This window comes from Pelobates fuscus, chromosome 3 (assembly GCF_036172605.1).
Source record: "Pelobates fuscus isolate aPelFus1 chromosome 3, aPelFus1.pri, whole genome shotgun sequence".
Classification (NCBI taxonomy): Eukaryota; Metazoa; Chordata; class Amphibia; order Anura; family Pelobatidae; genus Pelobates; species Pelobates fuscus.
Window position 1 is genome coordinate 38,782,978 of NC_086319.1, and position 56,109 is coordinate 38,839,086.

The following is a 56,109-nucleotide window of genomic DNA, read 5'->3' on the forward strand; positions in this document are numbered from 1 at the left end:
AGTGGAGCAGCTGCATTTTGGGAAGAGTTGCTTGAGGATATAGTTGGACCCACTGAGAGTGCTAGCAGCAGACAGGAGAGCACTGCCTCAGAAATGGTCAGAGCGTACCTCTCTGAACCTCCTTTGCCCCATAATGTCGACCCTCTTAGCTATTGGGATGAGAAGAAGAGTGTGTGGCCTGCACTCTCATTGGTTGCGCAGGAGCTGCTTTCATGTCCGCCAACCACTGTCCCAAGTGAGCGTGTGTTTTCGGTAACCGGTAATATACTGAATCCACAGCGCTCACAAATGTCACCTCATCTCATGGAGCAGATTGCCTTTCTTAAATTTAATCTGCCTAAATTGGGGTACCCTGCTCTACACTTTGACTGTAATTGAGCTTAGGGTTTCTCAAATTTCTTTCTAGTTATATGGTTGTGTAGTGGATGATGTGTATGGTTGTGTAGTGGATGATGTGTATGGTTGTGTAGTGGATGATGTGTGTGTGGTTGTGTAGTGGATGATGTGTGTGGTTGTGTAGTGGATGATGTGTGTGGTTGTGTAGTGGATGATGTGTATGGTTGTGTAGTGGATGATGTGTGTGGTTGTGTAGTGGATGATGTGTATGGTTGTGTAGTGGATGATGTGTGTGGTTGTGTAGTGGATGATGTGTATGGTTGTGTAGTGGATGATGTGTATGGTTGTTTAGTGGATGATGTGTATGGTTGTGTAGTGGATGATGTGTGTGGTTGTGTAGTGGATGATGTGTGTTGTTGTGTAGTGGATGCTGTTTGTCTGTTTGATGTGTGTGTGTGTGTGTGTGTGTGTGTGTTGGATGTGTGACAAATGCTGCTGGGATTATTTTTTTTAATGTAGAATTTGTATAATTAAAAAAAAAAAAGTATTTCCCCCTCCTTGCCTCTTAACTGTAGCCTGTAGTTGGGGCAGCAAAGAGGAGCCCAGCAGACTCCCTCCACGTTCTCCCTCCTGCCAGCCACTGCTCTATGCGAGCCCAGCATGCTCTGCGTACTCCCTTAGCTACTGAGCTCTTGTTCCTGATCCTGCTTCCCTCTACAGAAGGAAGAGGTTCACCCACTAGAACCTGGTCATAAGTCCAGGGTGGATAGCAGACAGAGTGATTCCAGCCCAGCAGCGGCGGTTCATGAAGTCAGCGGTACTCATGGTGTCTACGGTGTTGATGGTCCTTTGGTGAGCGCTAGGAGCAACGTTTTTGGGGAGGGGGGCAGTAATGTATTGTGGAGGGGACAGTAATGTATTGGGGAGGGGGGCAGTAATGTATTTGGGGAAGGGGGCAGTAATGTATTGGGGAGGGGAGTAATGTATTTGGGGAGGGGGGCAGTAATGTATTGGGGAGGGTGCAGTTATGTATTGGGGAGGGGGGGCAGTAATGTATTTGGGGAAGGGGGCAGTAATGTATTGGGGAGGGGAGTAATGTATTTGGGGAGGGGGGCAGTAATGTATTGGGGAGGGGGCAGTAATGTATTGGGGAGGGGGCAGTAATGTATTGGGGAGGGGGGGCAGTAATGTATTTGGGGAAGGGGGCAGTAATGTATTGGGGAGGGGAGTAATGTATTTGGGGAGGGGGGCAGTAATGTATTGGGGAGGGGAGTAATGTATTTGGGGAGGGGGGCAGTAATGTATTGGGGAGGGGGCAGTAATGTATTGGGGAGGGGGGGCAGTAATGTATTTGGGGAAGGGGGCAGTAATGTATTGGGGAGGGGAGTAATGTATTTGGGGAGGGGGGCAGTAATGTATTGGGGAGGGGGCAGTAATGTATTGGGGAGGGGGCAGTAATGTATTGGGGAGGGGGGGCAGTAATGTATTTGGGGAAGGGGGCAGTAATGTATTGGGGAGGGGAGTAATGTATTTGGGGAGGGGGGCAGTAATGTATTGGGGAGGGGAGTAATGTATTTGGGGAGGGGGGCAGTAATGTATTGGGGAGGGGGCAGTAATGTATTGGGGAGGGGGGGCAGTAATGTATTTGGGGAAGGGGGCAGTAATGTATTGGGGAGGGGAGTAATGTATTTGGGGAGGGGGGCAGTAATGTATTGGGGAGGGGGCAGTAATGTATTGGGGAGGGGGCAGTAATGTATTGGGGAGGGGGGGCAGTAATGTATTTGGGGAAGGGGGCAGTAATGTATTGGGGAGGGGAGTAATGTATTTGGGGAGGGGGGCAGTAATGTATTGGGGAGGGGAGTAATGTATTTGGGGAGGGGGGCAGTAATGTATTGGGGAGGGGGCAGTAATGTATTGGGGAGGGGGGGCAGTAATGTATTTGGGGAAGGGGGCAGTAATGTATTGGGGAGGGGAGTAATGTATTTGGGGAGGGGGGCAGTAATGTATTGGGGAGGGGGCAGTAATGTATTGGGGAGGGGGCAGTAATGTATTGGGGAGGGGGGGCAGTAATGTATTTGGGGAAGGGGGCAGTAATGTATTGGGGAGGGGAGTAATGTATTTGGGGAGGGGGGCAGTAATGTATTGGGGAGGGGAGTAATGTATTTGGGGAGGGGGGCAGTAATGTATTGGGGAGGGGGCAGTAATGTATTGGGGAGGGGGGGCAGTAATGTATTTGGGGAAGGGGGCAGTAATGTATTGGGGAGGGGAGTAATGTATTTGGGGAGGGGGGCAGTAATGTATTGGGGAGGGGGCAGTAATGTATTGGGGAGGGGGCAGTAATGTATTGGGGAGGGGGGGCAGTAATGTATTTGGGGAAGGGGGCAGTAATGTATTGGGGAGGGGAGTAATGTATTTGGGGAGGGGGGCAGTAATGTATTGGGGAGGGGAGTAATGTATTTGGGGAGGGGGGCAGTAATGTATTGGGGAGGGGGCAGTAATGTATTGGGGAGGGGGGGCAGTAATGTATTTGGGGAAGGGGGCAGTAATGTATTGGGGAGGGGAGTAATGTATTTGGGGAGGGGGGCAGTAATGTATTGGGGAGGGGGCAGTAATGTATTGGGGAGGGGGCAGTAATGTATTGGGGAGGGGGGGCAGTAATGTATTTGGGGAAGGGGGCAGTAATGTATTGGGGAGGGGAGTAATGTATTTGGGGAGGGGGGCAGTAATGTATTGGGGAGGGGAGTAATGTATTTGGGGAGGGGGGCAGTAATGTATTGGGGAGGGGGCAGTAATGTATTGGGGAGGGGGGGCAGTAATGTATTTGGGGAAGGGGGCAGTAATGTATTGGGGAGGGGAGTAATGTATTTGGGGAGGGGGGCAGTAATGTATTGGGGAGGGGGCAGTAATGTATTGGGGAGGGGGCAGTAATGTATTGGGGAGGGGGGGCAGTAATGTATTTGGGGAAGGGGGCAGTAATGTATTGGGGAGGGGAGTAATGTATTTGGGGAGGGGGGCAGTAATGTATTGGGGAGGGGAGTAATGTATTTGGGGAGGGGGGCAGTAATGTATTGGGGAGGGGGCAGTAATGTATTGGGGAGGGGGGGCAGTAATGTATTTGGGGAAGGGGGCAGTAATGTATTGGGGAGGGTGCAGTTATGTATTTGGGGAGGGGCAGTAATGTATTGGGGAGGGTGCAGTAATGTATTGGGGAGGGGAGTAATGTATTTGGGGAGGGGGGCAGTAATGTATTGGGGAGGGTGCAGTTATGTATTTGGGGAGGGGCAGTAATGTATTGGGGAGGGGAGTAATGTATTGGGGAGGGGGCAGTAATGTATTGGGGAGGGGGGGCAGTAATGTATTTGGGGAAGGGGGCAGTAATGTATTGGGGAGGGGGCAGTAATGTATTGGGGAGGGAGGGCAGTAATGTATTTGGGGAAGGGGGCAGTAATGTATTGGGGAGGGGAGTAATGTATTTTGGGAGGGGGGGCAGTAATGTATTGGGGAGGGCAGTAATGTATTTGGTGAGGGGCAGTAATGTATTTGGGGAGGGGGGCAGTAATGTATTGGGGAGGGGGCAGTAATGTATTGGGGAGGGTGCAGTTATGTATTTGGGGAGGGGCAGTAATGTATTGGGGAGGGTGCAGTAATGTATTGGGGAGGGGGCAGTAATGTATTGGGGAGGGAGGGCAGTAATATATTGGGGGGCAGTAATGTATTGGGGAGGGGAACAAGGGGGTCAGCAATGTATTAGGGGAGGGGGGTCAGCAGTATATTAGAGCAGGGGGGTGACAGCAGTATATTAGGGGGAGGGGGGCCAGCAGTGTATTGGATAGGGGGAGGGGGGATGAGAAAGATCTGACTTGGGAATTTGAGATGAGGCAATGATTACATTTTTTACATTGATATTTGTGGCCCAATTAATATTTTATATCTATGGGTTAATCTCATAAGAGCAGACATTAGACTGTGAGAGTAGGACCTGCCAAAGATTGGGTACATTGACGTTGTGGCAGGCTTATGCAATGTATGATCATATAATGTAACTAAATCCCCATTATTTTTATTTGCCTAGATTAGGTGTTTTTAAAAAAACTTTTAAAAACTAATAAAATCTGTCAACATTGAAGTTGCTGTTTAGTAGATAGGAGAGTGCGCTGGATCTTGTGTATTGTTTATTGTATAATATGGCCCCCAGCAGCACTCCATTTAAGCATGTTCAGGTGAGTGCAACCGTCCCCCATGTTTCATATATATATATATATATATTTGGGAGTCTAGCCAACTCCTTGGTTTTGCACCCCTCCCTGTTACAGGTGCCTCATCTCATGTCCCTATTTAGCCTTGTACTGCAGGGAGTCTCAGATGGAATTTTTTCCCAAGTTAGTTTGTTAATCTCATTAGAGCAGACATTAGACTGTTAGAGTAGGACCTGCCAAAGATGGGGTACATTGACGTTGTGGCAGGCTTATGCAATGTATGATCATATAATGTAACTAAACCACCATTATTTTTATTTGCCTAGATTAGGTGTTTTTAAAAAAAACTTTTACAAACTAATAAAATCTGTCAACATTGAAGTTCCTGTTTAGTGGATAGGAGAGTGCGCTGGATCTTGTGTATTGTTTATTGTATGTATTGTAATGTGCACACTTCCTTTAAGTCCCGCCGGAAACTGGAACCTGAAATTGAAGTTCCAGTACCGCGTTGCGCGCTGAACACCGGCCCGCGCTTCAAGACAGGTAAGTAAATATGGTATATCGGCGTATAACACGCACACATCATTTCCCACCTATATTCAGGGAGAAAAAGTGCGTGTTATATGCCGATAAATACGGTATATTTTTCGTTCAAGTTTGTTTGTGTGTGTGTATATGTAATGTATATGTATATGTATATGTATATATATATATATATATATATATATATATATACACCCACACACACACACCATTAAAGAAAAGAGGAGTCAGAAGTTGTAATCTAATATTTTTTTTTATTAGAAAAGCAAGTGGGAGAAGCAACGAAGCAGAGAAAGCCCAGGTTGTTAGGAGCAGTCCTGGGAGGATATAGTGCAGAGGAGAATAACCAATGTATATTCAGGGGAAGGATAGGGAAAACCAGGAGAAAATTGAGAATATAACAACCTATAATGAACAGCGTCAGTTGTGTTCACATTGTGGATGATAATGAGAAATAAACATCTGAGTGCATTATTCCCGCAGATATCTATTCATCATCATCATCCCTTCTGGGAAGACCCTGCGCACGTTGTTCACGAACTAGGCTATCTACATCAGCAAGGGTTATGCCCAAATTATGGGCAGCTTGCGCGCGCATTAAAATGCACTCTTCCTCCCTCATTTCCATGAAGCGCTGACCATTTTGCTGCAAGCAAACCATTGCTGATGTAAATTGCCTAACGCCCTCATTCAAAATGCTTGACATGGAGCGTACCTCGGTTACCACATTCTGCAAAAGTTCTCGCAGATATTCCCTATCCTGCTGTATGGACGTGTCCGGTTCAGCTTGACGAGCCGGGCTCGTCGCATACAGCGCAGCCATCGTTGGAGGAAGTTGCGGCAACTGTTCTTCGGCCACTGATGTCTCTGAATCAGGATCCACTGCTGTTAGGGTAATGGTACCCTCCTCTTGCAGGGGGAGAGTACCATCAGAACCTATAAGGGAAAACAGAGAAAGAACATTGTTAGCATGTGTCATATGTTGCAATGCTTACTATTATCTGTACAACAATATTATTTAAACTTGGAAATAAGATATATGCAGTCATGCTATTAATTTAATATTATGTCTATGTATAGTTATGCATCTTTGTCCCCCCTAGCCCTTTTTCAGTCTATTTGTGGCCTCTCAACGCATTTCTTTGTGCCCACCTCCCTTTCCTTCGAATCTCACTACATGTATCGTGTCCGAGCGTCCCCAGGTAGAGAATCTCCTGTTTCTTCTGCATGACAGGAAGTTGAGTGCAACAATCAGCTTCCTGTCATGCAAAAGAAACAGGAGATTCTCTACCTGGGGACACTCGGACACGATACATGTAGTGAGATTAGAAGGAAAGGGAGGTGGGCACAAAGAAATGCGTTGAGAGGCCAAGTAGATGGTACAGAAGATCATCCACGTGGTACACTCAGCCACAGTACATAAAGTTAACAGAAGGAGAGGAGCGATGTGCGCCCCCCCACCCCTGCTGGTCACCCAGACATTGAGCCCCCTGGCCAGTGCGCCCTAGGTAGACGGCTAGTTTGCCTAGCGGTCGACCCGGCCCTGATTGTTACATAAACTAGTATGCATGTAAAGAAAATGTGTACAGTTAAAGCATTTTTTACTTACGCTCAGCAGTGGATCCCTGTTCCTGGACACCAGTGGCCGGCTGTTGGAGGGAAACCACACTCATACGTGGTGAAGGAACATCGACAAGTTGCGGATGGTCTGAAATACATGTATGTGATAAATTAACTTCATATACAGTAAAATCATACGTGTGTGTGTATGTTTAAATGCACGCACACACACACACATATATAACATTCATCTTACAATGCTATGCAAATACTTACCAGAGGAAAGTGAAGCCAGGCGCATTTCCAGGGAGACAGGAGGTGAACCTGCTGCCCTGCTCTCCATGGAGACCACATCTCCTGCAGTTCCTGGTGCCTCTTCAGGGGATTGAGGGGCTTGCACTGATGGCATAGAAAACACAAATTGGAGGGTTAACACAAGAAAACTGATATATGTACATTTTGACTGACAAATATGAATTTAAAGGAGCACTATAGGCACCCAGACCACTTCAGCTCAATGAAGTGGTCTGGATGCCAGGTCCCTCTAGTTTAAAGCCTGCAGCTGAAAACATAGCAGTTCTAGAGAAACTGCTGTTTCACTGAGGGTTAATCCAGCCTCTAGTGCCTGTCTCACTGACAGCCACTAGAGGCGTTTCTGCGATTCTCACTGTGAAAATTACAGTGAGAAGATGCTGGAAGTCCATAGGATAGCATTGAGTAATGCTTTCCTGTGGGCGGTTTGAATGCGTGCACGGCTCTTGCTGCGCATTCGGAGCTGACGTCGGCAGAGAGAGGAGTGTTCCCCAGCGCCGAGGGAGCCCGGTGCTGGAGAAAGGTAAGTGGCTGAAGTGGGAAGGGCACCACGAGAGTGGGGGGGACCTAATTACCCTATAGTGCCAGGAAAACGAGTTTCTTTTATTGGCACTATAGTGGTCCTTTAACAACATACCTTCAGATGTTTCAGTGCCAGTTGTCCCCTCAATCCCAAGGATGTTGTCTCTTCCCAGGAACTGCAGGAGCTCCTCTTCATAGGGCAGCAGGTTCGGTTCTTTGTCTTGTGAACCACCTCCTGTCTTCCTGGAGGCGGCTGCTGCCTTCACCTTCCTCTTCACCATCCGCCTGATGTCGTAGTAACTGCAATGACATGTGTGATTGATTAATTACTTTAATATGTTTCTATATATATGTATACCGACATGTTTAAAGGGATACTATAGGCACCCAGAACAATTCTGCACATTGAAGTGGTCTGGGTTCAGTGTCCCAATTATTGCAACTGCAATAATTATCTTTAGGGGTTAACTCCACCTCTTGTGGATGTCTGATGGATGTGTCGCGCGCATGCACAGTACACCCATCCGATTGCTATATCTGAATGGTAGTACTTTGTGTGCTGTCATTCTCATTATCCCTGCACTGACTGAGTACTACCATTTTCATTATCCATGCACTGACTGTCAGTGCAGGGATAATGAGAATGGTAGTACTTGGTCAGTGCAGGGATAATGATAATGGTAGTACTTAGTCAGTGCAGGGATAATGAGAATGTTAGTACTTTGTGTGCTGCAATTCTCATTATCCCTGCACTGACTAAGTACTACCATTCCCATTATCCCTGCACTGACTAAGTACTACCATTCCCATTATCCCTGCACTGACTAAGTACTACCATTCCCATTATCCCTGCACTGACTGAGTGAGTACTACCATTTTCATTATCCCTGCACTGACTGTCAGTACTACCATCCTCATTATCCCTGCACTGACTAAGTACTACCATCCTCATTATCCCTGCACTGACAGTCAGTGCAGGAATAAATGAGAATGACAGAACGCAGTCAGTGCAGGGATAATGGGAATGGTAGTACTTAGTCAGTGCAGGGATAATGAGAATGGCAGCACACAAAGTACTACCATTCTCATTATCCCTACACTGACTGAGTACTACCATTCTCATTATCCCTACACTGACTGAGTACTACCATTCTCATTATCCCTGCACTGACTGAGTACTACCATCCTCATTATCCCTGCACTGACTGAGTACTACCATCCTCATTATCCCTGCACTGACAGTCAGTGCAGGAATAAATGAGAATGACAGAACGCAGTCAGTGCAGGGATAATGAGAATGGTAGTACTTTGTGTGCTGTAATTCTCATTATCCCTGCACTGACTAAGTACTACCATTCCCATTATCCCTGCACTGACTGAGTGAGTACTACCATTTTCATTATCCCTGCACTGACTGTCAGTGCAGGGATAATGAGAATGTTAGTACTTTGTGTGCTGTCATTCTCATTATCCCTGCACTAAGTCATACTGTTACAAATTGCTATTTGTAACTGGCCCTTTAAATGATAAATTGCCCTGCTTCCCTGGATTGTGTAGAAGCCTATTTGCCAGCCTCCTTCCTCATGACTATGGCCCCTGGAAGATTGTGCCCCTGAAAACTTATGGACTTTTATTGGGTGTGTATGGCCCTTTAAGAACCGTCTGGGGGACATATTGTGACTTTGCTGAACAATGTCCCTTTAAGACTATGTCCCCAGACCTGTAAAATAACTTGCCCCTGGCTTTCCCCCACTTGGTTCAGTAAATATGGCTTACTGAACCAAGTATTACACAGGCAGACCACCCAGAAGCTAAAGTGTGCAGGCAATTTACCTCCCAGGCTGTGAGGTTACTGCAGGTTAATTGCACGTGGCGGCGGCCATCTTGGTTTCCTCGAATGCGGTCAGCGGTGTATGCTAAAGATTCTGTGGAACTGAAATCGGCTACACATTTTGCCGAACACCGCTGACCCTTACCTTCTCCCATACTGAACTTGCAGCTCCAGAGACTAAGTCCCGTTCGAAATGGGACTTAGTCGTTTTTTCGCATGAAATTGACCGACCGCACAGCCCAAATCTATGGAACTGTTTTGGGCAGGAAATTGTGCTTGCGGTCGGTCATAAAGGACTTCCAGCTAACTTTTGATCCACTGGGGGGATTTGGCTGATTTTTGGAAGTGTTTATGTTTGATGTATGCTGAGTCTGACTGTCAGTGCAGGGATAATGAGAATGGTAGTACTTTGTGTGCTGTCATTCTCATTATCCCTGCACTGACTTAAGTACTACCATTCCCATTATCCCTGCACTGACTAAGTACTACCATTCCCATTATCCCTGCACTGACTGAGTGAGTACTACCATTTTCATTATCCCTGCACTGACTGTCAGTACTACCATTCTCATTATCCCTGCACTGACTAAGTACTACCATCCTCATTATCCCTGCACTGACTAAGTACTACCATCCTCATTATCCCTGCACTGACAGTCAGTGCAGGAATAAATGAGAATGACAGAACGCAGTCAGTGCAGGGATAATGAGAATGGTAGTACTTAAGTCAGTGCAGGGATAATGAGAATGACAGCACACAAAGTACTACCATTCTCATTATCCCTGCACTGACAGTCAGTGCATGGATAATGAGAATGAAGGAACACAAAGTACTATCATTCTCATTATCCCTGCACTGACAGTCAGTGCATGGATAATGAAAATGGTAGTACTCAGTCAGTGCAGGGATAATGGGAATGGTAGTACTTAGTCAGTGCAGGGATAATGAGAATGGCAGCACACAAAGTACTACCATTCTCATTATCCCTACACTGACTGAGTACTACCATTCTCATTATCCCTACACTGACTGAGTACTACCATTCTCATTATCCCTGCACTGACTGAGTACTACCATCCTCATTATCCCTGCACTGACTGAGTACTACCATCCTCATTATCCCTGCACTGACAGTCAGTGCAGGAATAAATGAGAATGACAGAACGCAGTCAGTGCAGGGATAATGAGAATGGTAGTACTTTGTGTGCTGTAATTCTCATTATCCCTGCACTGACTAAGTACTACCATTCCCATTATCCCTGCACTGACTGAGTGAGTACTACCATTTTCATTATCCCTGCACTGACAGTCAGATAATGAGAATGGTAGTACTTTGTGTGCTGTCATTCTCATTATCCCTGCACTGACTGCGTTCTGTCATTCTCATTTATTCCTGCACTGACTGTCAGTGCAGGGATAATGAGGATGGTAGTACTCAGTCAGTGCAGGGATATTGACGATGGTAGTACTCAGTCAGTGCAGGGATAATGAGAATGTTAGTACTTTGTGTGCTGTCATTCTCATTATCCCTGCACTAAGTCATACTGTTACAAATTGCTATTTGTAACTGGCCCTTTAAATGATAAATTGCCCTGCTTCCCTGGATTGTGTAGAAGCCTATTTGCCAGCCTCCTTCCTCATGACTATGGCCCCTGGAAGATTGTGCCCCTGAAAACTTATGGACTTTTATTGGGTGTGTATGGCCCTTTAAGAACCGTCTGGGGGACATATTGTGACTTTGCTGAACAATGTCCCTTTAAGACTATGTCCCCAGACCTGTAAAATAACTTGCCCCTGGCTTTCTCCCACTTGGTTCAGTAAATAGGGCTTACTGAACCAAGTACCACACAGGCAGACCACCCAGAAGTTAAAGTGTGCAGGCAATTTACCTCCCAGGCTGTGAGGTTACTGCAGGTTAATTGCACGTGGCGGCGGCCATCTTGGTTTCCTCAAATGCGGTCAGCGGTGTATGCTAAAGATTCTGTGGAACTAAAATCGGCTACACATTCTGCCGAACACCGCTGACCCTTACCTTCTCCCATACGGAACTTGCAGCTCCAGAGACTAAGTCCCGTTCGAAATGGGACTTAGTCGTTTTTTCGCATGAAATTGACCGACCGCACAGCCCAAATCTATGGAACTGTTTTGGGCAGGAAATTGTGCTTGCGGTCGGTCATAAAGGACTTCCAGCTAACTTTTGATCCACTGGGGGGATTTGGCTGATTTTTGGAAGGGTTTATGTTTGATGTATGCTGAGTCTGACTGTCAGTGCAGGGATAATGAGAATGGTAGTACTTTGTGTGCTGTCATTCTCATTATCCCTGCACTGACTTAAGTACTACCATTCCCATTATCCCTGCACTGACTAAGTACTACCATTCCCATTATCCCTGCACTGACTGAGTACTAACATTTTCATGTTTTTTTCCCTCTATGTGCTTAAGTGACCCAACCCTCACTTTTAAAAGACTTAAAAGCATAGCTGCCACTGGTGGGGGTGGGGGTGTAGCAAAAGCACATGGAGGAAAAAAAAAGTTTTAAAAAACATGGCATAAAGAAAATTATTTTTAGGAATATAAGTGCACTTACCGTTTCTTCACCACCTCCTGGGTGCGGTTGTTCCCTCCAACAGTGTTCACCGATGCCGCAATCTTCCTCCACATTTTGTTTTTTCTTGCTCTAGAAGTATTTTTGGCTGCTCCCCCAAATATACATTGGTAGTACTGGCAAAGCTTGTTTACCAGTACTTTATTCTCCTCTGCACCAAAGCTGTGAGCATATTTACTCTTCCTCCCAGGACATGCTACTTTTAAAATCCTTGGCTCTCTCTGCTTCTTCTTGCTTCTCCCACTTGCTTCTCCTTGATCTTGGCCAGAAGGGCCAATGCCCCCCTCCACTATATCCATAGCTGAATCACTAGAGGAGCTGGAGGAGGACATGACCACTTCTGGCAAGGTCCCAATAAAAATGACTAAAATGGCTGACACAGGGTAGTGGGCTGGCTGAGCTCCAAAATGGCTGAATGGCTGGCCTATAGAAAATCTGGATAGATTTTGCATTGAAGTTGATACTTTTATTTTTTACAGTTTTGTCTGGCAGTATGTAAAAGCCCATTTAATTGGCTCCTACTTTCCCACTCTCTGCTAAAATGATACTGTGTTGCCAGTACCACCTGTCAGGGAAGCATGACTCATGTCTGAAGCCAAAAAAAACCTAGACACTAGACAGTACACCCCTATAGTTGAACTAGATGACCTATTGACACAGTAAGATGTAGGTATCCCTATGCTAAGCAATGAAGCATTACTGATGCAGGTTATTAACAATCATTAACAATCAATATTGAAAGAATATAATATAACCAACGACACAGAGTTAGTAGAGCTTAATTCAGTAACTTAACTCAGTATATGCCGTAGTGTTGATGACGGCAAACACCAGAATATCATCCCCGGCCGTTACCGGTCTCTATTTCCTGAACGCATAACGCTTCCAAAAATTTTACTAATCTTCGTCCACCCATCTCACCACCTAACCACATAATCCTCTGATCATCTAAATGTCTATGGTGTCCTCCATGGTATATATATGTAGTCAGTCACTCATGTTGTGTAACTAATCTATAATCTGTAACCATTACAAAGTTGACAGGGTAGGATCTTGTGAACCTAAAGCCGTAAACTTATGTTTTTGTGAATATGTTTCCTTGCGCAATCACACTGGATGTATATGCTGTACTGGATTATATATTTGATGTATGTTCCCCTTTTTTCCTCCTTCTTCCCTTCTGTACCCCCCTACTGAAAATCTAGATAAAATACAAGTTGAAAAAAAAAACTAAGCAAAAGCAAAGCAATGCATTGCATTTGCAATGTCATTCGCCATGCGAATGACTATAGTAAGTGGGGTTCGGTAGTTTACTAATAGAGCCAATTCATTTTCATGCGAATGGCAGCGTTCGTACATTTGAACATTCGGGAGTTTTAGGCGTAAATTAAACGAAATTACGAAATACACTACAGCATTCAATGCCATGTTGTTAGAGAAATGTATGTTCCCCTTTTTTCCTCCTTCTTCCCTTCTGTACCCCCCTACTGAAAATCTCAATAAAATACACGTTGAAAAGAAAAACTAAGCAAAAGCAAAGCAATGCATTGCATTTGCAATGTCATTCGCCATGCGAATGACTATAGTAAGTGGTGTTCGGTAGTTTACTAATAGAGCCAATTCATTTTCATGCGAATGGCAGCGTTCGTACATTTGAACATTCGGGAGTTTTAGGCGTAAATTAAACGAAATTACGAAATACACTACAGCATTCAATGCCATGTTGTTAGAGAAATGTATGTTCCCCTTTTTTCCTCCTTCTTCCCTTCTGTACCCCCCTACTGAAAATCTCAATAAAATACACGTTGAAAAGAAAAACTAAGCAAAAGCAAAGCAATGCATTGCATTTGCAATGTCATTCGCCATGCGAATGACTCTAGTAAGTGGTGTTCGGTAGTTTACTAATAGAGCCAATTCATTTTCATGCGAATGGCAGCGTTCGTACATTTGAACATTCGGGAGTTTTAGGCGTAAATTAAACGAAATTACGAAATACAGCATTCAATGCCATGTTGTTAGAGAAATGTTCAACATTTGAAACGAATGGTTTTACTGAGTTCGGTTGAAGCTATTCGGTATTTAGGGATTAGGGAACATAGTGTTATGAATATGAATGAATTCATTTGGTTCAATTAAATGAACAAGCCGAATGAACGAACGAGTTTATCCGAAACGAAAATACTAACGAATATCGTACGAAAACGAATGAAAGAATTGACGAATTTCGGTTCTGACTAAACTACTTTATTTTTCGTACGAATACATTCGTACGAAACGAAAAGTTCTGAAATGCCCAAGTCTAGTGAACAATCATTACTCCAATTGACATGACCTGTAAAGCAGTAATATTTATTATTTAAGATCTGTGTGTGAGCAGCTTTGAGTGATGACTGGGGGGCAAAAAGGGAATTGGGCTGTATTTCAATGGTGCTGCCGTAGAGACCAAAATTAAAATTTTTTAAAGAACAGCACACACACAAAAATACAGTTTAAACTTTTACAAGGCTACTTAAAATCATAAGAACAAAAAGTGGATGGGTGGAGTGAGTGATATTGATTAAGTGCAGGCAAGCCTCTGTCTAAAGGTCACTCCCAACCTTTGTAAATATAGAAAACCAAAGTAAAGAAAATATCAGTACAAAATAGCAGGGCGCCACAGACACTAATATTTACCAGCTTCGTATGAAATCTCTCAAAACAATAGAGAGGAAACTAGAGAAAATATAATTAGTAGAACAAATATACAATTCATTGAAAACAAAGATTAGAATAAAACAACATATGTTGAATGTTGGCACACAATCTCAGTGTGCAATTAACAATAATAAGCCTGAGTAGGCTTGGAACCCTTATGGCTAGCAGCTTTCCTACAGCACAGAATTCATAATACACAGAGCACTGAGCAAGTGTTAAAGTGCAGATCAAAGTAAAGGGTGCCCCAGATTCTTGTCAAAAAGCAGCTAGCACCCACTTTCCCTTCACAGCACGCCACAACATAGCACAGAATTAAAGTGCAAACAAACATAAAGTGCATAAAATCGTTCAGAATGTGCTTCCAAGACTGCTCACACCAAGTCTCAGGGTTCTCTCAGCAAGGCTCTTGGGGTTTCCAAGCCTACTCAAATTAAACACAAATTAATGTATGGTTTTGCAAGGGGGACATATAGGATGGATATGTCATTTTGTGCGTGTGGAGGGTGGCGTATCATTTGGCACCATGCCCATTCTTTGTGTATACTGGTGTCCAGCTTTCTGATTATTTCTGTGTCAGCATGGATTACGAGTAGTGAAGCACAAGCTTCAAATTGCATATGGAAGAAAAACATCTTAAAGAACCCTTGAGAGCCCATTAGTTACACAATGATGATTCCTATAACCATAGTATGCATAGAAAAAAAAAAAGTACATGAGATTCAAATCAGGACTGTACTGTGGGATATGGGAGAGGTGGGCTGCCTGAATCAAGAGTATGAAGATGATTTTACACACTGTAAAGTGCAGCTTTGTATAGCAATTTTAGTAAAATTATTAATTATTAATGCCATACGTACTTGTTTTACTCTGTATATATTGAAGATGAAGACGGCAAAATAAACAACATCAGCAGCAATTGTATTAGTCTAACATGGTATTCTGTTTATTAAAATCCAAAGAATATCAAGACTGTGTTTCAAAAGTTACATTTCATCATCTCCCTAAGACACACTGTTGCATAACATGAAGACTCGAGATCCAATGTCAGTGTTAAATGTGGTTTTGGTAAAGCTACAATTTCTGTGCCGATTGTATTTTCTTTCTCTTCGTGTTGACTTCCCAATGAGAGTTCATAAGCCAATTTGAGAGGATATTTAAAAATTTGCCTGTAGCATCCAGGGAGATTTAGTTGCAAGGAACCAACTCGAAATTTACAGGTCTGTAGTCCATCTTTGGCCAGAGCATCTCTGTACCACTGTCCAACCTTATTAGCGGGATACGTAACACTGTGTCCAGGCATTGGGAGAACAACCTTCAAAAAGATTTCATAAATAACATTAGGAAGAAAGACAACATAAATAGTAGAGATCAACACAATGTATGTTTTAAGAGGTTTAAAAAAATGTAATGGACGTATGCAATGACATAAAGAGAATCAGCTCTAGGACAATTCAATGGATTGAAGGTGATGTTCTGTCAGAAATGTATTAGACCTGAGAAAGGGAGGTTCTTCTGAAAGCTTGTCATTAAAAAATTCTGTTAGTCCAATAAAAAAGGTATTACAAGATACTAATTTTATCGTTTTTTTACATATACATATATATATATATAGGAACTTTTGCACTCCTACCTCCAGCCAATGATACCGGGTGCTCAGCCACACTGTGATACAGGAAACAAAACAATTGGCAGCACTCCTGGATTTCCAATATCAAAATACTTTATTGTCAAGTCGATGTTTCAGTCCCTAATCCGGGACATATGTCCTGATGAAAGTCCCGGATTAGGGACTGAAACGTCGACTTGATAATAAAGTATTTTGATATTGGAAATCCAGGAGTAATGCAAATCTTTGTTTTATATATATATATATATATATATATTTATATATTTATATGTGTATAAAGATTAAAGTTTACCCATTTAGGAATGAAAAATAAAAATGTTATTAATACACACTTTAACCCCTTAAGGACTAAACTTCTGGAATAAAAGGGAATCGTGATTGAATATGTCTGTCATGTGTCCTTAAGGGGTTAAATAGGCACATCGGTGCCCTGTTGAACATGTGAGACAATTGTTGTGCAAATCTGATGCAAATCTCACTGAGAAGCATTATCTTAATACTCAACTAGTTCTGATACAGATATGTCATAGACAGAAAGGGTGCGGAAAAAAATGCAAAGTGTACATTTTCCTTTCTTTATCCCATTAATAAATTTGACATTATATAACACAGAGCTGTTATACTTCTAGGAGTTTCATAATTAATAAAAATAAAAGTCACTTTATTAGTAACAGGTTACATTTTCTGCAAAGCAAGATTAAAATACAACTCACTTGACTCATGGTGTATGTTTTAGCCTCCTCTTCTGCTGCTGTAACAATATGAACCTAAAAGAAAACAAAAAGTGTTTTTTTTAGTTGTAGAAATAATGCAAAGACAAATGGCTTGGCAATCAATTATTTTTAGATGTAAACTTACTCTATCACTTAGTGAAGACTTCTCACTGGCATTTTGATCACGGATCACCAAATCTCCTTCCACAACCTTGGCACCATACAACTTAACCCTGAAGCATGCTGCTTCATTCCAGACCTTACTGCAGTAAGCATGGATGTAGAAGATGCGCATGGAGTGTGGGATACAGAGCCATCCACGGATACAGCCTTCATGGTTCATTCCATACCTATGTAGGGCACGGAGCAGCATTCTTTCACGAACTTTATAATTCGGCATTAGTGCAAGACTTCCTTTGGCATCCCCTGAAACCATTGAGACCATAATGAATTATTAATTACCAACATGTGACACATATAAATATATGGTCTCATGTGCACTGAAATGGGAAAGTGTGTATAATGTAGATGAGTATTTCATAAAGATAGAATCTTCATGAAATACTCATACTGACTGTGTTGTCTCAGTATTTTTCCTACGCCTGACACTTCTGGAAACTGGAAAGAGCTACCTCTGTATCAATCTCCCAGCCTTCACCAGTGATGGTACCTATGGAGGATCCCATGCTCTCGCGGGATGCTCCATAGACCTCAATGTTGTACTCTTGCGCATGCATGAGCGTACAACAGTAACGTCAGTTTCTGGCACTGAAAAACAGGAGCAGAAGAGGAGCAGACGATAAAGATGGCGGCACTCGCAAGGAACAGGTTTATGTAAGTAAATAAAAAATTTTCCCTGCTCCCGCTGGCCACCGGACCACCAGCGGCGATGTTACTGTTGGGGGTCTTTGCAAATTATGCACTTTTGTCACTTTGCAAATTATGTCACTTTAATGAATTTTCCGTAAGGTTTTAATTGTAAGATGAAATGATGACGTACATTGATGGTGGTCTCAAAAAGCCCAGCTTGGCTTTATGGTTTTATACAGGTTACTTGATAATTGCTCCAAGGACACAAGCCGTCCGTGGAGTACTGTGCGAACACACATATTAAGTCTTATTTGAAACTCTTAAAGTACAGAAAATAGTGCATGACCCGGCATTCAAAGACACTAGTGCTAAACGATGTGTAAACATGTGTGCATAATTATGGACTACTTGGAGTATGTCAATCATACAGACAATTAAATATATGCATAATCACCAGAGACTTGAAAATAATAATAAAAAAAACTACTCAGTACAAAATGAGCATACTATGTCAAACACACAATTCCTGAACTTAATGAAAATAAGAAAAAGTACATAATGTTCACAAAAGCTCTGTTGCGACAAACACAAAGTTCAGCATAATAATGTGGTTAGGTATGTTATAATATAAGCACAACTCAGAGGATGCATATTTTGGTAACTACCAATTCTGATCAATGTTTGTAGGAAGTGTTCTGGCCATCATGGAATATAAAGGACCGATAACAACACATTTATCACTACAAACAACTTGTGTTGCAAGAAGAATTATACTATGAGTTTTAGTAGGTCATATATATCAAAAATATACCCAAACTACTAAGTGTCCTTTAATAAACTTGTTTGAAACGGTTATTTCTAATATACATTCAACTTACCTGTTTCAACAAAATACTTTTTGGCCTTATTCACAGAATCCTCAGCAGCATCTGGGGTGAACAGCAATTTTACGGCCCTCTCCTAAGGGAATCCAATTATTTTTATTTTACTTGTTGGTTGATAACATTGTTAACATTTTTTATTCTAGCTTATTTTTCAAGGACAACTAAAGGCACCTGGGCCACTTCATGGTCTGGGTGCAGTGGTCCTGTCATTTTAGCCCTGCGATGTAAAACATTGCTCATTAGTAGATACAAGGTTTGTATTGCAGGGTTAACACACCTCTGGGCGCTGTTTTCCTGACAGCCACTAGAGGCACTCCTGCTGAATAACAGAGTCAAACTCGGTTATTCAATCAAATGCTACTCATAGAGAGCATTTGATTGGAACAGAGCTGTGATTTGCAGCACATGCGCACCAGCCTCCCAATGGGTAAGCATTGGACTGGCTGAGATAATCTCCTTAGCTGAGGAGATGGGGCAGCAGCAGCGAGATCTGCACACTGAGGTACATAATGTTTTTTTTTTTTTTGTAAGCCTTGCAGAGGAGTCCCAAACATCCAAATAGTGAGGAGAACACTATAGCTTAGGAATTGATGCTTGTTTTCCTAATGGTTTTGTGTTCCTTTAATACTGAAAGCTGTAACATAGGTTTCTATATGCAATACACTCTAATCAACATTTAACGGAGGTAATTACTAAAAAAAACAACCTTTAAACAAAATCAAGTGGTCAGACGTTCACAAATGTGTTGGTGCTCCCACTGGAGTATGGAAATGGGATTTTTTTTATTATTATAATAAGCAATAGTTTATCACTTGTGCCATTACAGAGAGAATATATTCTGAAGCATTTCAGACTGATCCCACCCGTACAAGCAGCCCAGAACTGAAATGCCGGCAAGTTATCTCTGCACAAGATATACAGCAACCCCAGACGACTGTTTCGGCCTTTTTTGGGCCTCGTCAGTGAGGTGTAGCTGATACCCCTCTAGGCACAGTGAGCACAGGGTTCACGTTTGTTTTACCCGTCTAACTTGGTGAGAGCCAAGCTAACGCATTGCAACAAAAAGAATATAAGAACTCTGAGAACGGACTTACAAACAGCAAAAAAGGTAAATAATCAGACAGATAGCTTAACAGACTGACAGGTGGGAAGACTGATAGACCTTACTTGATGAGAAAAACATGAGAACACCTAAAAATTCTATATTGCAATTATACTGGAAATCTATGGAAAAACATTTTTTCACACAACAGGATCGAGGAATTTACCATTTCTTCTTTAAGCAAAGACAATCCAATGTCATGAGACTGTCCCTTTCCAAATCTCTGGGGTCCATAATAGTTTATAAAACCATTCATCTGAAGATGAAGAAGAAAAAAAAAAAAAAATTATATATCTATCTAATATATATATATATATAGAGGAATTTTCCACTGTTCGTAAGCTAAAAGCAGAACACTGAATACAGTATCAGGTTCCTTTTTATGAATATCACAGCAGGTAATGTTTAGAAAATGAATAGAATGTTCTCAAGGAGAACTGGAACGTAATTATATAAAAACAGCACTTTAACAGCAATGAAATAATAAAACAAGTCTGGTTCTTGGAACATTCGTAAATCAATAGACATAATTTACAGCATGAAGACAAAAAAAAGCCTTTTACCTCTCCGGAGACACTTTCTTTATAACCATTGTCTGATACGTTATAGCTTTCTATTATATATATATAAAGACAATTGTGAGAAAACGGCCACCTTAGACATATGTATTTTTGGTTTCAATCATTTTTATAGGCATGCTCCAGTCAGCCGAGACACAAAAATGTTTACGATGGAAATGAGGCAAAATGAAACAGAATATTTTGTATGATAAGAACAGCACAAACTGCCTCCTCCCTGCCCCTCCCTTTCCCAACTAATATCTTTTTCATAGTGTGTTCACATTTTACTGAAACATAGATGGATAATGAGGATGCGAGGTATCATCATAATGCCAGCGACACGTTCACGGAACAGACTTTTGATGCAGCACATTGCTCCTGGGACTGCAACAATATCTTCCCAGTACCATAACCACTACACAGTACTGTAATATTTACAGTTTAAGCTACAGGAGAAACAGCTGGCATGCATTAGCCAAAGACATGGAATTATAAATTAGAACACAGGATAACCCACTTAACAGAAAGAAAACGCAAGCTGCCTTGTAGTGTTAGTGGAAGCACAGACTTTCTCTCTTCGCCATCTTAAATAAGTTCTGCCGTATTCTTATTAACAAAGGCTTGGGCCAAATAAAGAATGAAAACACAGTGTGGTCTATTCACTAAACTGTGAATTGTAGTGGATTAAAAAACAAAATTAGAACATTGAAACCAAAACAGTGAGTTGGAAAGAAAATAAATTCACAACTCTAACTCAGCTATTCCCACATCTTGGCTAACTTGGCCTGAACTTTGTAATAGATTTTTTTGTTTTGCCGCTGTTCGCTGATTAGTGAACAGACCCCACAGATAGATTCAGTAGGCAGTGTGAAGGTTGCCACGCGAGAGGAATCCACATACAATTTACCTTCACGTTGCAAATTGCTTCTTCAATTCTCAGTTGGACATCGGTTAAAGAGTCATTGCTGTGATTTGATACATCTCTCACAACAATACTGAAATGATTTCCAGTCAACTGGCCAAGTCGCAACGGTTGGGTTACAGGGTGTATATTGTACATTTTCATTCCTTTTCTTCGGATTGAGCTTTCAACTGTTCGTAAGCTAAAACAAGAACATTGTGACAGGTTCACTGATTACAGTATCAGGTTCCTTTTTATGAATATCACAGCAGGTAATGTTTAGAAAATGAATAGAGTGTTCTCAAGCAGAACTGGAACATAATTATATAAAAACAGCACTTTAACGGCAATGAAATAATAAAACAAGTCTGGTTCTTGGAACATTCGCAAATCAAAATACATAATTTACAGCATGAAGACAAAAAAAAAAAAGAGCCTTTTACCTCTCCGGAGACACTTTCTTTACAACCATTGTCTGATACGTTATAGCTTTCTTATCTTTGATTCCTGCATAAGAGAAGTCTGAAGGCAGAATGCCTAATAAAGTCGACAAATAGCTTATGGCTTCCAGTGTCTCCAAGTTTTCTTTTTGAAGAGTGAATGCTAAAACAAAAAACCACATATTACTGAAGAACAAGAAAATTAAGATATCAAATTCTCCTTCTCACTTGCTGCTCAGCATCCACAAGTATTTGGGTGGATAATGGGCAGCAATGTGGGGAGCTTCCTTAATTGCCTGTACTGGTAATATTTGGATCTATGCAGAATACATATTGTTTATTTAAAGGAACACTATAGGGTCATGAACCATATAGTGTTAAAACAACCATTTAGATTGCTTACCCCACCATAACATTGTGCAGCACTAACCCAGGAAGCCCCCCTAGTGGCCATCTGGGTGACTGAAGTGCTTATTACTCAGTAATGTAAACACTGCCTTTTACCTGAAACACAATGTTTACATTAAATAGCATGTAGGGACATTCTATAGACACCAGAACCATTAAGCGGTTGTTGTTCTGGTGACTATAGTGTCCCTTTAAGCCTCAAAACATTTTAATAATGAAATATGTAGTAACGTGGTATGATATTAAAGCCTAATGTTAAAATGTTCCTGAAAACAACCAAGTTGAGTACATTTTAACAAACACAGTTGGTATAATATTGATAACCCAAACCCACTCAACAAAAAAGTCCAAAACTTTAACAAATATTGAAAAAGTAATGCAGCAGGTGTGCATCTTCAACTGTTTCTGGACTACAATTCCCATGATTCTCTCGCAGCCTGTGTCATATAAAGAATGATGAGAGTTGTATTCCAAGAACATGCTTGTTGTGAAGTAAGTAAATTCTTACCGGTGTACACACTGTGTATATCAACCTCTTCTGTTCTGTGTCTCTTTACGGATGGGCATTTTCTCTCTCTAAATCGAACAGTTATGGTCGCCATTTGTAACCCATTATCATCTTTTTCTGAAAAAGATTTAGTTTCTAAGAGTTTTCCAAATTTCTTATTGATAAAGTGATGTACACAGGTCCTGTGTTCTTTACAGCTGTCCGGTTGAAATGTAAATCTAGAATTTTCGACTTTTGCATCTAAGAATGTAAAAAAATCATCGGCCTCTTCTTCAGATGTCAGCTGGCAAAGTTCTTGGTAATCCAAGTTTGGTTTAACCAGAAGCTCTGTACTTTTCGTAAATGTTATGAGAAAAGGGAATGTTTGCCGAACAGCACTGTGTATGTTGGCCCTTTCACTTTTATCTGGAAAAAGGCCCAAAGAAAGTTCTTGATGATCAGCCTCAGAGAGTTGTGCTTTCCAAGCTGATTTTATAGAATCTGCAAAGAGGTTTAAAGATTCCAGAACCATAACATTAAAGTGATAGTGGAGAGCATTGCTGGTTAAATCCTTCATTTCCTCACTTGCTACCTCTGACAAGTCACTGATGGAACCACTAACACTTGCACTGCTGTCGTGCAGGTCTCGTAAGTTGGTGCGTTGCTTTTTCACATTGTTTTGGGCAGTCGTCATCTCATTACTGCAAGCTTGCATTTGTTTTTCAGTTTCTTTAGAGGAGTCTCTGGTAACCAACTCTCCAGACTCATCAATCTCTGTTACAACAAAGTCAACAGGCGCATTTTTGATGGTTCCATAAAACCCAATATGATCACTTACGTAGCAAAGAGTATCCAGAAATGTGGAATATTGGGCCTCTTTCTCCATTTTAGAAGTCTACTTCCTGCAAAACAATAAGCAACATTGTTAGTAATACAATCATCATTGTACAAAACCTCATTAAGAACATCAAGTATTGTAAACCTCTCTGTCCCCTCTCTCCCAGTCTTTTTTATTTTCACACATTGTCTATCTACTCCTGTCTGACCCACTCATCTTTGGTCCTTGCAACCCACCACCTTTTGTTCCCTAGTCTCTTTACCTACTATTTCTCTGCAAATCTTTGTACCCTATCGCTGTAATTTAAAACCACTTATTATTTATAAATCGGCAAAAATACCGTAGCACTCTACAATAGGTGGACTACAGTTGGACTCACAGTAACAGATGGTGTTGAGGGCCCTGCTCAAACAAGCTTAGATTGTAGAGGGAGTGGGGTAAAGCGACACAAGAGGAAAGGGTAAAATGCATTTCATGTAGGGAAAAGTAGGTTACTAGCTAGGTTTACAATGAAAAGTTAGTTTATTAGATGACAAAGTTGCACAAAAGGAAGCAGGGCGGATTACCTAGGTACGGTGTGGGAAAGCTACTAATAGTTTAATTGATTTGCGCTCCTAAAGAAGTGAGGTTTTTTTAAAAAAAATGGAATGGAGACTGAGTGAGAGTCTAAAGGAGCAGGGAAGGGAGTTCCATAGGAACAGTGCGGCCCTAGAGATGTCTTGACTGTGGGCGTCAAAGCTTTGAGTACAGAGGATAGACACAGGTCTTCGGCAGACAGTAGGGGCCTGGACTTGACATACTTGTGTATAAGTGAGGGTAGGTAGGAGCAGTGTTTTGTAGAGATTTGTAAGCAATACAGTACCAGAATTCTAAATAGAGTCCTAGCTTTTATGGGAAACAACCCGTCACCTCCTTTTTCTTCATCAATATCTATTTCACCACTAGCACGCTCTTCTTCTCCCATTTGCTTTTTTTTTTTACCCTTCTTCACCAGTCTATCTAAACATTCGCTTTTTTAATTCCTCATCTCTGTCCTAAACATTTTTGTCTCTCAGTCCCCCTCCCCATCCTACCTTGTATTTCATCTCTACTCTGCAACCCTCCCTAATATAGAGAAGTATGAAACTGGTGTCTTTACTTCACCACTAATTGTGCTTTGCTCTCAACCAACTATATCCCCCCCCCAAAAAACAAGAAAATCCACCATAGACATAAAATAATAATAATAATAATAATAAAAAACACATGATTGTCTCTCTTTTTAAAAAATGTAATTTTAGTCCCAAGTGTTTCTTGGCAGGATATTGCCCTGCAGGCATTGTAAGACATTACATGGATACAATGTATTCCCCAGCTGTGACTGTGTCAGTTCTGGCAGACCTGCATTCCCAGTGCCAGACAGAATTCCCATTAGAACGCTGTCTGTGTGTTACTGGGAAGCCCTCAGCCCCTCACATGTCTATGAGTCCTGGAACCAATGCAGCTCCCCATCCACATGGAACAGACCTTACACAGGGACTTCCGCCCTCACTCCAAAGAGAACATCCGGTAGTCTCTATTAACCAATCATAGCACGCCGCTCTTGACGTCACGGACCACCCCCTTAAAGATACAGGTCAGGTTTGTCACAACTCTAAATAAACTGAACGTAGTTTCCCGAGGACCAGTGCAGTGACTGTCAGTGGCAGGGTTGATCCTCCAGGGGGCGCTCGCAGGGCTCTCAGTAAGGCGCTCAGTATGGAGCGCAGTGTGTGCAGTGACTGTCAGTGGTAGGGTTGATCCTCCAGGGGGCGCTCGCAGGGCTCTCAGTAAGGCTCTCAGTATGGAGCGCAGTGTGTGCAGTGACTGTCAGTGGCAGGGTTGATCCTCCAGGGGGCGCTCGAGTAGCAGGGCTCTCAGTAAGGCGCTCAGTATGGAGCGCAGTGTGTGGACTGAGTGTCAGTGGCAGGGTTGATCCTCCAGGGGGCGCTCGCAGGGCTCCCAGTAAGGCTCTCACTATGGAGCGCAGTGTGTGGGTTTTTTGGTATTGTGCAATGACAGAGTATGCGGAACTGTGTCAGTATCCGGGCTGGGAGCTGGGGAGCTGCTAACCGGGTCCATTACCAGCTGTAACAGACTATTGGCAGCTCCAGCTGGTGGGAGAGTCCCTTCCTGCATGCCAGGGGCACTGCTGGTAAGTGACTGTCAGTGTACCTACCCTCACCCTCACTGTGACTGCCAGGGGTACTGCTGGTAAGTGACTGTCAGTGTACCTACCCTCACTGTGACTGGCAGGGGTACAGCTGGTAAGTGACTGTAAGTGTACCTACCCTCACTGTGACTGGCAGGGGTACAGCTGGTAAGTGACTGTAAGTGTACCTACCCTCACTGTGACTGGCAGGGGTACAGCTGGTAAGTGACTGTCAGTGTACCTACCCTCACCCTCACTGTGACTGCCAGGGGTACAGCTGGTAAGTGACTGTCAGTGTACCAAAACTCACTGTGTCTGCCAGGGGTACAGCTGGTAAGTGACTGTCAGTATACCTACCCTCACTGTGACTGCCAGGGGTACAGCTGGTAAGTGACTGTCAGTGTACCTACCCTCACCCTCACTGTGACTGGCAGGGGTACAGCTGGTAAGTGACTGTCAGTGTACCAACCCTCACTGTGACTGGCAGGGGTACTGCTGGTAAGTGACTGTCAGTATACCTACCCTCACTGTGACTGGCAGGGTTACTGCTGGTAAGTGACTGTCAGTGTACCAAAACTCACTGTGACTGTCAGTGTACCAACTCTCACTGTGTATGCCAGGGGTACTGCTGGTAAGTGACTGTCAGTGTACCTACCCTCACCCTCACTGTGACTGGCAGGGGTACAGCTGGTAAGTGACTGTCAGTGTACCTACCCTCACTGTGACTGGCAGGGGTACTGCTGGTAAGTGACTGTCAGTATACCTACCCTCACTGTGACTGGCAGGGGTACAGCTGGTAAGTGACTGTCAGTGTACCAACCCTCACTGTGACTGGCAGGGGTACAGCTGGTAAGTGACTGTCAGTGTACCAACCCTCACTGTGACTGGCAGGGGTACTGCTGGTAAGTGACTGTCAGTGTACCTACCCTCACTGTGACTGGCAGGGGTACTGCTGGTAAGTGACTGTCAGTGTACCAACCCTCACTGTGTTTGCCAGGGGTACTGCTGGTAAGTGACTGTCAGTGTACCAACCTCCACTGTGTATGCCAGGGGTACTGCTGGTAAGTGACTGTCAGTATACCTACCCTCACTGTGACTGGCAGGGGTACTGCTGGTAAGTGACTGTCAGTGTACCAACCCTCACTGTGACTGGCAGGGGTACAGCTGGTAAGTGACTGTCAGTGTACCAACCCTCACTGTGACTGGCAGGGGTACTGCTGGTAAGTGACTGTCAGTGTACCTACCCTCACTGTGACTGGCAGGGGTACTGCTGGTAAGTGACTGTCAGTGTACCTAGCCTCACTGTGTATTGCACAGGTACTGCTGGTAAGTGACTGTCAGTGTACCTACCATCACTGTGACTGCCAGGGGTACAGCTGGTAAGTGACTGTCAGTGTACCAACTCTCACTGTGTATGCCAGGGGTACTGCTGGTAAGTGACTGTCAGTGTACCTACCCTCACCCTCACTGTGACTGGCAGGGGTACAGCTGGTAAGTGACTGTCAGTGTACCTACCCTCACCCTCACTGTGACTGCCAGGGGTACAGCTGGTAAGTGACTGTCAGTGTACCAACCCTCACTGTGTTGCCAGGGGTACAGCTGGTAAGTGACTGTAAGTGTACCTACCCTCACTGTGACTGGCAGGGGTACAGCTGGTAAGTGACTGTCAGTGTACCTACCCTCACCCTCACTGTGACTGCCAGGGGTACAGCTGGTAAGTGACTGTCAGTGTACCAAAACTCACTGTGTCTGCCAGGGGTACAGCTGGTAAGTGACTGTCAGTATACCTACCCTCACTGTGACTGCCAGGGGTACAGCTGGTAAGTGACTGTCAGTGTACCTACCCTCACCCTCACTGTGACTGGCAGGGGTACAGCTGGTAAGTGACTGTCAGTGTACCAACCCTCACTGTGACTGGCAGGGGTACTGCTGGTAAGTGACTGTCAGTATACCTACCCTCACTGTGACTGGCAGGGTTACTGCTGGTAAGTGACTGTCAGTGTACCAAAACTCACTGTGACTGTCAGTGTACCAACTCTCACTGTGTATGCCAGGGGTACTGCTGGTAAGTGACTGTCAGTGTACCTACCCTCACCCTCACTGTGACTGGCAGGGGTACAGCTGGTAAGTGACTGTCAGTGTACCTACCCTCACTGTGACTGGCAGGGGTACTGCTGGTAAGTGACTGTCAGTATACCTACCCTCACTGTGACTGGCAGGGGTACAGCTGGTAAGTGACTGTCAGTGTACCAACCCTCACTGTGACTGGCAGGGGTACAGCTGGTAAGTGACTGTCAGTGTACCAACCCTCACTGTGACTGGCAGGGGTACTGCTGGTAAGTGACTGTCAGTGTACCTACCCTCACTGTGACTGGCAGGGGTACTGCTGGTAAGTGACTGTCAGTGTACCAACCCTCACTGTGTTTGCCAGGGGTACTGCTGGTAAGTGACTGTCAGTGTACCTACCATCACTGTGACTGCCAGGGGTACAGCTGGTAAGTGACTGTCAGTGTACCAACTCTCACTGTGTATGCCAGGGGTACTGCTGGTAAGTGACTGTCAGTGTACCTACCCTCACCCTCACTGTGACTGGCAGGGGTACAGCTGGTAAGTGACTGTCAGTGTACCTACCCTCACCCTCACTGTGACTGCCAGGGGTACAGCTGGTAAGTGACTGTCAGTGTACCAACCCTCACTGTGTTGCCAGGGGTACTGCTGGTAAGTGACTGTCAGTGTACCAACCCTCACTGTGACAGGCAGGGGTACTGCTGGTAAGTGACTGTCAGTGTACCAACCCTCACTGTGTTTGCCAGGGGTACTGCTGGTAAGTGACTGTCAGTGTACCTAGCCTCACTGTGTCTTGCACAGGTACTGCTGGTAAGTGACTGTCAGTGTACCTACCATCACTGTGTCTGGCAGGGGTACAGCTGGTAAGTGACTGTCAGTGTAACTACCCTCACTGTGTCTAGCTGGGGTACAGCTGGTAAGTGACTGTCAGTGTACCTACTGTCGCTGTGTCTGGCAGGGGTACTGCTGGTAAGTGACTGTCAGTGTACCTACCCTCACTGTCACTTGCAGGGTACACAGTGTGGGTCTGGGATGGCTGAGTCCCCAGTTCACAATGGATCTTAAATAGCCTTCTGGTGACACTTCACTTATTTGCTGTTACATAGGGTTAGGTTTGCCATATATTATATATTATTCGCCATCTTTTCTCGGGATTATTATGATATTTTAGGTAGTGCATGAAAAGCCATATTTTTGTTTTGTTTCCCATCATGTTTTGACATGACAATTGCTGTTTATAAAGTAAAGTCCATATAGAACTGGTTTGTTTAAATCTGTATAGAAGAACTCCAGGAGGTTAAACAAGCTTCTAAGAGACGTGCTAACAATACTCTTCATGTGGGTGTGCCCCCAACCAAAAAGGAGCTGTTATAGTCAAAACGAGGTGTGTTAGTTAGTCCCTCTCAGGACTCCGCTTGGCATAGTGCTTATGAAGCACGTTTATATGAGCAGAATGCCCTGAGTTACTCTGAGGCACTCTGAGCACTTAGGTGTTAATTTGGCATTATCAATGCAACTGAGTTGACAGTGCTTGAGAAATTTTTTGAAATTATCATTAACATGAGACTTTCACGTTTAAGATCAAAATAGCTGAACTGGAAAAATTCTCTGTCAGCTGTGTTTCCAGTTTGGCTGCTCTGGCCTTAAATTTGAAATTCACTTTGAATTCCCACTTAAGTAAATAACTGTCTATATGTCTGACAAGTACATATCACATACTTTGGCCATGTAGTCTATATTTCATTAAGTCTAATAAGTATCAGAATCCCCATTTTCATTCCAGGCCAATATTGTCTATAGAAGAAAATTGATTTTGAGCTTTAATCGAGTATACGGACAAATCTGTTTAACTTTATACCATTTACTAGTAGTTTATCTATTTACCCGAGTCCTTCTGTTCTAACCCTGAATAGTGAATTATTATAAAGAGCTGTTTTTTTTTGTTTGTTTGTTTTTTGTCAAGTCAGGATTGAGAGATGAGCAAAGCTGTAACACCATCAACTTATGTTCGAAATCTTAGCCTGGGATTGATAAAACAGCTGGCAGATTTTCTGGACCCTCAAGATGGATGGAAAACAATAGCTACCGACATATGGAAGCCTTCTGGTGAACCTAGATACACGCAGTTTCATATAAGGTATTCCAATATATGTCTTATTGAAAGGGTTATTCCAACCACCATGACCATTACAGTGATTTGAAGTGGACATGGTAGAAGCCAGTATGTGCATTGTTTGAAACACTGCACATACTGAGATATTTTTACTTGTGTTCTGAGGTAGTTGCTCCCCTGCAAACGTGACATTGGAAGCCAAGAACTATGTTCATGGCTGCCTAATGTCAATTCTGCTCATAAATTATGTCTGTTGTCAATGTGCAATGCACGCTGACAACAGACGTTAAAATCTTCCCTTTGCAGGGAGTTCAGAGTGTCTGCAAAGGGAAGCTGCCTCTCCCCTGCCCCCTTGTGGATGCCCTCTACCATCTCCCTCCGTGCAACATTGGTTTAAAAAAAAAACGAAAAAAAAAAAAAACTCATCACTCCCCTCGTCGGCCTGGTTCTGTTTTTTTTTTTTTTATTTGTTTTTTTAGGTTTTACAACGAATTGAGAGCTAATTGCAAAACGATTCTTGTTGACCATTTAAATATCTCCATTGTGGACAGAAAGATATAAAAATGTTTTCCTGACATATGGTGGCAGTACAATAGGGATGTACTCTTCCCATAGGACAAGCATCTGAAATTAAAAAAATTAACATAAAAGTTCCTCCCCCAAGAGATATAAGACACCAACCTGCCATGGACCCTCCATTCTCTTTTTTGTTCTGTCAGGAACGGACAGCATCTGGAGTTTGTTGTGGTGAGGCACATGGGTTGCTGCCAGGGGGATCTGGCCTGATAGCCTCCCGGGTGGAGATCTGAGTGGCCTGCGTGCATCCTGCAGGTATGTTTAACTTGCTTTATGCCGAGTGCGGACATCGGCAGAGCAAGTAGGATGTCTCTAGCTGCTGCAAATCACTGCCTGAGCAAGACGCATGTGCACATCGGTGGAATGCACGCCTTGGAGGTAATGCGTTCCTCTGGAGCTCGACCGCGCTACTGCGCATGCACGGTCGGAATTCCTGGAAATGGTGCAAAATTTGAAGGTTTGCTGTCTATTTATGCTGTGCAGATCCTACTGACAGCATGGATGATTGCCAGGAAGGATCTCCCGTGTCACCAGCCCCCCCATACGGGTCAGAGGTTTTAGAGGTGAGATTTTCCAGTCTCTAATCTTTAAGATCTCTGTGTCTATCTTAATCTTCTTACTTTTACAAACAATATTATTATTGCTTTATGTTTTGCAAATACGTCTAGTCCACTCTCTCCAGATATTATGGATAAAGACAAGGTGCCCGTTATAAGCCAGTTATAAATCGAAACATCTGAGTTGTAGCGAATGCTCCACACCACTACCAGATGGTACTATAAGGAAAATCTGCTGGAAATGTCCAAACAACAGTCATGAAGTCATTCTCATCTTAATTTCAAGAAAATCTGGCCCAGACGTTTGAGTCATTCAAAGATTCTGCAAAGTCTAATGTTAAAGCACCCATTAAAGCTACAGCCAAACAGAGGCAAAAGCGGAAGAGATCTTCTTCTTCTAATTCATAATTGTCCTCGGGCGAATGTTCTATGTCTTCCTATTCGGACATTCCAGCGATTCTTCTGTGACTGAATTCGGTTTCCCTCATGGAGAATTGAGAAAGTTTATTAAGGAAGTTAATGTTGCCTTCTCAGAAGAGTCGTCAGATAAAGCTAGTAAAAAAGACCTCGCAGTTCCACAGCAGATTCTGGAGCTTATGTACAGAGAGTGGAAAAACACTGAAAGAAGGGCATTTATTTCCAGGCACTTCAAGAACATCATTAGGCAGCACAAGCGGGAAGACTTGCCAGTCGTTGATGTACAAGTTGCTCAGTTATCTAAAAAGACTACTATACCGATTGGAGAAGTTTCTGGACTTAAAGACCCTATGGACAAGAGGGCTAATGCGTCCAGCATACAAGCATATCCGGCAGCAGGATTGGCAGGAGCTTCAGTGGCTAAAGCGCAGTCTTATTGGATTCAGGGATTGGAAGATAGCCTGGCAGATAACCAAGACAAAGATCTTGCTTATCTGTTCCACAATTTGAAATTATCCAATGAATACCTGCTGGATATCATCACAGAGGTGATTAAACCTTCTGCTCAGGTCATGGGCCTGACATCTGTGGCCCACAGGGCACTTGGGCTTAAAGCATGGACGTCAACAAAGAAGAAATACATATATTGGTAAGGAGAAAACATTATGACACAAAGAATAAATACAAAATTTGTATTTTTTTTACAAGGAACCTTCAAGCTGAAGATCCTGGTCTTTTTGTTACTTAGTAACTGAGTGCTTTCCCAAACCACATGTAAGACTTTAAAATTTGCAGTGATGCCGGGTGCCCGACTGCTCACATCACAAGGTGCCTAACTCATGTCTCATTTAGGTACCTTGTGATGTGAGCAGTCAGGCACCCGCATCACTGCGAATTTTATGACTGAAGACTTTATACAATAAAGTCACATCAAGTGTGGCCCAACTGTATTCAGGGTCCCACTCTATATTATCAATCTCCTGTAAGAAGGACTTAGTGTTCCTCACATATGATGGAGCTCCTTGAGCATATTTTCTGAGGGGAGTCCTGATGTAAAAGGGAGAAACGGTTGAAATGTTCCCATGTATGGGATGGAAGTAGTGGGTGATAACTTTTTATTTTGGCCCTCTGGGTCTCCCTTGAAATTTGACTCCTTATCATTATACTGAGTATTGATTCCATTAATGTCAGATTTGTTTTTAACGACTAAGACCTAGTTTCCCTCTCTCTTTCTGGGGAAAACCTTCTAGGTTGATATGTGTGGCGAAACCGACCTCGCCACGTGTCCTTGGAGGGGGCTGCTTGCCCGCCTCTTGCCTTTGGACTATGGACCAGACTTTATGTGAATGTGTTAACCCAGATAGCTATACCATGGAGCCTATTCATATAATGAAAGACTATGGGAAAGACTTTAGCTCCATGGCAATTGTACTGTGTGAATAGGATCTGCGCGCTATTCGGTAGTTTTGTGCGCTCAGATCCCAGCTATCTGGGGATATGTGAAATGTCTGTGTGTTATGGATAAAAAGTAACTTTCTGTATTTTAAAGTGTTTTATGTCTTTCTGTAACCATGTGGTTAATGGAGTCTGCTTCTAGCCCTGGATAATTGGATTACTTCCCTCTTTGTCTCCAGGATAGAGGCCTATGTAAAACCTGTCTAAACCGGTTTGCCATGCGGCTAGTAAGGGACAAAAGATACTTTTAGTAACTTTTGAACCCCTGGTCGGATTCATGCCATTTTTTTAATATGTTGTTCCCCTGAATGGATTGATTGTGGATATGTATTTTTATGTGAATGTGATGTATGGTTTTAGAGTTATGAAAGTTGTGTAAAAAGTATATTTTAAACTGTATGAATGGGATTATGTGTCACACTAAGGGGAGGGGATGTGTGGGAGGTAACATCTATGTCATTGGTTATTTTATGCCTCCCCCTGGGTGTGGCCTGTATGTGTACTCTTGTAATAAAAGCCAGGCTGGAGGTGCCAGCCCACAGTTCCTGCTTAACCCTCAAAGTGAAGTGTCTCATTATTGGGGGAGGATTTATTGTATGCTGTTCCAGTTTGACTGCTAGGAGTGTAAACCTATTCGTATGGTTTCCTATTCAACTGTCTACAGCATTCATATGCTTGAGAGTATTCATATGCTTCTTCGGTTTGCTGATTGTGGTGTCTGCCAGAGTGCTTGGAGTCCTCAGGAAACGCTAGGAGCATCCATTAACGGAGGTACCAAGTCGGGGTGCCAGGCGATCCGTTACAATATGGATGTGATCTTTCCTTGTTAGGTGTTCGGGATATCTTCATCTTGTGAATGCATTCATTTACAGCACACACTTCTAATTTACAATTAATTACACTAAATTTTGTTTATGTTCTTTTTTTTTTTAGATTTAACAGCCGTATCCCATATGTTTTTCTTGTTTGTACATTGGTTAAAATAAGATCATCTCCTGGGACGTGATCTTTGGGAGGCTGTCCCTTTTGATTCAATAGATAAGTATGTTATATACTTTGTTAATCACTACATTCACATTGTGTTGTTAGTTTGCTTTGTTTGCATTAGACGCATTCTCTGCCTCTGACGCTGCTTTCGGGCATAAGGTGTTACAAGCGGTGGTTGCTTAATTCCCACCCATAGCTCTGTGATCTCGATGTATCCCTATTGTACTGCCACCATATGTCAGGAAAAAATGCAATTTTACTCCCTGTAAATTCCTTTATCCTTAATATGGTGGCAGTACATCACTCCCTCCCTTTATTAATAAATTTGATATTTTTGCAGTAGTAAGTCTCTGAGGTTTTATTGGGACGTACGGAGGGTCCATGGCAGGTTGGGGTCTTATACCTATTGGTGGAGGAACTTTTATGTACATTTTTTTTTAATTTCAGATGCTTGTACCATGGGAAGAGTACATCCCTATTTTACTGCCACCATATAAAGGAAAAAAGAATTCACAGCGAGTAAAATTGCAGTTTTCTCATCTGGATTTCTACTCATTTTAGTAGTTTTCGAGGTGTCCGTTAAAGGCTTGGTGTATACACACATATATCTTTGCTATTTAGCGTGTTTGTGTATATGTATAAATGTGTGATTGCCATGTATACATTTAGTTTAGGCTATTGCTAAGTGCAGATTTCTTTGCATCCAAAGTGCAATGGGTAGTTTGCAACCTGAGCCATTTATTTTCATTTAAAAACGTGCATGGCCTTTTTCCTTTTTTTTTTTTTTTTGCTAGGAGATTTGAAGGAATCGTACAAATGGGAAGAAGCCCTACTTGTGAATTGCTATGTGACTGGGGTACGACAAACTGTACCGTGGGAGAACTTACTGACTTGCTAGTAAAGCATCATTTTTTGGCTGCCGCTGCATTTCTTCTGCCAGGTATTCCTGAATTTGTTGTTAAATTTATATAGTCAGCTGCAATCACAGATCCTCTAGACAAGAGGTTGGAAATGTATGTATAATTTTTAAAAAACTAGCTTCGCTCCAATAGCATCAGCTTGATGTTGTTATAGGCTCTAGAATCAAGATGCATCCATAGAGTTCTAGGCTAGATAACCAATTATAAGTTACAAGCCGTGGGATATGCCAGCCGTGTATCAGACACTACTCTTTTTATGATGGCAATTAAAAGTAAATCTTTTATTTCTTTATTACTTTTTAAATGGAAAAATCATACAATCCACTGCTACTGGAAACTTAAATGCTTTAACACCTATGCATTAGCAATGTCCATTTAATCCATATTTGGATGGCATTGATTGTCTTAGCTCTTCAGCTTATGAGCAGGTTTTAGGCTGCAGGTGCGTTAGTAAACCTCAGTTTTGGTTAAACCATTCAAAAATATTTTGACCCAGAATTAGGTGCCGACAGCCACAGCTTAATAGAAGTGTACCCACATGTGTTGGTTGTGGTGCTTAGATTAGACTGTCCTTCACTTAGCTTTATATTTTTATTTTCTTTATAGATTATTCTAATCCACAAGATTTACTTAAATCAGTCATTTCTACATCCACGTCCTGTTTGTCGTGCTTTCTCGTCTATTTAAATTAGTTTTCTCATAATGTTTCGTTCAACATTGATCTTTTTCTCCCTCACAGATCTAATCACTAGCCCTTCCTATTCTAATTCCACACTGCCAATAGGGGGTAACAGTACAGAACCATATTCAAAACCTCAGATTAAGAAGGAACATGTATCACCTGTCTGCGAAAGCACACATCCAAAACAAAATGATGATAACGGTATTGATCTATTTAAAAATTAGATTTTTACAATGAAGCTGTGTTTATTTCATAGAATGTGACGGCCCATTCGGCCCATCTAGTCTGCCCAATTTTTTAAAATACTTTCATTAGTCCCTGGCCTTATATTATAGATAGAAACATAGAAAGTGACGGCAGATAAGAACCATTCGGCCCATCTAGTTTCATAATCTATATGATGCGAAGGGTTCTATTCTGTAATTAAAAATAATTTCTGTTCCGAGAAGATGGTTTAGTAGTCTGAGATCTCTTTACCTTGCGGATTCAGTGACAGCATAAGGGACACTGGGATCTGAGATCTGGATTTGCTTTCAATTTTATTATCTCCATCTGTCTTTCTATATTAATAATTATATATATATATATATATATATATATATATATATATATATGTATAGGTATATAATTATTTTTTATTATTATTTATTTTTTTACTTTTGTGACAGCTAACTTGTATTCCATCATTGGTTGTAAAATGTTGTTTTTGTTTGAACTCCAGCAAAGAGACTGATGGTGAGTAGTTTAAAGTATAATAGACCTCTTTATTAATTGTTACAAAAAAAGAATCTGCAAAGATAGGCAGACCAAAAATATATAAACATATCGACACTATGGTGGGATAAAAGAAGCTCATATCGAAAAAAGCTTGACGCTTTCTCAACAGCTGTTGGTAATTGTTGAGAAAGCGTCCAGGAGAGACACAAAGCACGTCCAACTCCTTTCAGTATGCATTGTTTTCTTTTTTTCGTCCCCTTGTGCTGTCATACCATCCATTATATTTACCTTGAGGGGTGTTGAGATAAGCACCCAGAAGAGAGCTTATTTATTCTTTTCTCCTTGATACAGATGTAAATTTTTTTTGTAACAATCTGTATTTTATATTGTGGAAGCGACCTACTGGTTTTGTACTGTTGCATTTACTTTTTATTCCACCATTCCTCTCCATAATCTCCGCAGACTAGAGAGTAACTAGAAAGCTTTGATTTTTAAAGTGAAGCGTGTTATATGTTCCATGATCTGGAACATTCATGCAAGCAAGATCTAAAATTAATTTTGAGCATTTTACAATCATCAGATGATTTTTTTTTTTATAAATAAGTGTCATACTTTGCCGTACATTAAGTTTCTCCATATGCAGGCTCTTTTCTAAAATTATCTATATATTTTTAAGTCACAGGTTATGGCAATGTTTCGTTAACTGAGCTGCAGAGAATCACCAACAATTTTGACGATCGACCTGTTGCTGAAGGAGGAAACAAATTAGGAGAAGGAGGTTTTGGAGTTGTCTTCCAGGGGAATCTAAATGGCAAAATGGTTGCTGTAAAAAAACTAACCGCTGTAAGTGTCCAATAATTGTTATAGAACTAAACAATGTTCGAAGCACACAGTCTGTCCGTGGTGTATTTGAGTAAGTGGTGGCGTTACAGCTGCAGTGATTTACTGTTTTATTCTGTTTTCAAATTGCTGCTCTCTTTAGGAAGTAGTGACAGGGGACCTCCTTAGACCATAACCTATTCGAAGAGTATCGGATATTTTTATGTTATCACCTGCCCCTTTAAAAATATTTAACCTTTCCTTTTTAATAAGTTATTTTTATGTTCTAAATGGCATCATTAAAGAACTGTAACTTGTGTTGTGTCTTTGGAATCAATAAATGTTTTAATACATTTTTTTATTATTATTTTTTACTAAAGCTGCTTGAAGCCAGTATCCAGGAACTAGAAGGTCAATTTGATCAAGAAATAAAAACAATGGCAAAGTAAGTATTAAAGCTCAGTATTGTAAGTAAAATGCTAAATATCTCTGTAGTAATTATATTTCAAGTGTTGATGTTCTACAGTAACATGTCTCAGAAAAATCAATGCAAAGGGAAAATGTTATATGCTAATTTGATATAGTCTGACCAAGGTATTTCTAAATGGGGGCACTCTGTGATAATCTGCAGTAGATTTTCTTATAATGAAAGCTACAGTCCCCCTTAACTCTGCTTATATTTCCAAGTTTTTAGACCATGTCTCTTAGCATTTGATAGCTCGGTACATTCCTTCCTTTGTTTTTTTTATGTCCTTTCAAGCTTTATCGATTAATATAGCACAATACGCCACATAACAACAAGGCCCATGTAGGCAGAAAAGAATGGTATGGGAGCATGTTACAGTAGTATGACCGCAATAAAGAATAAACTTCATCTTACATCAATACAAGTTAAAAGCAATAGCGAGCGAACGTTTCCTCCTCAGTTAAATATTTCCCTCTCCTCTTGTTTATTTAAAATAACCCCCATATCTTCCTTAATTATATATTTTCAAAAGTCAGATTTCTACCACTGCAGAACCACCTTACGTTTCTGTTCACTGGCAAGATTGTATTATTTTCCATGATCGCCTGCAGGTTATGACATGAATTCTTATTTGGTTTTATTAGATGCCAGCATGAAAACATTCTACAGCTACTGGGATATTCCAACGATGGCGGTCATTACTGTCTGGTTTATACATATATGCCAAACGGTTCGTTACTGGATCGTTTAGCTTGCTTGGTAAGTGTGAGTGAATTCTTACAGTTTTTTTGCATGTTGATTCACATTTGACTAATCTATGAATTTTTTTGTTTGTTTGTTTTTTTAAAGGGGAAGCGACTCTGTTATTTGTATTTGTGGAAATAAATTATTTCTAAAGGGTGTCATGCTGCAGATTATTTACTAAAGTACGAATTGCTGGGAGTTCAAAGTGAATTTTTCATATTGTGGGCTAAATAGCTGAATTCTATATTCAGTTGGGCTACTTTAGCCTTAAATTTTAAACTCCCTTTAAATTCACTAGAATTCCCAACAATTCCCACTTTACAGGATTATTCACTAAAGTGGGAATTCAAAGTTAATTCAAATCGGATTTTAAATTTAAGGCCAGAGTAGCTGACCTGAAAGCTTAGTTGATCTGATCTTAAATATGAAATTCACTTTTACTGAATAATCCTGCAAAGTGCAAAATTGTGATTTTTTTGATAAATCCAGCAACTGGCTGGATTGTATGAGGAAAAGCATGTGTCTACTGGTTCCCAAACTGTGAAGTCAGTAGAGAATAGTGGACAAAACTATCTGTAGGAAGAGTCGATCAGAATTGCTCATAAGATTCAAATATTTGGCAGTTTTTGTTATTTCAGTTTTTTCCACATTCTTTGTAATTTTTATTTCATATTTATTTGACATAAAAGGTTTGGTAGTAGTTAATTATGACTCACTTTACGGATCCTTTAACAAAAGTTCTACACGTTTAGTAAAGAAAATAAACATTTTTAGTTTTTGTAGCTTTAAAAAAAAAAAAAAAAAAGAATTATGTTAAAGAATCACTATAGTGTCAGGAAAACAAAGCTGTTTTCCTGACACTATAGTGCCCAAAGGGTGCCCACACCCTCAGGGTCCCCCTCCCGTGGCGCTGAAGGGGTTAAAACCCCTTCAGCAGCTTGCCTTAATCCAGCGCCAGGCTCTCTCGGCGCTCCCCGTCCGACGTCCGCTCCCGAGTGGAGCGGAATGCGCATGTGCGGCAAGTGCCGCGCACTCATTCAAAGAGTCCATAGGAAAGCATTTCGTAATCCTTTCCTATGGACGCTCTGCGCGATGGATGCAAAATTCGCATCCAGCATCGCAGATGCACCTCTAGCGACTGTCCGGAAGACAGCCACTAGAGGCTGGATTAACCCTGCAATGTAAACATAGCAGTTTCCCTGACACTGCTATGTTTACATCTGAAGGGTTAAACCTGAGGGACCTGGCACCCAGACCACTTTATTGAGCTGAAGTGGTCTGAGTGACTAAAGTGTCCCTTTAAGCAGTGGATTTGCTTCGAAAATGATAGCTAGTATCACTTCAGTGGGCTGTATAATGCAGCATTTTAACTGAAGCTACAGAAAAAAAGTTAAAAGGAAGGCGCTGAAAAAAATTATTTAAAAAACTACTAAAAGCTGCGCCTTATAAGTTTAATAGCTCAAAAAACACCATAACATAAAATCAACCAAAAAAAGGTGCGCTATATCTTTAAACCTGAAATAGTGACTTAATTCACTCTAATAAATAGTGCTATAATAATTATTATAAAGTGCCACTTGTGCTGTGCAATTGTGACAATCGTTATACAACAAAATGTATACAAAAGTGGAATTTTTGTGTAAAGTGGATCACACTTTACTTGCATACATAGGGAATGCAGTAGTAACACAATCAATATGAGTATGCACATGGAAAAACAAAAACTAAAACACATATAGAGTAGTACTGTAGTATACAATAATTTATAAGTGCAGGTGTAATGCAACTCACAAGCCAGAAGCACTTTTCTCCACCTTCAATATAATGCAAGCAAACCGGTGGACCCAATATCGATTGGACAGAGCAGACAGAATAATCGTCAATCTTAAAAATCCTTTATTCTTTACCAAATCCGAAGCATAATAGAAACACTGCAGTTAAAAATCACCTCCACAACCAGGAGATTCTGGATAAAGGCCGCAGTGGAGGGTTGCTGTCGGGGGATGAATATGAATTCATCCTCAATCGAAGGGCAACCTTCTACTGCCTGCCTAAAGTACACAAAAGCATGACTTCACCTCCGGGTCGCCCTATTGTTTCAGGCATAGGGAATCTGACACAAAATGGGAGTCTGTATATGGACAAAATCTTAAGACCTTTTGTTGAAAAACTTCCATCCTACCTTCAAGACACGAAACAGACCCTTGCCCTCCTAGCTAACCTTGAAGTACCTCCCTCAGCTAAACTTTGTAGCCTTGACATTGAGGCTTTGTATTCATCGATCCCTCATTCGAATGGCATTAGACACACACACCACTTCTTAGAACAAAGAGGTGAGTCTGCCATGGCACACACTGCATTTTGTTTGGAACTCCTCGAATATATACTCACTAACAATTATTTTACCTTCAAAAACAAATATTACCATCAAACTAGGGGGACTACGATGGGGACTGCTTGTGCCCCATTGTATGCTAACCTCCATTTAGGATGGTGGGAGGAAAGCCTGTCTCAACATACAGGTATTTCACAATATCTCCCCTTTATTTACCTTTGGCGTCGCTACATTGACGACGTGCTCATTGTGTGGTTGGGTAGTCTTGAGGATTTCAACAAATTTGTTCGGATTCTTAATATTAACGAAGAAAACTTAAGATTCACCAATGAATTTGGGGGTTCAAGTCTTAATTTTTTAGATTTAACAATCTCCATTACAGCCGACAATAAAATACATACCACTCTCTATCGTAAACCATCCGAATCTAATAATCTTTTGAGATGGGACAGCTTCCATCCGTTTCCTCTCAAACAAGGAATTCCAACAGGTCAATATCTCAGGATTAGATGCAACTGTAGCACTATTGCTGAATTTAAGATCAAGGCTAGAGAATTAAGGAGTCATTTTAAGGCCAAAGGGTATCCCAATAGATGCCTGAAACGGGCATACAAGAGAGCCCTTGACTCAGACCGTAATAGCTTGATTATTGGGAATACCCAGAAACCACCAGAGGACCCTAAGGGGACTATACGTCTAATTGCTACCTATGACGCAGGCTGGGAGAGTGTAAAAAAACTCCCTCAGACGCTTTTGGCCACTGCTGACTAGTGATTCACATCTACAAGAAGTACTAGCCCCTAATGTTACCATCACGGCCCGCAGGGGTAAAAACTTACGAGATCTATTGGCTCCTAGTCATTTAAAAACTGGACCTCTCCCTACAACATGGCTCCAGACCCCTATAGTCGGGACCTATGGTTGCGGGAGATGTATCTCGTGTAAATGTATTAAAAGGGACCATAACCTCCTTCTTTAACTGCAACACGGCAGGTATTGTTTACCTATTGACTTGTGGATGCAACAAAAAATATGTGGGTAAAACATTCCGCCCCTTTAAGAAACGGATACAGGAGCATATCAGATTCTGTAAAAATTTGACTGAAAACCCTATATCAAGACACCTCCGAGAATACCATGACAGCGACCCTAAGGGGTTACGCTTTTGTGGTCTGGAACTAGTTAAGAAGAATCCAAGACGAGGGGATTATGATAAATTCCTTATACAAAGGGAATGCTTCTGGATTTACCAACTCAAAACATTGAGCCCTAAGGGTCTCAATGAAGGATTCTCATTTCCCCCCTTACTTTAAACATTTGACCACTATGTATGGATACTGGGATCTCATGGTAACCACTAGGTCAGTGATGGCGAACCTATGGCACGCGTGCCACAGGTGGCACGCCGGGCCCTTTCTGTGGGCACGCGGCCATAGGTTCACCAATAATGCAGAGTAGGCGCCTGCCTGCCCGAAACGGCAGGCGCCTACTCTGCTTCCGGGTCGGGAGGCAGGGGAGGGATCTTTGCAGCAACTCCCCTGTCCTCCCGCGAGCAAGCTGTGTGGAGCGTTGCCACGCGTTACCATGGCAACGCTCCACACAGCATCGCGCGGGAGGACAGGGGAGCTGCTGCAAAGATCCCTCTCCCTGCCTCCTGACCCGGAAGACTGCTTGCCACCACCGGACCACCAGGGATGGCTGTGTCCCCCCCTTCCTTTATTAGAGGTAAGAAGGAGGAAGGGGGGGGGACTAATTTAATATACTTTTTTTAATTTTATTACTTAAATACCCCCCCATACAGCACCCCTACCCCCCCACAGAGTACCCCTACCCCCCACACACACAGTACCCCTACCCCCCCATACAGCACCCCTACCCCCCAGAGTACCCCTACCCCCCCACACAGTACCCCTACCCCCCCACACAGTACCCCTACCCCCCATACAGTACCCCTACCCCCCCACACACAGTACCCCTACCCCCCCACACACAGTACCCCTACCCCCCCACACACAGTACCCCTACCCCCACACAGCACCCCTACCCCCCACAAAGTACCCCTACCCCCCCCCACACAGTACCCCTACCCCCCCACACAGTACCCCTACCCCCCACAGCACCCCTGCCCCCCACAGCACCCCTGCCCCCCACAGCACCCCTGCCCCCCACAGCACCCCTGCCCCCCACAGCACCCCTGCCCCCCACAGCACCCCTGCCCCCCACAGCACCCCTGCCCCCCACAGCGCACCCCTGCCCCACACAGCACCCCTGCCCCCCACACAGCACCCCTCAGCAGCACCCCTATCCCCCAGCATCCCTCCCCACACCCATCATCCCACCCCTCCCCCACACACAGCTTCCCTCCCCTCCCCTACACCCAGCATCGCTCCCCACCCCTACCTCCCATACACAGCACCCCTACCCCCCACACACAGCAGCCCTACCCCGCACATAGCACCCCCACAACACACACAGCACCCCTACTCCCCACAGCACAGCACCCCTACCCCTGCACAGCAGCTGTGCCCCCACACAGCACAGCACCCCTGTCTCACTCACACACACACCACCCCTCTCACACACACACACACACACCACCCCTCACACACACACACACACACACACCACCCCTCACACACACCACCCCTCATACACACCCCTCACACACACACACACACATCACCCCTCATACATACACACACACACAGCACCCCTCACACACACAGCACCCCTCACACACACACACACACAGCACCCCACACACACACACACACAGCACCCCCCCCACACACACACACACACACACACACACAGCACCCCTCACACACACAGCACCCCTCACACACACACACAGCACCCCTCACACACACAAACACACACACAGCACCCCTCACACACACACACACACACACACAGCACCCCTCACACACACACACACACACACACACAGCACCCCTCACACACACACACACACACAGCACCCCTCACACACACACACACACACAGCACCCCACACACACAGCACCCCCCCCACACACACACACACACACACACACACACAGCACCACACACACACACACACAGCACCCCTCACACACACACAGCACCCCCCCACACACACACACACACAGCACCCCCCCCCACACACACACACAGCACCCCTCACACACACACACAGCACCCCTCACACACACACACACACAGCACCCCTCACACACACACACACACACAGCACCACACACACACACACAGCACCCCTCACACACACACACAGCACCCCTCACACACACACACACACACAGCACCCCTCACACACACACAGCACCCCCCCCCACACACACACACACACACACAGCACCCCACCACACACACACACACACACAGCACCCCACCACACACACACACACACACAGCACCCCTCACACACACACACAGCACACACAGAAACCCTCAGACACACACAGCACCCCGCACACACACAGCACCCCTCAATGCCCCTTAAACTACACCCCTCAATGCAGTATGTGTGTGTATTCAGCAGTCTGTGTGTCTGTGTGTGTGCGTGTATTCAGCAGTCTGTGTGTCTGTGTGTGTGTGCGTGTATTCAGCAGTCTGTGTGTGTGTGCGTGTATTCAGCAGTCTGTGTGTGTGTGCGTGTATTCAGCAGTCTGTGTGTGTGTGTGTGTATTCAGCAGTCTGTGTGTGTGTGCGTGTATTCAGCAGTCTGTGTGTGTGTGTGTGTATTCAGCAGTCTGTGTGTGTGTGTGTATTCAGCAGTCTGTGTGTGTGTGTGTATTCCGCAGTCTGTGTGTGTGTGTGTATTCAGCAGTCTGTGTGTGTATTCAGCAGTGTGTGTGTGTGTGTGTATTCAGCAGTGTGTGTGTGTGTGTGTGTGTGTATTCAGCAGTCTGTGTGTGTATTCAGCAGTCTGTGTGTGTGTGTGTGTATTCAGCAGTCTGTGTGTGTATTCAGCAGTCTGTGTGTGTATTCAGCAGTCTGTGTGTGTGTGTGTATTCAGCAGTCTGTGTGTGTGTGTGTGTGTGTGTATTCAGTTGTGTGTGTGTGTGTGTATTCAGCAGTCTGTGTGTGTGTGTGTATTCAGCAGTCTGTGTGTGTGTGTATTCAGCAGTCTGTGTGTGTGTGTATTCAGCAGTCTGTGTGTGTGTATTCAGCGGACTGTATGTATTCAGCAGTCTGTGTATGTATTCAGCAGTCTGTGTATGTATTCAGCAGTCTGTGTATGTATTCAGCAGTCTGTGTATGTATTCAGCAGTCTGTGTATGTATTCAGCAGTCTGTGTGTGTGTACTCAGCAGACTGTCTGTGTATTCAGCAGACTGTCTGTATGTGTATTCAGCAGTCTCTGTATTCAGCAGTCTTGTGCGTGTATATTCAGCAGACTGTGTGTATGTATTGCATTTGTTGGAGATACTAATAAATATAAGCTTAATTTGATCTATTTATATCATTATTTAAAATTTGTATTATTGAACTCTCTGCTGTTGTGTTCTTTTAAAACAAAAGTTGTTAATTAGTTCGGACAACAGTACGAGTTGTTTTTTCTAAACTTAAACCTCAGTATTGAGGTTTAATTGCCGTGTTGGCACTTTAAGGAAAAAAAGTTGGCATGTACTGCGGTTTGGGCACTCGGGCTCAAAAAGGTTCGCCATCACTGCACTAGGTGTACCTATATTTTCAAAGAGTATTAGTTTTTACTTTGATTTTCATTTTGGTAATCTCTAACTTATATAAATTTCTTAATATCTATCACTCAGTAAGTTCTGAACTTCCTTTACAGCCTATATATGGTAATGATGGATTTCTACACCAAAATAGAAATTTGTCTTCACTTTATTATTGTCATTCTTAACCAATAGGCTGAAAAAGATATAATCGTGATAAATTTTATGAATGAACTACTTCTTTAGCCATATACTGTTTTGGCTTTAGTTAGAGACCGAATCAGTAATATGGGACATGCTGACATAGTGATCCCACTCTTTGGCATCTTATGAAGCTATACACGTTTCTCCCCGACTGGTTATTTTCTCTTATCGAGTAATGCTTGGCCCTCCCCTTTTGTGACGTGGCTGTATACGATTGGCCGCATGACGTGCTGTGATGGGCGGGCCGTTACCCTTTAAAAGACACGGCGGGTTCAGAGTAAGTTCACTGCTCTTGATAAAGGCGCCACATAGCGCTGAAACGCGCGTCGAGTAAGATGCAAGGCTTAGGCTTTTTTAAACCACTAGGGGTCTTTCTTTTATGGGAGTCTTGTGATACAATTTCTCGGAGATGACTAGTATTTAGCACGAGATTTAGGGACCGTTTTGCCTTGGTACTATACTGATCAGAAGTAGGCAGGAGATATCCCTATATACAATTTTTCAGAGATGACTATTATTTAGCACGAGATTTAGGGACTGTTTTGCCTTGGTACTATACTGATTAGAAGTAGGCATCTCTATCTTCTGTATTCCGCTCGGAATTTATCTCAATAGCGATTAGTGACTGTTTTGTTTTTCTCTTTGCAACTAAGTATATCTATCTCTACTTATTTAGCACTCAGATACTGTTATTTATTTAGAGGGGTAGAGAGTTACTTTTCTACTTTCCTCTTTATCTAATTACCGGAGCTGCTGATTACTACTCAGTATAAGTGGAGATACCTGGTAGCTTAGACCTACAGTGGAGGTTTTTACTTATATTTCTTATGTCTATTTACCCCATTGACAGTCACTTATAGAGCAATCTATAATAGTAAGGCAATTTAAACCATTTTTTGCCTTACTTTTTATTTTGGGTAGTATGTGACTACTTGCAGTCCTAGATCACAAAGAGGAGACTTTGATATATATATATATATATATATATATATATATTTTTTTTTTATTTTTTTTTTCTCTTTACAATTATAATATATGCAGGTTTTGCTCCTAAACAAGTACCTTTGACTTTGATTCCCTTTATGCCATTATTGATGCTCCCAGGCAGATACATGGTCCATCTCTCCCAAGTAATTACTATACTTGAGATTTACGCAGAAAACAGACCTCACTCTAGATTTAGACCCTGTGTGTGTAGCACTTTTTTTTGCACTTATTTGGGTTATAGTTTATTGATGTTTTTAACATTTTTCTAATAAAGATTTATTATTTTATCTACATTTCTACAAACCATGGGACTTGAGTTATTTATCCCTATGTATGGGCGCACCCTCTGTTAGTGTTTGTTGAAAGCTGGACTCTCCCTTCCTAGAACCCTAACATTTGGGATTTTTTTCTCTATTGTTTATCGCTCTGGGTTTAACGCCCATATTTGTCACCCATCTAGTCCTCCTTTTGACTTCAGGGTTAGTTTTTACTCTGTAGTCATTTCTCTTATATTTAAGAACTGGATACATCAGATAAAATGAAGACAGGATGAGCAAAGTTTATTAATTTTTATTATATTTGACTCTCAATTTCAGAATGACACCCCCCCATTGTCATGGCACATGAGATGTAATATTGCACTTGGAACCGCGACTGGTTTAAAATACTTACATGATAACGGCCAAGTCCACAGGGATATTAAAAGGTAAGTAAACCTGTACTATTGCTTCCTAGAAGTAGGGAGAACATTCGATAATTCCTAAAGGATACTTTAACCCCTTAAGGACACACGACATGTGTGACATGTCATGATTCCCTTTTATTCCAGAAGTTTGGTCCTTAAGGGGTTAAGCAGTTGATCTCTTCCAAAATCCATACCTTGGACTTATGGAAAGATCTTGTAATGCAAAAAACTGGGGGGGCGGGGAGTCTAAATGAATAAGATATAGCTTCGGAGAAATTGAAGCTCAGAAACTTTGTGCTTATTTTTTTCTCCATTGCTAGTAACTTTGTAATAAAATCTGCGAAATTTATTTTGTGTCATATAAAATTATATCATATATCAAACATGCATTTTAACATTACATAGATTTACAGCTATTTTTTTCTATATATCATATATCATTTTTTTTATTTTTTTTAAAAAAATGTACCAGTACTTGTGTCAGAAATTATCCCCTGATGAGAAAATAGTTTGTTTGTGGGAGAGTGGTGGTCCTGGACAAAAGTAGATTATAAAAGTGGAAGCACGTGATTATGCTATGGTTTTATTTAATATATATATATTTGCTTATGTTATCCCAGTGCAAATATTCTGTTAGATGATGCTTTTGTATCCAAAATATCTGACTTTGGACTTGCACGGGCCACTGGCCAATATGCAAAGACTATGATGACAGAAAGAATTGTTGGTACTACGGCTTACATGGCCCCTGAAGCACTACGTGGAGAGGTCACAATAAAGTCTGACATTTTCAGCTTTGGCGTGGTGAGTAAAAGGAATACGTTGTATTTATGACATTTATGGTTCTATATGTGAGAGTACACTGCTTGAAATTGTCTGTGAACATGTGACATATAGCTTTCTGAGATGCAGAACAGTGTTAGCTGTAGAACAAAGGTCCAAAATAGGACTGCATAAGTGTACTGTTAACTCTTTGACACTTAATCAGTGTTTAATTTAAGAAACAGTGGCTTCTTTAAACTCTGTTTTTATCATTTTATAGGTATTGCTAGAAATAATCTCTGGACTCCCACCAGTGGATGAAGAACGAAACCCACCATTACTGGTAAAATATATATACATTCATACAAAATACAGTACGCTCACTCTTGGTGCAAGGTTTAAATAGGTCCATGCAATAAGGGCAAAGATGGGTACCAAACCAAGAGATTAGTCATACTCTTATATAGAATATAGAACAGGATGCACTCCCCTTCAGATACAGAACACTCAACCTCAAACTGTATTTAAAGCTAAAATGGGATCCAACGGACAGTTGAGCTTCGGACGCTCTGTGGAAGCTGTCAGACTCCCAGGGTGGTTTGGGGCATAATCAGTCCCCAGATTAGGCAGATTGGGGTGTTGGGAGTCAGTTTGCTCAAGAAACTCCTGTGTCAGGCTAGGAGCTCTTGCACTGTGCGTCCGGCAGCCATGGTGGTCAGGCCTCGCCCCCTCCTCTGCCTCATTCTTATGTCTGTGTGTGCACTGCAGTCAGAAGAAATGCATTTTGAGAAAGATACTTAATGGGTTAATTATTTAACTGCACTCAGAATTTTGAAAATGTTTAAACTACATCAATAGCTACCCATTGAATATCTACCCAGTTTTCCTAATCTATGTGGACCGTTTGTACCCACTCCTAAGTCCCTTGTATTTTCGCTCATATATTTCATCCCTTCATTGCTGCAAGGTGGGACCTCTCACATGCTACTACTTCAATTAGCAATCAAATCAGAGCCAGTTATTTCCCAACTATAACTCAGCTAGACACATATTACCTATTAAATGGTATGTATATTAATCTCAAGTGTTGTACTTTGTGTTTTCTAGCTTGACATTAAAGAAGAAATTGAAGAAGAGGAAAAGACGTTGGAGGAATATATTGACACAAAGTTAGAAGATGTGGAATCCACTTCGTTAGAAAAAATGTACAAAACAGCAAGTCATTGCCTACACCAAATGAAAAACAAAAGGCCAGATATTAGCACGGTAAAGTTTTTTTCATACATAATCATATAAATGTATTTATTTAGAATCTTGTGCTTTGTGAAGTGTTGAGTATATAGATACGTTAAAGAATGTTGGAAATCTCTACTCAGAGGGTTATTGTTATTAGAATGGAAATAGGAGATGACTTACATTCTGCAAGTTTATTATAACCTGGTCATCAGTCCATCTATCCAGTAATGTATTGAGAGACTGAGCTGTGAGAGAAAAAAAAAAAAAACCTAATGGCTACATATTGGCCCAGCTATATATCTTATAGTCCGTATCAGTGGCCTCGACATTATCAGACCAGCAATCTGTTTAAAAATCCCGTAGTACATCTTCAGAGACTATAGACTAGTTATGTCCCCATTAGTCTATATTTGTTTCCTCAACCTGCCTTCAGTAGCCAGACATCTGAAAGTATTCAAACCATGTGTCAATTCGTCCGTGTCAGCATCCTCAAAACACTGGACTTCTGGAGAACATTGGAGTTTAGGCTAATCATGTGACCAATAATCTGTATCCACATCCTAAAGCTGGCTGCTATAGTTCAGTATTGGAGACGACAAACCATGTGATCAGTAATCTATATCAATGTCACTGTCTCAAATGAAGCTTGGCCAGGAATGATGGCTGTAATGTATTAAAACCTAATTAATGGTACTACTCATTTAAATCTTTCAATTTCTTTTCGCAGGTGCTGCACAACTTGAAATGTATAGTGAACACTCTTTCGTGTACTTAAATTCTTTAAAGATCTCAGTTATGATTTGTATAGATATATTTTTCTAATATGACTGTTTGGAATTGTTTTGTTTTTTTTTTCTTCTAAAACCTAGCACATTTTGTTATATCATCTATACAATTTCTCATCTGTGGCTTGTATGAAAAGAAAGAAAACGGGAAATCTGTCCCAATATATGAGGTATCGAAAAATATTGAATAAGAAATCATTTATTAAATATTTTTCAATTCCTCATATATTGGGACAGATTTCCTGTTTATTTCTGTTATCCCCTTATCTGATCCCAATCAATTATATTGTACAATTGTGGGGCTACCTTCTCTTAAACTATTGTATGAAAAGAATAGTCTATTTTCTTTTTTACTCCATTGAAACAAAATAAAGCATTTGATACATACAGTATTGTAAAGAATAAAGTGGATAAAAGAATGGCATTGTCTATAGTTGATATTTTTATCTAAGAGCAAGATCACTGTTTAACTGTACTGAAAATTTAGCAATCTCGTAATACCTGTTAAGCTATTATATGTATAAAATTACATGAACTTATATATATATATATCTTTTTTTTTTTTTTTTTAAAGTCGTGTAATTTGAGGTCTTTATACTACAATTCCTGCTATGTAAATAATGTTTTTTTTATAGTTTATATTTAAACTTTTTAGTGCACTAGATCACATAAAGTTTAACACAACTCAGAGCAGTTTGTATATAAAACGAGTAGGTTTTCTAGCGATCACATTGCAGAACAAGCACCTTATATGATGGACAAGGGTTGATGGAGCAGTACGCTTCCTTCCTTCTTTCTACAGTTTCTTTAGCAACAACCATAGAAGACTTTCTGTGCCCCAAAAAACATGTATTAAGTTCTTTTTCTATGTCAGCACTCCTATCATGGACAGCTCCATTACTAAAGTCCTCTCCTACGGTATCAAGAGTAGCACTATAGCAAAGTCCTTTTCTCTTTTACATAACTCGAGACACGTAATGTCTAAGATCACTTCAAAGGGAAGAATCACTTCTTTGGAAATTACACCATTAAGTAAAACATTCCAAATTCACCACTTGTCTTAAAGGGACACTATAATCACTAGAACAACTACAGCTTATTGAATTTGTTCTGGTGAGTAGAATCATTACCTTCAGGCTTTTTGCTGTATGCACTGTCTTTTCAGAGAAAAAGCAGTGTTTACATTACAGCCTAGTGATAACTTCACTGGCCACTCCTCAGATGGCTGTTAGAGATCCTTCCTGGGTCATGGCTGCCTAAAATGCATCTAAACATTCAGTATCTCCTCCTTCTGCATGCAGACACTGAACTTTCCTCATAGAGATTCATTGGTTCAATTCATCTCTATGAGGAGATGCTGATTGGCCAGGGCTGTGTTTGAAACATGCTGGCTCTGCCTCTTTGTCAGTCTCAATCAATCCTATGGGGAAGCACTGTGATTGGATAAGGGTACCACTTCTGATGGTGTCAACAGACTGCTTGTTTTTCTGAGTCAAACAGCATGCAAAGTTACAGCTTCAGGCTTGAATACAGTAAGATTTTGCTATATTTATGGAGGCATGAGGATTCCAGGGGGGCTAGATGGTGGTTTTAACACTATTGCGTCAGGAATAGTTTGTGTTCCTGACCCTATAGTGATCCTTTAACGCTTTTCCTTAACCCTCCTGGCGCTATTTGTGTGTAAATATATACTAAACATGTAGCAAATTACATCAAGATCCCGTGAAGTCTTGGCATGCGCTGCAAAGGAGAAGGAACAAACATTGTTTGGTTTCTCCTCTCTCTCTGCTGACTGCCAGATGCAAAGGAAAGATCTTATAATGTTAGAAACTACTTAGAGATTAGTCTCTTTAAAAGGAAACTAAGTACCAAACCAGTACAAAACTCTGTAGTGTTTATGCTATCCAGAGTCTTGTGTTAAGAATCAAACAATTTTTCAATGGTTTTAAACATTACATAGACCCCTGTCCATGTGCTGTTTGGCCCCCCTCAGATATTGCTGAAGCAGAAGTTCCTATTTCTGCAATTTGTCTGTGTCTCTGGACCAAATAATTGTCTGAGTGCGTCCACTATTAATCTCAAACAGGGAATTCCGGCCTAATGCAGACAGAATTGCTGTGGCTAAAGTAGAATAAGGAAATTCTGCTTTAGCAAGATCTGTAAATAAGTTTCGACCTCTGGCACCCAGGTAAGTGTCAAACTATTAAAAAAGGGATACTATAGGCATCAAATTAACTTTAGCTGAATGAAGCACTTTGGGAATAAAAAGCATGTCTCTGCAGTCTCATGACCCAATTCCCTGCCATTTAGGAGTTAAATCACTTTGTCTGTTTTATGCAGCCCTAGCCACACCTGCCTTGGCTGTGACTCACACATCCTTGCTTTAGAAGTTATAACTTGCTCTTTAAATTTGACTTTTTACACACATAGGAGGCTCTAGATTACTGGTAGATTGTGCAGTAAAATAACCTAGACTTTCTAGGTTCCTTTTCAAGAAGTGTTTACAAAGGCTGTGTACGTCACATGCAGGAAGGTGTGACTAGGGCTGTATAAACAAAGTGATTTAACTCCTAAATGACCGAGAATTAAGCAGAGAGACTACAGGGGCATGATGTATACACCAAACCTTCATTAAGCTGAAGTTGTTTTGGTGCCTACAGTATCCCTTCAACAGTGTGAGGACCAGGGCTCTTGTAACCATACCCACTATAGCATGCTGTAAGGGTTGTGCTGCATAGAGTGCCCCATTAATAGACAACTTACAAATACTTCCTCACTGTTATCCTTTGGCTTTGCCTCCTGTTCGCTGGCACCCAAGACTTATATTCTGCATGGTTTAGCAACATATACCTTTCCATAAAACCATGTGTACCTAAACAGAAAGGTAGGACAAAACTCCTTCCTTCAAGTCTAAATGGATTACCTTTTCCTTTGTACAGTCTTGTTAATGAACAGGTTAACAAATAACCGTTTGTACTTGTTCTGTACATATTTCTATAATATTCTATAGACCCCAAGGTTCTACTTACTTATAAAGCACACACCTTAATAATAATAAATGGCACTTTTTGAAATAAAAAGTGTATGTGATCTGCTCATGGAATGTTCTATTCAAAAGGAGGTAGGTGCACACTAGACCTTTCATCTTATTGATTCTTCCAGTGGCGATTCCAAGTGAGGTGTTATCCCTCTGTGCATTGTAGATCCTGCTTGTGTGCAATAAACAAATACCATTCAAATGTCTAGCAATCCACTGGATGAAAAGGTTAGACACAATCATTAGTAATGTATGAAAAAAGGTTTCTCACTGAGCTATAGAACAATACTGATGGCCCCTGGATTTAATTTTGATGTGTATCGTGAATCAAGCTTATGCACTGTTGAATAATTCTGTCCTCACATACCCTAAGAAAGCTGATTTTAAGAATAGTCTTGTCTGAGCACAGCCGGGATAATCACTTGCTCAATCAGTTAAACTAATTTACTTGTTCATGTAATACTATCCACAAAGCCTAACCTGTAGGACTATTTGAGGTCAAGACTGAGAAGTGTTGTTTTAGAGAATTAAAAAAGACACAGTCAGTTACTTGTGTTTTTGAGCTGTTGGAGTTAGTGGTGTATCTTTATTAAAGGGACACTACCTACAATGCTATATTATATAAGAGGGCATCATGTAAACATAATTGCCCTTGCCACTCTCCTAGAGGGGAAAAAAATGCAACTTGCACCTTTGCTTCATTAATTTTAAGATGAAAATAGTCTAGTACACTGGAACAGTGAGACTAAGTTTCTGAACTCTTTTTGTGGAGATGGTTTATAAGAACTGTCTAATTCCTATAGTGTTCTGGGGATTTCTATAGCAGTGCATGCACACACGGAGTCTCTAAGCATATCCCATTCACCAAGCAGAGAGAGAGAAAAAAGTACCACTTTTTTCCCAGTGAATAGCAAGAGACAATTGTCTTTGGTGCACTTGGGTAATGCTATATAATCATCCCACTAAACAATGGGTGGACTTTTTTTCTGCCTATAAGGGACATTGAAATGTTAGATTTTCTTAATGCATCTAGAAGCCCTTTAATTGGTGTCCGATACTTTATATGTTTTATAGCAGTCTAGATCACATCACAAATGTCTGTTTTAAGAAAGGTGTACATGCTTATTAAAAATATATATATATTCTAGCTTTTCATTTATATCAGAGAAACTGCACGCTCACTTAGTGGCTGCTGTCGGGCATCTAACAAATTCAGCACGCGCAACTTAACTCTCGCCGTGCCGTACAGACGCATGTACTGTGCTTCCGACACTGGTATAGCCAATTTACATTCTTTGCTCAGCAGAGTATGTAACTTAAAATATAAAAAACAAAAGAGCTAAAAAAATTGTTTTAAATAAAACCACAGCCAATAGCTAACTTTTAGTTTACAATTTTGTTGCATTAAAAGTGAGGAAATAACAGTTCTTCTTTATTATTATATTTATAGAGAGCAGTCAAATTCTGCAGTGCTTTACAATGGGTGGACGAACAGACATGTAGTTGTAACCAGACAAGTTGGACACACAGGAACAGAGGGGTTAAGGATAGTATTAGACTAGTGACAGTTGCAGAAGAGGAATCAGTTGGGAGCTATTAACAGTTTAATTGATACGCTTTTATGAAGAAGTGGGTTTTTAACGATTTTTTTTGAAGGAGTGGAGACTGGGTGAGCATCTAACGGAGGAGGGAAGCGAGTTCCACAGGAACAGTGCAGCCCTCGAGAAGTCTTGAAGGCGAGCATCAGAGGTGGGAGTACGGACAGAAGATAGACGTAAGTCTTCAGCAGATCGTAAGGGCCTAGACGGGACATACTTGTGTATAAGGGAGGATAGATAGGTGGGAGCAGCATTATGTAGTCATTTGAAAGCAAGAACCAGAATTTTAAATTGAGCTCTATATTTTATAGGAAGCCAATGTAGGGACTGACAGAAGGGTGAGGCATGGGAGGTGTGGGCGGACAGGAAGATGAGCCTCGCTGCCGCATTCATTATGGACTGTAACAGCGCAAGTTGGGAGTACATAAGACCACTGAGAAGCGGATTACAGTAATCAAGACGAGAAAGGACATTGGAATGGACCAACACCTTAGTCGCATCTGGCGTTAAGTAGGGACGGATGCGCGCAATGTTTTTGAGATGGAAATGACAGGATTTTGCGATAGATTGAACGTGAGGCTTGAAGGAGAGGTCAGAGTCAAAGAGAACACCTAGGCAGCGAGCCTGCATGGTGGAGCTGATGGTAGCACCATTGACTTGGAGACAGACAGACACAGAAGTAACAACACTTGAGGGAGGAAAGACCAGAATTTCAGTTTTGGTCAAGTTTAGTTTAAGGAGGTGGGCAGCCATCCATTTAGAAACAGCAGAGAGGCAGTCAGAGACACTAGTCAAGAGGGATGGGGAGAGATCAGGAGAGGACAGGTAGATTTGCGTGTCATCTGCAAAGAAATGATATTGGAAGCCAAAGGAGCTAATGAGTTTACCAAGGAAAGCAGTATAGATGGAGAACAGTAGGGGACCAAGGAGTGAACCTTGGGGGACACCAACAGAGAAGAGTTGGGGAGAAGAAGCAGAGCCAGAGAAAGAAACACTGAAAGAGCGCTGGGAGAGGTAGGAGGAGCACCAGGAGAGAGCAATATCTTGTAGACCGATATTGTGGAGGATGAGAAGAAGCTGTTGATGATCAACAGTGTCAAAAGCTGCAGACAGGTCAAGGAGAATTAGGATAGAGTAGTGACCACGAGATTTTGCAGCGAGTAGATCATTGGATACTTTGGTCAGTGCCGTTTCCACAGAGTGCTTAGCGGGTCTAGCAGAGAGTTGGACTCGAGGAAGTCTGTCAATCTCACATACACAATTCTTTCAAGGATCTTGGATGCAAAAGGCAGTAGCGAGATAGGACGATAGTTGGATGGTGAGTTAGGGTCAAGATTGGGCTTCTTTAGAATTGGGGTTACAGTTGCATGTTTGAAGGGCGATGGAAATATACCAGAGGAGACATAGAGATTGAGAATTTTAGTGAGAGGTGGAGAAAGAGAAGAAGACAGAGTACGGATGAGATGCGAGGGAATTGGATCTAGGCAGCAGGTGGTGGGGCGAGAGGACTGGAGCAGAGCAGAAACCTCTTCCAATGTAGCGGGTGCGAATGAACATAGAACAGCAGAGGGAGTGAAGTTAGGGGAAATATTGTAAGGGGAAGAAGAAAGATGAGAGATCTCTTCTCTGATTGTAGAGATCTTGTCGGTGAAGTGAGTTGCAAAGTTTGAGGCGGTCAAGTTAGTAGGTGGAGGAGGAACAGCAGAGCGAAGAAGAGAGTTAAATGTGTGAAATAGT

At 42.1% G+C, this 56,109-nt stretch overlaps 2 protein-coding genes across 10 annotated transcripts; one reads left to right on the forward strand and one right to left on the reverse strand.

Annotated features, from left to right (window-relative positions):
• Positions 1 to 15,518: 15,518 nt before the first annotated feature.
• PUS7L (pseudouridine synthase 7 like) lies at positions 15,519 to 24,960 on the reverse strand. Its single transcript, XM_063446931.1, has 9 exons — positions 24,879 to 24,960; positions 22,556 to 23,436; positions 21,643 to 21,802; positions 21,206 to 21,401; positions 19,905 to 19,994; positions 18,631 to 18,712; positions 17,088 to 17,368; positions 16,943 to 16,996; positions 15,519 to 15,914 (listed from the first exon to the last, which is right to left on the reverse strand). Exons 2-9 carry the CDS (start codon positions 23,418 to 23,420, stop codon positions 15,579 to 15,581), a joined length of 2,064 nt encoding a protein of 687 aa, XP_063303001.1. The 5' UTR covers positions 23,421 to 23,436; positions 24,879 to 24,960; the 3' UTR covers positions 15,519 to 15,578.
• A 380-nt stretch (positions 24,961 to 25,340) lies between these two features.
• IRAK4 (interleukin 1 receptor associated kinase 4) lies at positions 25,341 to 50,156 on the forward strand. Of its 9 annotated transcripts, none has more exons than XM_063446938.1 (12): positions 25,341 to 25,355; positions 29,573 to 29,746; positions 34,509 to 34,654; positions 35,374 to 35,517; positions 36,710 to 36,876; positions 37,233 to 37,297; positions 37,963 to 38,077; positions 46,866 to 46,975; positions 47,575 to 47,758; positions 47,997 to 48,059; positions 48,824 to 48,982; positions 49,680 to 50,156. In XM_063446938.1, the coding sequence occupies exons 2-12, from the start codon at positions 29,586 to 29,588 to the stop codon at positions 49,725 to 49,727; spliced, it is 1,362 nt and encodes a 453-aa protein (XP_063303008.1). In that variant the 5' UTR covers positions 25,341 to 25,355; positions 29,573 to 29,585; the 3' UTR covers positions 49,728 to 50,156. The 9 variants fall into 9 exon arrangements, with proteins under 9 accessions (XP_063303008.1, XP_063303004.1, XP_063303006.1 ...); XM_063446934.1 differs by lacking the exon at positions 25,341 to 25,355 and adding an exon at positions 25,368 to 25,427 and having other exon boundaries at positions 29,577 to 29,746; XM_063446936.1 differs by lacking the exon at positions 25,341 to 25,355 and adding an exon at positions 25,434 to 25,545 and having other exon boundaries at positions 29,577 to 29,746.
• Positions 50,157 to 56,109: the final 5,953 nt, after the last annotated feature.

What these genes read in the sequence shown, in the direction of transcription:
- IRAK4 (XM_063446938.1), top strand. Translation starts at nt 29,586, where the DNA reads ATGAGCAAAGCTGTAACACCATCAACTTATGTTCGAAATCTTAGCCTG. An exon ending in CTGTAAAAAAACTAACCGCT is followed by an intron (nt 36,877 to 37,232) that starts GTAAGTGTCCAA and finishes TTTTTACTAAAG; the next exon opens with CTGCTTGAAGCCAGTATCCA. An exon ending in TGGATCGTTTAGCTTGCTTG is followed by an intron (nt 38,078 to 46,865) that starts GTAAGTGTGAGT and finishes TCTCAATTTCAG; the next exon opens with AATGACACCCCCCCATTGTC.
- PUS7L (XM_063446931.1), bottom strand. Translation starts at nt 23,420, where the DNA reads ATGGAGAAAGAGGCCCAATATTCCACATTTCTGGATACTCTTTGCTAC. An exon ending in AAGCAATTTGCAACGTGAAG is followed by an intron (nt 19,995 to 21,205) that starts GTAAATTGTATG and finishes CTTCATCTTCAG; the next exon opens with ATGAATGGTTTTATAAACTA. An exon ending in AAACATACACCATGAGTCAA is followed by an intron (nt 15,915 to 16,942) that starts GTGAGTTGTATT and finishes ATCTTTTTGAAG; the next exon opens with GTTGTTCTCCCAATGCCTGG.